We start from the raw sequence: 72,089 nt of genomic DNA, 5'->3' as shown, positions 1-72,089 counted from the left end.
AGCGCTGACCAATGTTTCAGTAGTTTAGAGTTTCATGGGTTTGGTTGGATATTACCGTCACTTTGTTCAGAGCTTTTCTTGGATAGGTCACCCAATCACTTCTCTTCAAAGGAAAGGGAGGAAGTTTTTTTGGTTAGAGCAGTGTGAGTCATCTTTTTGCACCTTGAAGGAACTCCTTATTAGTGCTCTGATTTTAGCAGTCCCTGATCTATCCAGAGATTTTATGATATACATAGATGCCTCTTTTAGAAGGTATAGGTGCAGTGCTTATGTAGGATGGATATGTGGTTGCCTATGAGTCTTGCAAACAAAAGGATCATAAGTTGAACTATCTAGTTCATGACTTAGATTTGGCAGTTGTAGTGCATACGTTGGTTAGATGGTGACATTGCCTATTGGGGTGTCAGGTTGAGCTGCATAGTGATCACTGCAATTTGCAATATATTTTCATGCAGCCAAAATTGAATGCTCGACAATGAAGATGGATGGAATTTCTTAGCGAGTATGATTTTGAGGTTTGTTAAATTCAGGGGAAAGAGAATGTAGTGGCAGATTCTTTGAGTCGTAGGTGGCATGAGGTTGTAGCGTTGTCCCTTGGAGTGGATTTGAGAGAGATAATTCTTGGAGTTCTTCCTTAGGACACCTGGTATCAGGATGTTAGAGTTGTGGCAGAGTCCAGAAGACCATTGGAGTGTAGATATTCTGGATATGATCTTGAGTCAGATGGTCTTCTTCGAATCTTGGATGGATCTATGTACCTCATTTGGAGGGTCTTCACACATTGATCATGACTGAGGCTCATCGTGCACCTTATTTGCCACTCCCTGGTGTCAAGAATATGCACGCAGATCTTAGACATATATATCATTAGGCTAGTATGAAACATGACATTACTGATTTTGTGTCGAGGTGCTTACAATGTCAACAGGTAAAGGCAGAGCATCAGCGCTCTGCAGGGATTTTACAGTCTAATTTGGTATCAGATTGGAAATGGGAAATCATTTCCATGGATTTCATAGTGGGGTTACCTATTTCTTCACGTCCTTATGATGCCATCATGGTCATTGTTGACGGATTTATGAAAGTTGCTCATTTTGTTCCTATTAGATCATCTTATACAGTAGTACTAGTGGCATGAGTCTTCTTGGAAGATGTGGCGAGGTTGCATGGGATCCCAAGGTGGATCATTTCTGATAGACACCCTGTCTTTACTTCAGCATTGTGGACCTCACTTCAGCATGCTTTGGGGACCAAGCTGAAATTCAGTTCATCTTATCACCCAGAGACCGATAGTCAGACTAAGCATGTGAATCTGGTCTTGGAGGACATGCTTCGCATGTATGTTATGGATCAGTAGTCATGCTGGGAGGAATACCTTTGCCTTGTGGAATTTTCTTATAATATTGGATATCATATCTCTATAGGCATGTCTCCCTTCTAGGCATTGTATGGTCATCCTTTTCATACTCCTTTGAGTTGGGATCGGTTGGAGGATAGGGTGATTTTAGGCCCGGATATGCTTTGTGAGATGGAGCAACAGGTTGAGTAGATTTGTGGGCATTTGGTTGCTTCTTAGGATAGGCAGAAGAAGTATGTTGATGCTTGTAGAGTGGATCATCATTTTTCAGTAGGCGATCGTGTGTTCTTGAGAGTCCATTCACGAAAGAGTTTGATCCGTTATGGAAAGGGTTCTAAGTGGGAATCTCATTTTCTTGGCCCTTTTGAGATCCTTGAGAGGATAGGACCCTACCGTCTTGCCTTGCCACCAAGTCTATCCTTCATCCATGATGTCTTTCATGCTTTATTTCTTCGACCTTATCATCCTGATGTGACTCATGTTCTTGATTGGAATGCTTTGCAGGTCGAGGACGGAAAGCTTTCCATGGAGCTCATGCACATTCTTCAGCATTAGGATTTGACCCTTAGCGATCGTACCATCAACTAGGTAAGGTTCCTATGGGACCTGAGTGATGAGACCTCAGCAACATGCGAGGATGCAGCGAAGATGAGAGAGCTTTACTTTTATCTATTTTAGGCTTCTAGGAGTAAGCCTAGTTTTGAGGGGAGGATGTAGTACCCCTCCTCGATCAAACTCTTTTTGTATTCATGTTTGACTTCAGTTGATTGTTCAGTGGAATATTATTGTATATTGATTCAGACATTATGTGATGTTATTTCATGCTTTATCTGTATTTTTGGTGTATCATTTTATGCAATGTCTCAATGCTTATGATTAATGTTATTTTAATGGATCATTATCATGGACTGACACTTTTACCTTATATGTGCGATTCATTATTTATATGTTGCATGTTTGCATGTGTATGGGATGGGAGGGGTTGATTTTCCTTCACTCTATCCGGTGAGACAGGGAACGTCATGATTCTCCTTCATCGGTGTGCATATTGTGTCTGTTTATATATTTGTCTATATGCATGTGTGGTTCTTTTTTTAGGACATTGCAGGTATAGAGTATCGACTCCACCTGGTTTCATAGGTCTGAGGGTGCCTTATATGCCTGATGGGAGTGGAGGAGATAGTTGTTGGACCCTAACTTGACCCGTAGTCACACTCATGTGAGTGTTGTTAGTCGGGCATCTTTTCCATTTTACCGATATGCGAGTCAGAGTGCTTTAGTGTTTCGTCTTTTGAGTCGTCATTTGAGCATTCCTCATTTTGTGTGTTTTCATTTATTTAATAGTTATTTAATTGAGTGAATGATTCTATATTTGTGTTGGTGTAATTAGTTGATTATTATGCTCTTGAGATTATTGATTTAATTAAATTGATGATTTTCTATAATTAAATGGTTAAATGGCTTATTTTATTGTGTAAAGCTACATTAATATATTTTGAAAACAAATAAATATTTTCCTTTCCATTTAAAAGTGGAATGATTATGTTGAGAGAAATTATCATGTGTAAATAGAGATGAAATAGAAATAAAAGCTTTTTCCTTTTACCTATCTATTTGACTTTTGTATTTTATTTTATTGGAAAAGAAATTGTTTTTGGAAAAGGGTAAATTTGATTGCTTTTTACTTTTTTAAATAATTTAATCTGATTGGTTGGAAAAACTTTTAACCTAGAAAGTTTAGGTTGAAATATATTTTTCCCATATATTCATGGGAGTTCACAGGAAGAGGAGACAAAATTTTGAAGGAGAGATTTGGAAAAATATTCTGGAAGACGAGTTGGAATTGGATTTGCCTTGCAAGAATTAGGATTCTTCCATCATTTTGCTTCCTAGTTTGCCTGAAGGTTGGATAATCTCTTCTTATTTTTCTATTTAATTTTTGAATGTTTTAGTTGCTTCATGTGTGTTGAAAAATATAAATCTCTTTGTAAATTCTTGTTGAAAGATTGGAATGGAAGAAAGAGTGTCTGTTAGTGATGATTTTGTTGAATTCATATCAAATGGTTGCATATGGGAAATAAATGGTTCATCTTTCTATTTGTTATTTGTTATTTATTCTTGAAAATCACGTTCTTGAATTATATCTTCTATTTGGGATAGAAAGAATTAGAATTAGTTTTTTGTGTGCTTTATAGTATCTATTTGCCCAAGAATTGGGGCTTACGTTGGCAAAAATTGGTTATTGGTCTCTTGCAAGATACAAGGAATTCTTCCTGTGTAATGGAAGTGAGGAAATCTATCATAATCCTTCTCTTATCTTTTAAATTATTCTATTGTTTCCTAAATTTTTATTTAATTGGGGCTCTTGTGTGATTTTATTCACCATTTACCTTATTGGTAAATATCCTTTCTTTGTTTCGGCTTTTGGCAATGTGTGAGTGTGCCCATGAAATGAATAGGGGAGGTTTTATTTTGTGATTTATTTGTTTTGTATATAAATTTATTTTATTTAGTATAGCCCCTATCGACATGGCAAGCTAGTCCCACCACGTGGGACAATATTGTCTGGTTACCCACATGTAGAAACACTATCGGTCAGTAGCAGTACTACCATTCGGTAGTGGCTACTATCAGTGGTAGCAGTAGTATCGGCACGTAGTGCCCACGACTACCGGCAACAGCACTAACAGGTGTAGAATTTGGCCCCCCACGTGCTTCCTACCCTTCGTGACACAATATAATATATTGTTAATTATTTTTATCAAATGCATTGAATTTGTAAAGTTAGATTTAATGTTAATATTAATGATAGTTATAAAGTGATTATTATATTGATTTAATAAATTTATTTATTGAAATCAAGGTTTTGGAATTATTAATTCAAATTGGTAATTTTGGATGTATTTTTGGAAATGGATTAAATGGTTATTATTAATTCATATTTTATTCAGTTGAATATTTAATATGGATTTTATTCTTGTTGGGATATTAAATTGGAAATTATATTGAAATGAATGACGATTCTGAATGGTGCGTTAAATAAAGTGTTTTTATTGAAGTTTCAATCAATGGTATTTGCAAGTGTTTATGATGTTGTTGTTTCAAAGATTGTCTGAGTGTGGACTTAGTGAGATTAGCCTTTCTTGCAGAGAGTATTATTTGTGTTTAGTTCTCATTTGTGGTTCAATCATCCTCTTGTGCCGTATTTGGTACCTATTAATCAAGTGATGTATGATGACCTTGTTGCCTTAACCATGTAGTGTATTTTCCTTCTGGTTAACCAAGAGTCAGTATGTCCTTGTTTTGACCACTTGTATTTGAATAGTGGTGTTATGGATGTCTACTTCACCATGGGGTCCTCGTAGAGTTACCATGTTTTCCTAGTGTCCTTTGAGAGAGTGGCTTTTGAATGGGGGCCGCACCCAAAGTGGATGGTAGGATAACCCCTCTAAAGTTAGCTAATAAGTGATAATCTAATAATTTGATTAGGAGATGGGTAGTTTATCACATTATAAAGATATTGTACCCCATGCATGGTTGAGTGCTTGTATAGGCTCAAGGTGTATTGGGAGGGCCTGGAATGGCAAACTGACAACCTTATCATCATGAAGGGTTGGTAGGGTCCACATGAGACTTGGTTGGAGTTGGAAGTTTGGGAAAGGTTACCAGGATAACCCTTGATGTGGGTCGGGACCTATGGAGGCCTACCATGGTAACCATTATAAGCTATGCGATGAAACTCTCTTTTTAGGGTCACTCGTGTATTGTGATGTCAAGTCACTTGTGTATTGTGATGTTGAATCACTTGATTATTGTGATATTGAGTCACCTAGAATATTGTGGAGTCATATTGTATTGTCATGGAGTCATATTATTCTATCAACCATGTCATGCTTTTTCTTGCTTGAGGGTCCCATCCTATCTCCTAGCACGATGGGGTGATTCCATTTTGGGAATTACATGGTCAGGTGGTAGTGCCACTTCCCATCGGATGTTCTTGTTCATACCTTCATGTGAGGATTGGCTTCGCAGGTGTTCCTGTGATTCTTGACTCATGCTTTATCTCATGTTGGAGATTATTATTCTTTGGAGACCTATGTGATCATTTGTATCATAAATTTATGTAACCTTGTATTTGGTTAAGTTATAAACCCTGAATGTATTGAGAACCATGTATTGGACGATTAATGTAATCCTAAGTTTTGGATGTTATTTATCAGCTTTCTATATGATATGGGTAAATGCTTAATTGAAGAGAAATTATATTCTATCCTTTCAATCTTTCAATGGTGTAACTGCTATTGCATATGGAGTATTATGTTCTTTGAGTAATTGATGGTTAATTGAATTAATCGTAATTATGGAATTTAACTTTTGGCTTTACTCTTCGTTGGTAACCCTTTAAGGAATTATGGTGTAAGTCTTTTGCTTGTGTTATTATAGTGCTATTGTAGTAACTAATGCATTTAATGTGATTTATACTTTTAAAAAAATTATTTCACCCTTTGATGTGGTATTCCTTTGGGGTTCCTAGCAGGGAATTACACACACCGCTATTACCAGCAAAAAATAACACTACATCCTCGATCAGAAAATTGGTCTTCTCCAAGCTTCAAATAATGGCAGGGCCGCAAATCCCACCCGCTAGCAAACTTCCACACACTACAATAAAGTGGGCACAAAGAACAGTGAATAAAAAAAAAGAATGGGCTCCAAGCCCCTCACAACCCTTGTAGACAAGCAACAAAACCCCCGATCAGATATCTCTGAGTCAATCTACACCCACCAGATGCCAACGAGCTAGGGCACAGATGTCATAGCACACAACAACATAGCACCCCACTTTCATTTGACCCAGAATGCTAATTCAAGATTTGTATCTCTTCGGTTACCTTATTTCTCATATTTATTTGTTTAAATTACTTTATTTAATTTTCTAAAATTGTATCTTAAAGATATCAGTAAATATACTTTTTTGCAGTTTGAGGTCTATATTCTTCTTAAATATTAATAAGAATTCTAGAAGTTACATGGGAAAAAGTTAAGGATATTAAAATAAATTTAAAATAATAATATTTTAACCAATCTCTTGATTCAAATTAAGTTAAATATAAGCATATCAAGAATGAGGTGATTTGGTAATTTTTATATAAAATTTTACGCATGAATGAAGACTTATTGTATGGTTCAAAGTGTTGTAATTCTCCTTAATTAGAAATATTATTGTATCTGGATTATGTTATAATTGTTTTTTATTAGGGGTAAATAGGTTTTGAAGGGCCCTTGAAACCCTTTACATAAAATATTCAAAAGATAGCCATTAGAGTCCACCGGAAAAAACAAAAGACAACAGCCACAGAAAAGACAGTTGGCCAAAAAAAAAGAAGCCAACAGTAGAAAGACACAACACAAAGAAACTAAACACCAAATAACAAAAAAAAAAAAAAAAAAAAACTGCCTAGGTGAAGTTCTTTAGCAATTCAGCAGCTTCTAGCTCCAATTTCTTCATTGTCACAACAGTCCTCTTGATATCTTCAATGTCCTTGCTTTGGTTTTGCTTCTTTCTAGTACTTGCACGTGTTCTTTTTCTAAGACGCGCTTCCTTATCTTTAGGGGTACCATCCTTCTCCTTAGTACTGTCCCCGAGGGCCCTTTCCCCCCAGACATGTTCGAGTTGGCTGATAAGGACCTTGATACTATCAGAGGTGGCCTTTAAAATATTGTAAGTCTGCTACCCAATCTTTTTTAGGGTCTTTGTAATCCCTTCCATCTTCTTTTCAGTTGCCCCAACTCTATCTTCCAAGGTTTGAAAGCTATTACATTGGGCATTTATAATTTCCTCCACATTGCTAATAGTTTTAGTCATCTGACTTAAGCAGTCAGGTAGAGAGGTAAATTTTCTAGTGCCAATAGCTTCTAGAGCTTTAAGTTTGCTAGCTTCCTGGACCTGTTTGGCTTTTATTCTTTTTATTTCCTTCTGAACCCAAAAGAAGACCTTATTGAAGCAATCCATGCCATTTTCGATATAGAGGTCGAAGTCTAGAGGGGAGACATCCTGAGCCTTTTCTCCCATAGGGTCCAAGTTCACCTCTAGACCCACCTCCTTCCACTCTGTAGTCTTAGTTTCTTTATTGGGGGTATTCTCCCAAGCCAAGCCCTTACTCTGATCGTTGGAGCCAGTAGGAAGGGGTGAGCGGTTCTTAGCTGCCAACTCTTCACCTCTCAGCATCTTCCCCTTTTTCTTCTTCCTTGAGATAATTTGAACCTCCTCACTGTCTGTCTCCATGTCATCTTTGCTCTCCTCTTCTTCCTCATACCAGCTGTCATCATCCTCCCCCTTCCATTTCTGACTGATCGACCCTTTACCCTAATGCTCTTGACCGGTTTTCCTTTTACACTTGCTTGACCTAGTGGTATGGGGGTACACCTTGACATCTGCCTCTATGTGGTATCCTACATCATCTGAATCATCTGAATCACCCAAATCCTCATCTGACTTAGATACCTCAGATATAGTCTATTGAGTAGTGGTGTTCTTGATATGGTTGTATAGAACCACCATAAGACCCTCATGTAAAGAAGGGTTAGTCTTGGGATTAGAGATAGCATCCATAATCCTAACATTTAGGGCACATAACAGGCAGTAGGAGAGGGAAATGTTCTCCTTGTACCTGAAATGATTAAGAATAACAAAATGGTAGCTATAAACTCTAGTATATCTACCATCTAAAGTTATGAATCCCATGACCGCAAAAAAAATCCATCACCGGAGTAACTTGATTACCTTAGGGGAGTAGTATGTGTGTGGCTTTTCATGACCAGTTTTGCTTTCTCCACCTTGTCCTTAGGGAATTTCTTCACAACAGCATCCAACAACTTCCAGTCCCTATAGAATTTGATTCCATCCATCGACAAACCAATAGACTCTACAATCATGGTTTCATTAACCATAACCTTCCTGCTGCCAATGGTCAGCATGCCCTTATTCCACTCGTTTTTGAAAATCCTAGTGATTTCAGGTCTTCTTTCTTGCATTATTTCCATGTAATCTGATATTTTTGCTACTTGCAGCATAACCCAAACCTAGGGACAATCCCACCATTTATCAATTTTTGTAGCCTCTATGCGCTTACAATTTCCCCCATCTTCTTATCAGTATTAACAGAATGTAAATTCCAATAAATATCGCTCTTATCTACAAACTTTCTTTTTTTAAGAAGCAAAGAAGAATCATATAAAAGCAAATAGATATTTCTCAAGATTCTGCTCCAAATGGAAAGAAGAGTGCACAAAGTGTGCGAGATGTTATGCCAGTTAATGGTGTACCTCCTTCTTGATTTATTACGATACCATTTCATGATACCACAACCACCCCTACCATATCGAGAAATGATATTGATCAAATCCTACCTTGTTTTCCATGATATCTTTCAGAATTTAAAATGTCATGTGCCACTTGAGGGAGCTCCCCCTCTCCATACTAAATATTTATCTACCCACTTTGTATTGCCGCATTGGCAGCCCAATCAGCACTCTTGTTGGACTCTCTATAATCATGAGAAATGTGATAATGGTCGAATCTCTCAAGCAACTCCCTGGCCATGTCAATAATATTTTTAATCGTCCATGATGATTGTTGCTTACCGAGGAGGCAATTGATTATATTTTTAGAGTCCCTCTCTAGCCATAAATATTTGGCTCCTAGTTGATGTGCTAATTTGATGGCTTGGAGGGTTCCCACGGCTTCATCCAAGTGATTAGTTGGTTCCCCAAGGTGAAGGCCACCACCCCCATGCAAAAGCCAACACTATTATGGATAACTCCACCACAGCCAGTTGGCCCTGGGTTCCCTTTAGCAGCCCCATCGAAGTTAGCCTTAATACAATCATTAGAAAGAGAAGACCAGCAACACATCCTTTTGTTGAGTTGATTAGTATTATTGTCCATGGAGGCTGGGATATTCCAACTCCTTAAAACATCGTACTCTTCCTTACCATTGCAATAATGAGATCCAATAGCCATCACATTCTCAACAAGATTTTGTTTTATCTTAACCCACACCACTTTTGGAGAGTTAATGGCATTCCTGAAAATTATGTTATGCCTTTCTTTCCAAATACCCCATAGGCTATTATGTTATAATTGTTAAATAGGCTGGTGTAGTACTGATATGGTTGGAGGATAGAAGAAGAATAATGAGAGTGGAGAGATTTTAAATTAATCAAGTTGAAATGTGATAAAGTTTATGTGACGTTAGTGATGAGGATTATGGCATGGATGTTGGATGGTAGCTTAACTCACTCTTCATGTTAAAAATCATTTGTGTGTGAAGCTTCCTTCCACTATTTGGAAAGCAAGTCTAGTTTCACTTTCTATATTCTCTCATAAAATTCAAACAATTTGCATCATGACCATATCTTAGTATATGGTATAGTACACGCTTTCCTTGTATACAAATTTATATCATGATAATGAATGTTAGTACGAGATCTATTGTCTAGCTTTTATTTTTTAATGGTAGTTTGAGCACTTAATTTGTTGAAATTTACACCTTGTATTAAAGTGAAAATATGAATAAAGAAAATTAATTTAAGTTTAGAATAATAGAAAATAAAAAATATTTAATGAGTTTATAACTTAGTTAAGGTGAAAGTAATTTATATAATTTAATTAATAAATGAAATTATTTAAAAAGTATATAATTATAAATTACGATAGATTTTCTTTACAACATAATTTTCATAGTGGAAGTTTATGTTCTAAATATATTAAACTGGGAGAGACCCAAACCTTTACATAACTACAAAACCAATGAGATACAAAAATCAAGGGCTCGTAAGGGGTGAAGGAACAAGACCAAAATGCCTACTGTCAAAAAGGAACAAAAACCAATAGGCATCCAATACAACTAATAAAACCTAGAAAACAAACTAGCAAAACCAACAAGCCAACAAAGAAAAATGAGACACACCCCCATAAAAGGCACAAACTAATGGCCTACTTGGTGGGGGAAAACATTAGCTTCCTATCTTGGTAGATTTGTTTATCATTTTCTAAAAAATAGAGCTTCCTATTAGAAGCTTTCCTAGATGAGATGGCCCAAGAATTCGAGGTAGCCTTCACCTTGGACTCAAATTCCTCCAACCTAGTGGTAGTGGATGAATCCAAATCAGACCTCTTTTTTTCTCTCCTCCTCACAATTTCATCTTGTATGGCTTGGAGAGAAATCGAGTTTTTCTTGGTCATATTCATGTTCTAAGCAAACATATTCTCCATTTTCCTTTACATGGAAGCCTAATTATCATGCAGCACTTCAACCACTTCTACCAAATCCTTTGTGTCATTACCTTGGTTTATTTTCTCATTAAGCTCCTTCACTGTCTTCTCAAAAGCTTACCACTTTTCAACCATTTTAGTAAATTAATGTACTACCATCCAAGCAACCTGGTCCTTATCATCCATATCCCAACTCAAGGCTCTAATGTCTACTTCAGTGAGGGATTTGAGTGTTTTTATTTTAATATTTGTCACATTGAATTTATCGCAGAAGTCAATGGATGGCATGTTAAGGCTTATTGAACCACTCTTAGAGTTCATTCACTTTGAGCTAGTGGGGGGGAGGCAATTGGGGTAGCAATATTTCTCACAGCTCATTGTTAGGAGTCCATTTAGACTAAATGGAGAAAGAAGAAATTGTCTCCTCTGAACCTTGTTTAACAATTACTATTTTTTTAATAGAGTATTCACCAATAGGGGGGCAGAGGGATTTTTGATCTAGTAGTTCTAGAAGGGTTAACCTAGTTGGGATTATTTTGGGGCTATAGGGTTTCTATAGTATCAACTGTGTTGACTAGTAACTCAACACATAAGGTTGGGCCAAAAGGATTAATGGCAGGGCCATTAGTTGAGGTTAAAGCAAGGTAAAAATTATAAAGATGCAAAATAAGACCTTGGTGCAAGGGAAGGATACCTTTAAATTTTTCCACCACAAAAGATTTGAAAATGGATTAGAAAATCCAAAAGGGAAAGTTCATCTTGATGCCATACCTTAAATGATTAAGCATGAGAAATAGTTTGGAGTGGAAGCACTTAAAATGTACATCTAGGGTTATGAATTTGATCTAGAGAAACATCACCTCTTTTCAAATTTTCGGTAGGTTGTGCCTTTTGAACCTACTTTGGAGACAAGAAACATTCTTATATGGGCCCAAAAATATTTTTAATTCTTACTTATAGTTTCCCTTGGCATTGTTTGGGAAGGACGTGCATTCCATAATCAACCTAGTGGTGGCTGCAATAGTCTCCATTAATACTTTGAACTTCACCTTCCCCACTTAGACTTATCCATCCTCCTAGGACTGGGCAATTTTTTTTGATAATGAGGGATCAAAGCCTTTCATGCCTTCCACATAGTTAGTTAGATTACCCTCAACCACTTTCTCCTAGAGAGTCTCATTATCTTTGAATTTATCATAACTATTAGGTTTTGTTTGAATTAAATCATCTCTTATATTTAATGCAACAAAACTAGAGTCGGGGGTTGAGGATAAATTAGATGTACTAGGATTAGAAAAAGTATATTTAAGGGAAGTATTAGAAATGTCACTTTCACTTCCTTTAAAAATACAAGTCGACTTTATAAAATGATTGATGTACGACATGTACATGATACAAAGCAAAAAGATAATTTTCAAATCTTTAGGACTCATAGATTTTAATTTCCTCATTAAACATGGCCTGAATACCTATGGGAAATTCATGTAGATCCATCTAAATTTTAATCCCCCTAGAGAAAAGACCCAGGTTGGCTAACTTGTCCACTTTCCTATTGCTGTCTTTGAGCATATGTTGATATATCACATGGTCCAATGTAGCAATGACACCTTGACACCTAGAAATGGTATCCACCACCTACTAGCTTGGTTTACCTATAGCTTGTAACATCATAATAACATTCCTACAATCACCTTCAATAATTAAATTTTTTCCTTTATTTTTGGCAATGGAAATGCCATGAAATGCCACCATCATCGTAGCCATGTTGGAGGTTTGGATACCAAGATAGGATACATAAGACACCACCACTTTTCCTTCCAAATTCCTAATGATGCTTCCCCTCCGATTTGACCCTTTAGAATACCAATTGAAATTTAATTTCAACCAACCAGGATCAAGGGGGAGGTGACCATTTAATGCTATTTCAAAACCCAATAGTAGGGTAGTTAAAATTTATATATAGTATTGTGAGTTTTTTTGAAGAAAAATAAAAAGAGATAGACATACTTTATAATATTATTGATGAAAAAAATGAGTGAGCCAACATCCCATAGAAAAGTTGTTAAGTTCAACTTTAATAATTTTTCTTTAGTGATGAATTTTATTGATGAGATGAAATATAATTGAGTGCTCATTATAGAAAAAATAAGAATGTAACAATTTGTATGAAGGATTAACTGTCCTTTAATGAATTTAATTGTTTGTGAGTGTATCTATTTGTGTAATTACAATATTTGAACACAATCTTTTAAGCCAAATTATTTATTTACACATGTGAGTAGCTATCATATACCCTACTTAAGTAATGGACAAAGGAAACAAAGATTGTAACTTACTCATCAAACTTATTGCACCACAAAATAAAGCAAATGCATAAGCATTGGTGGATCCACATAACCATCAATATTAAGGAAAATATTGTCTCCTATCAAGTTACCATGATAATAGAAAGAAAATTATTGCTTGAAGATGTGATTCCCATATATTTTATTCAAATTCTCATAGCTACTACATCTTAGACCAAAAAACTATTGATTACAATGGCTTCCTCTAGTGGAAAAAATATTGAATTGTTTTTTCCTATATGTAATTTCTTTCATTTGTTACTTTTCTAATCTAAACTCCTTACTTAAGACTTAGAAATATTGCATGTCTTTCCTAGATGTGTTCCTTCTAGTGTTAATGAAGATTAGATTATCACATCTTCTCTTCGTGTTCCCTTTTAATCATATTTAGAGATAATGATTGACCATCTAGAACCAATGTCTTTTTCATTGTACTTTGTATGTAATTTTTAGGCTACTTATTGGATGTCCTCTTAATTTTTATTTTTTTATTAATCTGGAGAACTAGGAAATTTGTTATGTCTTTTCGTTGGAAAATATAGTTGAAAAGATATACCTCTTTCAAGGTGATAAAATGTTTATAAGGTATGTTTGGAAAAACATTTTGAGCCAATAGATGAATCTTTAATTTATAAGGGTTGTATGTACAAAGTCATTGAATAATATGATATTCAAATTTTAAGCCAACTTGATTTGGGTCATCTCATTGGATCAATTCCTTGTACATCTAGCCTCAAATCTTTTAATAAGACGTATGAAAGCTAGTAAATAATATCCAGCTCTTTTTCTTTTCCTTAAAATTAATATTGATATTTTTTTCATGGCAACTTAAGTAATATTAGGATAGATGGAGTTGGAGAAGATAGTATTGGGTTGCTGATTTATTCTTTTCTAATATTATAAGGATTGACACTAATAATTAGAGATAGGTTTGAAATTTGAGAAAACCTGTGAGCTAGGTTTGAAGAAAATAATTTGTGAGATAGATCGAATTATATTGGTCTTCCTTCAAAATAATGAAATATTTAACGAGTCTAATAGAAGGTTGTCTTCTTATATTAGCCATATTATTTTTCTTTTGTCAAATTATGATCCTCCTTTGTTTATATGCCTAGAGAATGGAATGTCTTGTGAAATATTTATTAAAATCAGCATATGATATTATTTTTGCTTATTAGGAATCCCTATCCTTTGCTCAATATTATTATTTTTCTTAACTACTTGTAATGATTTTTATTGATCTATATTTGTCTTAGTATGTTTCATTTTACTATTTTAATGATCTCCTCTAACACATGGATGCATGGGTTTATGGTAAGCCTTCTTAAATATTTTCCATCTGAGTATCAATGATAACTACTATTATTTAAGAATATTTTTATAATTTTTTATAATTATATTCTTACTAAAATATGATCCATTTTAATGGAAAATACAATCTCTAAATACCCTTATACATATTATAGAAATGTACCACATCCACTCATTATACCTATTATATGTATTTATGTATTGAATCTTCAAGTTTTAATTGATGCAATCATTAGAACCCTTCATACACTGAATCACTTAGTTTATTTTCACACAATTATTTGAACCCTAAGCATCACCAAGTCATAATATTACACTTTAGTAACTTTAGTTGATTTTTGACGATGCCATATCTATCTCAAGTCTTAAATGAGAATCTAACTTCAAATTGTGCTGCCATGATGGCCATTGTATCAAAGCCTATTGTGATATCTATATATATTATATGTACCAAATGAAATTAAACTTTTAAGTATTTCTGATTTTGAGAAAAATTAGAAGATATACTAATAATATGATAATCAAAAATAATTTTTTATATAATATCAAAATCTGTTACACAACAATAATTAAAATTTTAGGAGTTGCACTTGCTATGCATTGATTGTAATGATTATAGGAGATATCATTTTGCATAGTAATATGTCACATATTTTGAGTTTATATTTCATAGTCATAGTATAATTAGAACATAACAATGATAAATATTTTAATAAACATACTTTTTATTTATTTTTAAATAGAGAATCGAAATTTGACAATTTTTTTAATATGTTTTGAAATAATTATATGAACTTGTTCTAAAAATATATTTAGACGAGAGATTTACCACGCTAGTGCCGACGGTTGAAAACATTTTCAAGTCCACCAGATCTATCATCTCACAATTCTAGCATATTTAAATCCAATACTCTTTGTCATCCACTATATTCATCAAATCTGTGATTGTTGGGGATTCTACTATTTCCTGGGAAATCTCTGGAAATTGTGCAAAATCAAGGTGAGACTCTTGTGGAATTGGTGCTCCATAGATGTTCATGTTCAGCAGAGGGAAAGAAGAAAAACGCTCTTCTATTTCATCAGCTCCATTATATGTACTTGATACCATAGCCGAAATGGAATCCCCACAGTTATTTTCTGTTTGCAGAAAGTTATTGTTACCACCCTCATTAAGCATTTCAGCGTTGAATTTTATTGGAGAAGGGATGAATTGATCTCCTCCCAAAAAATGTTTGTCTAATCTTTGACAATTATATGGTAGTAATTTTCGTTGTGCTTGATCCACACAATTTGATGCCACAGAACTTGCTACCATCTCATTGGATTGAAATACAAACTTTAGTAAATTATTGTCCAGGTGAACATTTCCATTAGTAGCAAGGTTTAAAAAGTTTCTGCCTATTCTGGCTTCAACCTCTAGACGGGCAAGGTAGGAAGATGTAAATGGAGATGATAAACATTTGTACGCCATTTTGCTTCTTAGTCCTTTCTTCAAACGGTTATACCAACGGTTCTTTATGTCATTGTCTGTCCGCCCTGGTAACTGCTTCGCTATTTCTGTCCACCTACATGACATATCTCTGTCAATAAACACTTATCCAGAATGCTAATCTAAGAAGTTCAAATATTTTTTTTGCTCAAAAATTACTTGTTTCCAAGCTTGTCATGGTAGTGGAGTATTATTTCATCTTCATGAGTAGAAAACGGTCCTCGCCTTATGCCAGGTCGCAAATAGTTTGTCCAGCGCAGCCTACAACTCTTTCCACCCCTCAATAAGCCTGCACAATCATTATACACAATTTGTTCATCTCAAATAAAAACATATTATCTGACTTCACATACATGATTTTACACATTTTGTTAATGCTATCTAAAGCACAACAGGCTTTAGCCCTGGTAAAGTGGTAACTAATAATTCTTGTTATAGGAGTTTACCGTAAGTGGCGGAAAGATTAGCTTTGGGAAACATGAATTATTAATTCATGTAACTAAAATACATATATTCATTATAAAAATAGAAAAAATTAATAAAATAAAAAGTACATAGTATAATACTTAGAATTCAAGTCAGACAAATATTTCAGATTAGATAGATCTAACCATTCATCAAAAGGATTTCTAGATCAGATCAGATATAACCATTCATTAAGAAAGATTTTTCAATTATATCCGAATTATTCTTATTTTAAAACATGTTTCAAATTATATTTCACAATAAATAAGAATTTTTTTGGTGAGATGCATATTTTGAATCAATATTGCATCACATAATCTGATACACTATACACAAGAAATCATTTATCTTCAATTAAAAGAGAAGTACAGCAGAAAGAGGTTAATAAAATATTGCTATGTAATATTAACTCCTCATCGCTGCCACTGATTTGTTACAAAAAATTCATTTACATTGATTTTTGTTAACAAAAAATTCCCTGCTTGAACACGGTCGTTATAGAATAAAAAAAGTACCTGCGAGCTTTGGAAGATTAGACCAATTACCAAGGCCATACTTATTTATATATTGAGCGAGTTTATGGTCCTCTTCTGTACTCCATGGCCCCTTCTTCACAAGACAGTCCTGGCAACAAGCCGAACCTCCTATCATCTTTTCTGCTTCCTAAGCCAATCAACAGAAAAAATAAAATAAAAAGCTCATTTATTTAAAATACAGTCCAAGCGTGAAACATCTTAATTCTCCATAAAGTTGTTTTAATCATATAAAACAAAATGAAGGCAGAGCACTGTACTTGTTAAATGGAGGATAAGCAACTTCCCAAAATATATTGGTACTTTAAACCCTAATTTCGATATATTGTAGCCTCGAATTCAATAATTAATTAAGTTTGTAAGACTTATTTCACAACTGTTAAAGTGCGAAATATATATAAAGCGGCAGCATAACAGGATAGCAAATAAATAAGTTGTGTTCAAAGTTCTAAAGAGTTAGTGCAGCGTGCATGATGTAAGAGGACGCTTTAAAAAACATAGTGTTATCCACCATACTGTTAAAAACGAAATTCAGAAGAGCTGGGCTCTATATCAAATTTTGATTTCACTTCAAAACGAAAATGAACCAAAACAATACCCATTAGTTAAAGACATGTTAGTGATTACATTAGTAGAAGACAGAAGTAACAATAACAATAAAACTACTTAATAAATGATGCAAATATCAATTTCTCTTAAAAAATTATCTGGTATACTTCGTTTACCATGTCAAGGTGATGATTTAGTATTTCTTCCCCGTGGATTTTGGCTTGGATTTCGGCATCTAGAAGAATGTATTTGCTTCGCAGTGGAGATCATTCGTCTAATATCACATCAATTAAGTTTCAAGATTTGCATTGCGACCAATTATTGCGGAACAATTATTGGAGACAGCGGGAAGCTTCATTTAGTGATTGATAGACCAAAAGCAGTGTATTAAAGACCAGACACTGTTTGAAAACAGTCCTCCTTACGCCTGCTATTATAATTTTTATGTTCTCTGACCATTTCAGACGTCTGTCTGAATAAAGTTTTTTTTGATCTTCGTCATTCATCACTACGAAGACTAAACATATAAAATTTCTTATGTATCACTCTCACGAAGAGAGTCATAGTTCTTTCCACTCAATCTTTAAAAATAAACAAACAAAATATATAGGATTTGTATCTCCTACGTTACGTTATTTCTCTTATTTATATAATTTTTTATTTTTTATATTTTTTTTCCCCTAAAAGTGTATGTTAAGTATATAAATAAATATATTTTCTTGCAGTTTGAGGTTTTTATTGATCTTATCACAATAAGAATTCTAGAAGTTACATGAAAAAATATGGACCAGATTACAATAATTCTCAAATAATAATATTTTAACTAATCTCTTTATTTTTCTCGTTTGAGGTGTCTATTTTATTTAAATCAGAAATTAAGTTAGATATAAGCATATCAAGAATGAGATCATTTGGTATAGATAGATTGTAAACACGTCATTTTATTTTATAAACTATGGATAAATATACAATTTTATGCACGAACGAATATATGCTGTATGGTTCAAAGCGTTATACTTATCCTTAATTAAAAAGATTGCTGTATTTTGATTATGTAATTATTGTTAAACAGGCTGACGTGGTACTGATCAGGTTGGAAGACAGAAGAAGAATGCTGAGTCGTAAACATTTAAATTAATAGAGTTAGAAATGTGATAAAGATATAAGTGACGAGGATTATGGCGTGGATGTTTGAATGTGATAAATATACACACTCTTCACGTTAACTGTCATTCGCAAGGAAGTTGGTCTTAATGTTACGTGTGAAGCTTCCTTCATCTATTTGGAAAACAAGTCCTGCTAGTTCACTTTCTATATTTCTTGACTAAATAACTTGCAAAGTTGGTATGATCTTTATACATAAAGCTTTTATTTAGTTTTCTTAGAAAAAGGTTTTACATCACTAAGGTCATTTACTACTAATAAGTGTACTAAGGTCATGGATGGAACTAATAAGAGTTAAGTTAATGTTTAAGGAATTTTCTTTGGAATGCAATATTTAGAAATGGATGATGAATTTTTTCGACGAAAATGAAATATTATTGAGTGCTCATAGATAAGTAGGATATAATTTTAAATGAATGTGTGAACTATCCTTGAATATGGAAGTCTTGGAAGATGAATAAATTTGTTTCCATTGATTGTGAGTGTGTCTATTTTATAATTAATTCAATGGATCTTGTTAACAAATATGTAAAATGTTTGAACTTCTAGCTAAAATCATATCGCATAAGACATTTTTGTTTGTATTTTTGGTTGTACACATAACTTGCAATAACCTATGAGTGAAGTATTGTTTTGGTCGAGTTATCATGGAGGTAGTAAATTGAATATTTGTTGACAACCTTTTGGTGTTGTTATACATAAGATACATCTTAAATAAAAGGATTTTTATATTGTCATTTTTTTATATTTCTCCTATAATTAACCTCTTGGAATACCCTCCTTGCATCTCTATAGTAGAAAGTGTGGATGTATCGTCCACTCCTATCAATTGGCCCATAATTTCTTGTAGTTTTATAATGAATCTTGTGTTATGGGTTTGAACCAATACAATTTCTTTTGTGTAGGTCTTGGATCTATTCTTTATGGATATTAAATATGTTTTAGAGCACAAAAAGAATAATCATAGAAATCATCTTCTATTGATTACATCTCAATAATTATTATACTTACCTTCACCTTCCACAATTTCACTTGAACTAATATTAAATTTACCATCCACCATTTTATCATTTACTAATCTACCTTGATCTTTTCTAATGATATTAAAAAGAATCTACTACATCTCTAATGTCATTAATTTTTATATTACCTTGATATGTATTATTTTTACATTCTTGTCAAGTGCCTACAATGATATTCATCTTCTACGTTCCTCATAGTTTAATAATCACATATCATCCAACTATTTTTGTGCTACAACACATTACAATTTTTTTCATTACATTATTGGGCTCACGATTCCTTGCATCACTTCTTTTCTCTTTAATATTTATCTAGTTAATATTTACTTTTCATTTTTTTCATCTTCTTGGTGATAGTTATAAGTTATCATATCTATACACCTTTGATAATTTTTTTCTATGTCACCCATTTATATTATAGGGATTTTTTTGAAAATTTATTCTAATTCCAAATTTTATAATTATTCCTTTGATCATTATAATGATACTAATATAACCTAATTGTACTTACAAATTTCTTATTTCACTAGAATCATGTCCATTCCAATATTTCCCTTATTGACTACACACAAATATTATCTCTAAGGATACTAAATCGATAAGTACTTGTTATTATTTTCCTCACTCCTAACACCCTACTAATAAACTTTAGAATATTGTATTCCTCTATGAAATATCTAATTATAGAAGGTGTAACTTCCTTTCCTCTTTCTAACTTAGTATCACTTTCTACAATTCCAAACATTTCATGTAAATCATTATCCAAATTTATTATCATTAGTGGTGATGGTAAGAAAGGTTGAGGAGGCAGGGCCAACTCAACATCCAACTATTTATGGAATGACTCTCTTCTTCTAGAAAGATGGTGAGAAATATCATGATTTCTTATGTGGCATTATCTCACACTATGATGTTTTTTTTGTTATGGTTCAAATGTTTCATAGAATGAGGTTGGGTATCACTCAACGTTGATTTATTTTTATTGTCTTCTTCAGGAACACAAGGAGGAACCATAGGAATCTCTTATGATTAAGAGATAGAAGTAGGTCCATATGTTTCATAGAATGAGGTTGGGTATCACTCAACGTTGACTTATTTTTATTGTCTTCTTTATGAACATAAGAAGGAACCATAGGAATCTCTCTAATTATTAAGAGATATAAGTAGGGCCATATGAGGAATCATAGGAGTTAGAATCGCCACATACATACTAGACCCTCTAGGGAGAGGAAGGATTCCTAGCCCAAGATGTGGTTCACTAATTACTTCAATATCCATAGACACTGGAGGATCTTTAGGAGTACCAGTTAGAGTGGGTTAGGAGGAACTAACTAAGGATAACTCATCTATTATCTTGGTTTTAAAATTTTGGTAATAAAGGATTAGGGATCCTTCATGATGTCACATGGGTTGAGTTTTCTAAGGCCAAAAATAGTCAAGTGTAAATTTTCCACATCTAGCCAATGGCTGGAACCCACCATGAAATATAGTTTTCACTTGTGTTTCAAATAGGAATATCACATAAAATTGGTTTGAGGTAGGGATAATGGTGAAAGGGAAATATAAGCTTGTAGGTCTAACCTTAACTTTAAGAGTGATAAAACAAATGGTGGTACAAGTGAAATCATCATGCACCTTGATAAAGAGTCTTTTTTAAAATATTTTTCTTGATATAATTCATATGTATAAAGGAAATTTTGTAACCACATTAATCATACATATAGAATAAATAAGCACTCCATGTGCGGATTTGTAACTAATTATAGTAGTAATGTATAGTGATCCCTAAGGTGCATACATTGAGTTATCACTTTGGATAAAAATGATGCTAGGTTCAAGCTTAATTTGAGATTTATTGTATTTAAGGCAAGGTTTATTCACATTCACTAGGCATTCACCTTGATTAGTTTGATAATCCATGTTTGTGCAACTAGGCTCAACAAAACTTATAGAATGGGAACAAAAAGGATTGGTAAATATTTACAAGTTTTGATGAGGAAGTGCTATAGATTTATTCCATTAATCATTCACACAATCCACTTGTATGATATTAGAGTTAGTGAGGTCTTAGAATTCATGTTTTAGATGCATATAGTGCTTAGTATCATGTCTTAGAGTATGGTGATATTGACGAAAGGCCTTTAGGTTAAATTATGGAGGTAAAGATTTAAAATATTCTACGTGATGGATTAGGGGAAGTTTTATTAGGTTTTGATTTAAGAATTAAATCATAATGGAATGTAAGGACCCAAAAACGTATGTAAAATGTCAATTATTCAGTCTAGGATAAAAGTGAGATACAATAGGAGGTGTTGTAGCTGCAACTTGAGATTCAATGTTATTAGAAGTGAGTATTTACCTTAATAAAAAACTTGTCTTTTTCTTAAGGGCTTGGTAAATTTCATTATCCTATTTAGATTTGTAAATTTGATTGACAAATGAAGAGCCTTCATATTTACTAGCTAGAAGTTAATAATCATGAAGTGTTTTGCATAAGTGTGTGAATGATACAAATTTCATGATTTTTTAATCTCTAATGTGTGGCTATAAATTATTGATAAAAAATATTTGAACATCAACATCGAGAAGAGAATAAGAAGTTCGTGTATAGAAAGTTTGATATCTACCAATCAAATTAGTCACTTTTTCTTTCAAACCTTGTTTATTATAGACACTCAAAATTGTTTATGCATTTTCATCATGTCATCCCTAGTAGTATTAACCTATCCATATTAATTAAATAATTTTAATTTAAACTATCTTTTTTAACCTATTATTAATGAAATGTTTTTTATTTAATTAATTTTTCCATTTGTCATTTTTATCATTCCCCCAATTCATACTATCTTTCCATATTTTATCATTTTTTCTATTTCATCCATTTATATTATGGGATTATTTTTCAAAAAAATTATTCTAATTCTACATTTCATAATTATTTCTTTGATCATCATAAGATACCAAATCATAAATACTTACATATGGCCTTATTTAACATTGTACTTACAAATTTCTTTCTACATTAGAATCATGTCAATTTCAACATTTTCACTATTATCTATACATAAATTGTCTCTTCAACAATGCAAAATGTTAAACTACATGATATTATTTTCATCACTTTCAAATAACCTACAAATAAACTTTAAAATATCATATATCTTTCATGTAAATATAGCTATAGAAGGTGTAACCTCCTTTCCTCTTTAGATACCATCTATCCAATGGCTTGATTTTGGAAGATATATTTACCTTTTCTTTGCATACTACTTTGTTCATGTCTAATACAACGTATTCCAATTCAAACTTTGTAGAGACTATTGTTAGACACCAACTAACTTGTAGGTCTTGAAAATATTCTTCTCACTTATATCTCAACTCATCAGGCTCATAAATAAAATTATCATATAAAGTTTTCCTTTCTTCAAGACTTTGTAAATATGTTCTCATTTTTTTTTTTTTCTTCTATTTTATTTTGAAAGATTCAAAATCTACTTAATTATGGCCCCCCTAATATTATCCTCATGTAAGGAATTAAATAAAATTTAATACGATTTGGTATAGTCATAAATAGAGGGCTTAATAAACACTATATATCTATGTAACTTCATAGTTGATATTGAAATTAACATTAAATCATAAAAACAATTATACAAATATATTCTAGAAAATAAATTATTTATTCATTCACAAATGATTACATCAATTTTGAGGACATAGAATATGCACTCAAACCTTACAATCCTAGAATGATAGACTAAGATCCTACTACTTTATCATTTAAAGTGGCAGAATGTTTTCATATTTATTTATTAAGATAATCTTACTTAGCTTATATGGAAATAGGTTGAATCCTATAACTTTTGATAATGAGAGACTTTACTAGAATCATTTTTGAGGTGTAAGTGTACATGTTTCATAATTTCATCCACTTTTACTCTCCATAAAAAAAACTATTTTTAATTATTTCTTATGCATGAGGATGACATTAAGTGTTTAAGCTATAAACATATCATGGTGTCATCCTTATATGTATTGGGTTTATGTTTTGATGATGTTTCCTCCCAAAAAACATGTAATAGGTTTTCAGAATTGCCTATACAAACTAAGGGTTTGAAACAAATCACGAGATAAATAAAGGTTGTTCTTTGTGTTTGATTTAAATTTTTTTCTGCATCATCTCTCTATCTAATAAGGCATGAAGAGTTTGAACTGCATAAATTTTTCCCCAAATCTTGAAATTTTTGGTCATTCTACTTCTCCATCCAATTTAACATTGAAAGTGCCTTTGTGAATTTTCAGCATTCTCTTCTCCACATTGGATCCTTGCATAGAGAGATAGACATGAGTGTCAAAAAAAAATTTCAAACATATTTTAACCATTTCAAATTTCCCAACAAACTTCTAGCGTGAGAATACAGAACACAGATGAGCAATGCCCACAATATAGTCTGTCAGTTAAATATATATATAGAGAAATTTTTTATAGTTGTAATACTGTTGGCATTAATAGACTAACTACCCTTTACTTGGTTTATAATTGTAATAATGTTTACTTGGTTGATTAGGAGAAGTGGCTCAGATCTTATTCAAGTCAAACTAGAGAGAGTCCTCATATCTCCAGAGTGGTTATTGGACTCTTCTTGTTGTCTCTCCTCTTTGTCTAGGATTGGTTTTGACCGCTTCCTGATTGCTCTGAGTTTTTCTTCCTTGAGTACAAGAAAGGATTTCCCCTTCAAGTTTGAGAAGATTTTGACCCTCAATATTGATCTATTTGACAAAATTGAAGAATGGTGGAACATTAACATCCAAGGTATGACTATGTTTACAGTAGCTAAAAAATTGACCAACATTAAAGCTAATGTCCAGAAATGGAATAAATCCTCTTTTGGGAATATTTTTCAAATGAAAGATTCTTTGAAAAGAGAGTTTGATGATGTTTAACTATAGATCCAAAAATTTGGCTATGATCCCCATACCATGGACAAAGAAATAGAGATCTTCATGAAACTCCATGGCATTATTTCGAAAGAAGAGGAATAATGGAAACAAAGATCTAGAGCTATATGGCTAAAATTCAGAGATTGAAATACCAAATTCTTTCATATGACTACTCTAAAACAACTTCTAATAGAATTAAGAGGATTCCTTCCAACAACTCTTGGGTTGACAAGCTCGAGGAGATGAGTATGGAAGTTGTTCGGTTATTTTCCTCTCTTTTGGTTAATGAAGGGCCTTTGGATATGGAAGTGCAAGATGAGATTCTTAAATAGATCCCTCTAAGTATTTAACAAGCAATGATTAAAGATCTTACAAAAATCCCTTCTCTTGAGGTGGTTAGGGAGGCATTTTTTTTCTTTTGAGGGGAATAAAGTTCTAGGACCTGATGGGTTTCCTGTGTTCTTTTTTCACCTTTTCTAGAACATTGTTGGAGTTTACATTGCTAATGCTACTAAGGAATTTTTTGGCTCTCGGTCACTCCTTAAATAGCTTAATACCACTTTCATTGTTTTGATCCCTAAGAAGCCTAATGCTAGCTACTTCCAAGAGTTGAAACCTATCAGTCTTTGTAACTCTATATATAGGACTTTTTTCCAAAATTTTAGTCCTCTATCTAAGAAAAGGTCCTTCCTCTCTTGATTTCGGAGCATCAAAATGGCTTTGTCCTGGGATGCCAAATTTTGGATTCTATTATTGATGTCCATGAGAACATCCATTCTCTTTTGATTAATAAGAAGCCTAGTTTTTTGTTGAAGGTATATTTTCTCAAGGCGTATGACAAGGTTAACTGGCAGTTTCTGCTCAAAATGCTTCATGCTTTTTCTTTCACTGATCACTTCGTCCAATTGGTGAATCAATCTATTTCTACTCCCATGTTTTTTGTGTTGATTAATGACTCTCTATCTAGTTTTTTCTTGGCCTCTAGAGGCATTAGGTATGGGAGGGCCATTTCCCTATTCCTATTCATTTTAATGGGAGAAGCCTTTAGCAGAATCATTCAAAGAGATGTCAAGTTTTGTAGACTTAAAGGGCTTCATCCCTCTTCTGCTATCCAGGTTTGTTCACATCAATAATTTTTTGATGATAATATGTTGTGCGGTGAAGGATCAGTGTTGGAAGCTAAGAATCTAAAGTAATTATTGTCTCCTTATAAAAAATAATCTTGCCAAATGATCAGCCTTACCAAAGCTCTAGTTTCTTTCTCAAAACTTCTCACCATAGACAAATCAAAATTGCTAAAGTTTTGGGGTGTAAGTTGGCTCCCTTTCCAGCTACTTATTTGGGTCTTCCTCTCTATTCTAGGCCTGTCCCCAACTTTTTCTAGTCCAATTTGATTGACTGGTTCCAAACCAAGTTGGTTGGATGGAAAAGTATTGTTTTGAGCCAAGCAAGCTCAAATTGATTAAAAATTCTTTACAAAATTTACCTGTGTATGCAATGAGCTTATTCAAGATCCCTCTGAAATTTATGGACATAATGGAGAAAATCTCGAGAAGAATTTTTTATGGACTGGTACGGAGACAAAGAATCGTCTTCATTTAGTCGACTAGGATCAAGTTTGTCTCACTAAGAGGCTTGAGGGTCTTGCCATTAGAAAAGTTTGGGATTTTAACAAAGCTCTCCTTGCTAAAAAAATGTGGAGATGTCTTATAGAATCTAATGAGTGGATCTCTATTATCCAGAACAAATATCTAAGTCCGCTCCACTCTCATCAACAAGCGCTGGAAGACCCTTCTCTCTCTTAGGCTATGTCGGCTCTTTGGATGAATATTCTAAAAATGAAATCCATCATTTTGAAAGGATTGAGATGGTACCTTGGAAATGGCTAGAAGATTCAACTCTAGGAAGATTGGCAGGTTGGCAATGGTCCCCTGATTGATAATCCCTGACCCATTCAATATAGAGATTTATGTGTGGAACAAGTTGGCTTTTGGGGTGTCGATTATATTCAGGAAGGCCAGTGGGTTGATCTTCTTCAATTGGATCCTTCCTTAAAACCTCTTTAGGTTTGGCTTTATTTTATTCATGTTCCTTCTTCCCCTATCAAGGAATCTATGATTTGGGGTGGCTCCTCTTCCGGGGAATTTTTGGTTTCTCAAGTTTTTGCCTTGTAGTCTAGAACTTGTGCTCCTACACCTTTTTGGTCCCACCTATGGAGTCATCTTCTCATGCCCAAGATTAATATATTTTTCTAGCTCATTATGCTATTTAAAGTGCTTTCTATTGATAATTTGTGCAGGCATGGGATGTCGATCCCCAATAGGTGTTTCTTGTGTAAAGAGGATGATGAGGATGTCTCTCATTTGCTAATTTATTGTGAGTTTGTCTATTATATATGGTCCTAGTTTTTTTATCTCTCAAGGGTTATGTGGATCTTCCCCTTTAACCTCTTAGATTGTTGGCTTCAATGGAGATGCCCTTCTTATAACCCTTCCCTTATTGTGTTGTGGAGCTTAATGCTTCCCCACATTGCTCGAGGTATTTGGAAAAAAAATGAACAATCATATTTTTAGGGACAGAGAGTCTACAACCTTCTCTGTGGCTAGTCATATTCAAAATTCAATTAAGGAAAATTTTGTTTCATGTTGCCTGTCTCATCTATTTGATCTTTTGATTTAGGATATCTCTAAACCAACTACCAAGCTTAAGAAGACCAGAACAAATGTTGCTTGGGTTAGCCCCCCTAGGGGGTGGATTAAAATAAATGCTGATGGGGTGGATAAGGGAAATCCTGGGCCGATGGGTTGTGGGGGAGTGGCACATGATCATAATGATAGGCTTGTCTCAGCAGTGACACTCCCATTGGGTACATAGACAAACCACTCTGGTGAGGCAAATGCAACTTGGGCTTCAACTTGCTTTCCAGAGAGGTCATAAAAAGGTATGGCTTGAAAGTTACTCCCTGAATATTATTAATTGTCTGGCTGGTTAAACACCTAACTCTGAGCTGGATAATTAAACACTTAATTCAAGACTACCTCGATATGATTACCAAGTTGTATGAAGTTTGAATAATGCATGTTTTTTTGGGAAGCTAATCAACTTTTAATCTACGTGGCAAACTTGGGTGTGTCTTATGAGAAAATAAAATGGTGGAGGGAAGGGGAAACTTTCCTGGTGCAATTCTTAGAATTGGCATGAACGGATGTTGATGATTTGGTGTATTATGAACGAACGATTATTAATGATGCCATCTTATCACATGCGTAAAGCCACTCTTTGCAATAATTGTATTCACCAAAGCATTGAGGCTTTCATATTTTTCTTCGATTTCTATTTTAGTGTCTTCTGGTTTTGGTCTAGTTAGAAGATGGTGAAGCTCATAATTGGAAAGGGCAACTCAAACATTGGGGGAGATAAAAATAGAATGGATTCATCCTCATGTCAGAAGTGGGAGTAAAATAAGGATATGTGGACTGAGATTATGGATGATGTTCTTGTCCCATACATTAAAAAATTGTATGGTCATGACCCCAAGGTGACATAAGGGTTTGTGAATGGCTGGAATAATGGCGTTCTCAGTGTCTATGATGCAGATTTTAGAATTGATGTGAAGGTTATTGCAGATATCACTGAGTTGCAGATGGAGGTGAAGAAGTTCTACAGAGATTGCAAGGTGACAGAGGAAGCCCTCTTTGTTTTCTTTGACATGCAAAGTGCAAGAGATAAAGTTAGGAAAATGACTGATGGGGGCTACAACAAAAAGGTCCTGATGAGACTTTGGGATGATGTTGTGGAGGTGATTATGAGCTACATTACCTTGGATGGTGATTTTGTTAATGTACACATCTAAAAAATGTCTCATTAATCACACACTAATTATTCATCCTAATTAATTAAGTAATTATTTAATTATTTAATTAAGTTAATTATTTTTCTAAATTGACTCAATCATCACATTCAACATTTATTATTAACAAATTTCTCTTCTTTAATTAATTAATCAGTTAACCCCATCTCAAATATTAATTAAATATTATTTATTTAATTAATCACAATTTATTTCTTAGTTGGGTGGCTGCAAGAAGTTGAGTCCCACTTCTGGGAAAAAAGTGGAAGTGTTTTCTCTATTTTTCAAATTTTTTGTCGATTGATGTCAAAATTTGATGCACTTAGAGATTGAATCTCAAAAAAAATCAGTAATAGAAAATGTAGTGCTCAAAGTCTAATTTTCAAATATGTAATTTATTTTAATACCCACATGCTATAAATCCCTTTTTAGTAGGCATGTTTAAAAACTAGTATTTCAAAATGCCTGATTTAGGACCATACAACACATGTGTACGACTACCCTTTTTTGATGCAAATAAATGAATTTTTGCAAATCCTTTTGGGAAATGATACCTAAGACACCAAATATTGATGAGAATATTTTTTCTTATTTTTTTATTGAATATATTTTTTTCATTAATTTTTAACTGACAATAAATTATATTTTCAAAACATCGGGTGTACGACCACCATAATTTGATGAAAATTTCATATTTTTCAATTTTTTTTTTTAATATTCAAAAGAATTGTATTCAAAAAAAAAGTTATTAAAGTTTTAGTGAACCTTGGTATTTTAGGTTTAGGTTCCACTTTTGATTAATAAATAATACAAAAATAATAAATGTAATCTTATCACTATGAAATTTACATTTTTGAAATCAGGTCACTGAAAACTCTAATGGGTTTTCGTTTCGTCAAAAAATTCAATCAGAAAGACTCTCAAAAAATTAGGCCAAGGTAGAATTCTAATGTCGTTTTACCTTAGTCATTTTTTTTGGAGGTCCAAGCATAGGCTTTGTCCCACCAAGCCTATCCTGAAGCAAAAAAAAAAAGCTGAGGGTTGTTTCCCGCCCCTAATTTTAATAAACAGGTGCCCGTTTTCAAAAACAGGCACCCGTTTCATTCAATAATGGGCGCCCATTTCTGAAAAGATCCGCTGGGCTAGAATCTAGCCCACAAACACAAATCCCAATGATTGAATGATTTTTCAATCATTCCCTGACAAGTACGATCTGCAAAGAGAATGTTTTGATTAATCATTCTCTTTGTTTGTCTTATTTTCAATTTGGTAAGGAAATCGATTCGAAATCAAATTTTGGTGTAGCCATATCCAGTCAATGCAAGAAGAGGCAAAGGAAGGTTCTGACAACTGAGGAGATTGCAGAAAATAGGGAGAAGGAGACAATGCGTCAACGAGAGAGAAGATCAAGAATGAGAGAAGGAGCTTCAAGTTCCACAATCATTTTAGAAGAGGAGAACATCAATGAGACCATAAATGCTGATGAAGGAAACATAATAGAACCATTTAATTCAGGTGCATTTTCTAATCCATTATTAGATACATGTATGTCTTCACAGCCCTATGTTTTTTCTCATGAAGAAATTGGTGATTTAGTAGAAGCAGGTTACCTATTAAATGAAATTCTAATTGAAAATCAAACCCCAAATGAAATAAGAACTCAAGTTGAAACTGAAATTAAAAACCAAATTGAAACCCCAAATGAAACTAGATCTCAACTTGAAACTGAAATTGAAACCGAATTTGAAACTCCAAATGAAATTGAAAATCCACCTGCAACTAAAACCAATAATGTGTATGTAGACATGGAGACACCAATTGAAAATGAAACATGTTTGAATGGTAATCATCTTCTTGAAAATTTTGAAATTAAAAGTGATGTATTAGACAACCTTCATGGCTTGGTTTCATGGAGACAGATTAGGACACATGCAAATAGATTTTTTAGACCATTTTTTTATAATAAGAAATTTGGGTTTCAATGTCAATTTATGGTACAAATAATTAAAATGACTAAAATGCAAAAAGTGATGAAGAAGTTAGGCTTTTATGTCAAACCCAAGAAGAAGAACGAGTCTTTAAAACAAGTTATATCGACTGTTGCTAGTGCCTTTGATACAATTGGAAAGAAAAGTCATTCTAAAGATAAAAATGCGGCACGACAGGCAATAACAACAGCTTTAGTAAGCCAAACAAATTCTAATAAAAGAATGATGAGTAACATAAGTGGATATCTTAATATTCATCTCAAAACTCTGTCAAGAGCTGTAAAAAGAAGATGTAATTTTAAAATTGATCCGGCAAACAAATTGTGGACTTTTAGTGGTAGACTACCAAGTTCTGATATGAAACTTACTGGTGGAGTCAAAAATTTGATCGAAAAATTCTGGCACGATAATACGAGAATATCACCTAATGTTAGAGATGTTCTTAAATTAAGAGTTGGGTCAAAAATTTGTGATCCACATTCAAAAAACCTATTGGACATGACTCAAACTAAATTGTATAAAAAAAATTTGGATGATAAGGTGTTGACTATTAGCATTTGTCAAAGGTATTTTGAAAAGTGTAAAACTTGGTATGTTCGAATTAACAAGGAAAGAGTCACATAATGTTGCAAAACTCATGTTCAATTTCACTACCATTATGATGTATTTCGATATATAGGTGTTACCATGCATAGTAATAGAATGTTCCAAGAATGTGGTATAAATATACCACTTAAAAATATAAAGGAGTTTATTTCAAGTTTGTTTTGCAACCCACTAAATGAACAAAATTTTATTTTCAATGCATGTGTTTTTGGTGTATGTGATATATGTGGCAATCTTGCATTGTTGGATGAATGTTTGCATGAAAATCTTTCAAATGATTTTGGACAATAATTAGTTGATGTTAAAAGATTTAAAACTATTGAGTATCCACTAAAGGATGGAAAGGTCGGAAAACAATGCGATCTAATCACTGAAAAAGTTAGTGTTCATGCATTTATGAATGAAATCAAGAGTAACATCGTACCTAAATATGTTAAACACACTCAAAATGCTAGATGGCTCGATGATCAGTTTCAAATATGTAAGGATACATTTCATGTTGGTAGTATACTTTCGGTTGTTGACTTTGCAGAGAACTACATGCTTGCACCATAAGATGAGGTCCAAACACAATACTACAATTCAGTGCAAGTATCGATTTTTGTCCATATTGTCTATAGACATGCACCAAATAGTACAGAAGAGGATTGCAAAATTTTGAGAGAGTACAATTTCTATATGAGTGATAATAAATTACACTCATCTGAGTTTGTCCAATTTTGTTTCAAGACCTTTTTTGAGAATTTGAGTGAGAGAGAAATTCAGATGACACAACATCTAATATGGTCTGATAATTGCACAGGGCAATTCAAGAATACTAGAATGTTTTATTGGTTGATTAGGATTCATAAGAAAACTAATATCGAACACATGGAGTTTTTTTGAGGCTGGACATGGGAAAGGAGAACATGACGATGCTGGTGCATGTGTTAAGAGAGCCCTTTGTAGAGAGAAACTCAAATTCGAGGAAAAGGCTAAATTTAAAAATGCAACTGCAACTGTGGATTGGTGTAGTGCAAATTTATCCATAGGATCAAGTCAGAACTCTACAATTAGACGTTACTTTTGGCTATTTAAAGAGGAGAATATCCTTCCAAGATATGATTTTGATACAATCAATGGGTCAGCTAGATGGCATTCATTTAAGAGTTCTAATTCTAACACTTGGACTATATGGCCTAGAGAGCTTGCATGTTTTTGTCAATTTTGTGTTGCAGGTGAATGGGAAGAATGCGAGAATACAGAATGGGTCGAAGAATGGCAACACAAATCCTTAACACCTACGGAGACACAATATGAAGATGTTAGAAGAAATGAAGATCCCGATCATGCATTTGCATCAGAAGATTATGATCGTGTTTCAGACCTCATACAACCTGGTAATTTAATTCAATTTATTGTTTATAACTTTAAATTATATATTTTTATGTATTGTCATATAATTTATGATTTCATATTTGAATTATAAATACTAACAAGTTTTATTTGTACATGTACTTAAATTTGTTTTCGAGGACATGTGTATGCTATTGTTGCACCTAAAGATAATGATGAGCAGGTTGAGTATTGGCTAGCTAGATGTGTAGAACCTAAGAAAAAGTTGATATGTGATCAAGTAGATGAAGATGGTTTTTCAACATCCAGTTGGATCTGTTGTGATAGTTGGTACATGGCTACGCAAATACTTAACAAGAAGGAATGGCTTACCAGCTTATGAAGACTACCAATCAGAAAAGAAGATTATACACTATTCTCATTTGGTGATGGCAACAAACATCAAATTAGAAAGATACAAAGGTAGACCTACCAATAAGGTATTGTGGACACTTTCAGTAGAAGAGCATGTGGCAATCATAGATGCATTGCAAAAGAGAGAGGATGCAGATGGTACATTAGGTTGAATCAATTTTATATGCATGTAAGTTTGTGTTACTTGTGTGAACTCTTTTATATTTAATCATGATAATTGTTTTTCATTGTCCCTTTAGCATTGTATTTGTCTACATTTGATACAATTTTGGTTCATAAACAACATTGTATTAGTTATCTTCTTCTTAATGTTATTTTGTGCACATTGTAATTGTGTTACAATTGAATTCTAATTTTTTATGATATATTTATTTTATCATAATCTCTTCATAGATTAATTGTAAGTTAACTTAAGAGGAAAGTCAATACTATGTTTGTAGCTTCCTTTATGAGATTCATTCATAATTATTAATCCTTTTATAATTTTCATATCAAATTTATATGCATGTAAGTTTTTGTTACTTGTGTGAACTCTTTTAAATTTATATGCATGTAAGTTTGTGTTACTTGTGTTAATGTTCTTCAAACCTTCCTAATAATTTGGTTAGCCTTAGTTCCATCAATCTATTTGATTCCTCTATGAGATTCATTTATAATTAATAATACTTTTATAATTTTCATATCAAATTTATATGCATGTAAGATTGTGTTACTTGTGTGAACTCTTTTAAATTTAAATGCATGAAAGTTTGTGTTACTTGTGTTAATGTTCTTCAAACCTTCCTAATAATTTGGTTAGCCTTAGTTCCATTAATCTATTGGATTCCTCTATGAGATTCATTTATAATTAATAACCCTTTTATAATTTTCATATCAAATTTATATGCATGTAAGTTTTTCTTACTTATGTGAACTCTTTTAAATTTATATGCATGTAAGTTTGTGTTACTTGTGTTAATGTTCTTCAAACCTTCCTAATAATTTGGTTAGCCTTAGTTCCATCAATCTATTTGATTCCTCTATGAGATTCATTTATAATTAATAATTCTTTTTTAATTTTCATATCAAATTTATATGCATGTAAGTTTGTGTTACTTGTGTGAACTCTTTTAAATTTATATGCATGATACAATTCTGGTTTCATAAACAACATAATAACAAAACAATGTATCACATATATAATCACTATAGTGCGCCAAATCACATTACACAACCTAATATCATAATAGCAAGGAAATGACATAATAAAAAGTCCTATATATAATCACATAAAAACAAGTCCTATATATAATCACATAATAACAAGTCACAGGATAACATAACAAGTGTCATCATAAAAAGTCCACAATACAATAACATGACATGATATAAAATATACAATCTAAGAACTCACATGCATCTCATCTATAGTCCTCTTCAGTCCACATGAAGGTGGCTGAGATGAATCATCCTGCTATACGTGGTCCTGAGATGCACCATCATGTATCTGTGTAGTATCAGTGTCTCCACCCTCCTGTGCAGTATTAGCGACTCCACTCTCCTGTGCAGTAATAGTGTCTGCACCCTCCTGTACATTATTAAAAGATTTTACATGAGAAGAAGATTTAACATGAGAAGAAGTTACTTGCATAATTCACTTACAAAGTAATTAAATACTAAAAAAATAAAAATAAATTACCATACGACCGTGCTCTACAATGCCCTCACTGGTACGTGGAGGTCCACTATCATGAACAACAAAAGTGGTCGTAGTACACAGTATAAAAAAATTATAAAACATTTTTCTAATCATCACCTCAAATGATAATGTCGATGGTTGCATCTGGCTCAATCCCATAGCCATACCAATACTAGTAGTGGTATCGACCTGAACAACATATATAAAACATGAATCAAACTTGTATATATACATAAACTATAAAGTATATATATAGACTACAAGATTATCACAGAAAAGCATACATGTGATGCAGGAAAAGTAACTAATGGTCGAAGGCGTACATGTGATGCACCATCAAACAATCCTAAAGCCTACAATTGCAAAAACTAATCAACATGAGTCAAAGTTGTACATAAATTAGTAAGCATGTAAACACTTCAAATTAATGGATGAAAAACATACTAGTTGTATATGAGGCTAAGCCTCAGTGGTCCATGGGTCACATGAAGAACTACCCACCTTAATGCTACACGAAGCACCCTACAAAATTGAAAAAACATATCATATACATCATTACATTAAAAAAATTATTGTTTATTTTAAATGTACATATCAATACAATGTATCTAGATGAAAGTGCATACCATAAATGTGGTACCAACATCTCTAGGTATTGAGGTAACATGTTAGTTCCTTAATGATGTGGTTTGTCCATCCTCTGTTAAAAAAAAAATGACTCATGTTATGGTTCATATGTGTATATATAAGGAATTTAATATTGCACTGTAAATTATACAAAAAAATTTGTATCTCTATAGGCTGATCATTGTCTACCCACAGGAGATCAACATATGAAGAGATGGCATCATCATGTGTAGCCTACTCAGCATCATCATAACCACCATGGGCAGCATCAACATCATCAAAATCACCATCTCCTCTAGGGGCAGTCTCACTCTGTGGACCTCTACATACATCCCCATAGCTCATGCAAACATGTGCTAAGCTGGGGGCAGCCCTCACCTCCTGCAACTGCTGTACCAAATTGCCTGACAGGGCACTTAATGAACCTAGAGCAGAATCCACTGCTCGATGATGGGCAGGTCCTGGAACAACTGGTGATGGAAGAGGAACCAATGGATCATCGCGCACATGGTTTCTAACCTTGTCGCTCAATTTTGCTCCTAGCCTATCTTGGGGCATGCCTCTCCCAATCCCTTGAAATGATCGAATATCAAAGTAATTGGTATTTTTTCCCAATTCAAATTCGGCCCATAATTTCTTCAAAAAATACATCGGGACCATCCACCACCGCTCCCAAAAGTGGCTAGCAATGCCTGGGTACCTACACCATCGAATAGAGTTTGTGCTTCTTCGAATCTATCTCATCACCCATCTTAGGGTTCACAAAATATTTTTTCAAACCCATTTGTATTATTTTTAATTCGTTAACTTGTTTTTATGTGAGGTAATCAGCATAAAATGCACGCAATCCATCACGCCAACTACAATAGCTATCTAGCTCGCTATCTAATGCTTGCACAGATTGTACAATGCCTTGCATGCTATCTGTAAGGTGTAACAACTGAGGAGGTGGATGAGGCTTACGCCTAATAGTATGTATATCTCTAATCAAAGCATCAATATTCGTCCTAATTGTCTATATCAACTAATCAGGTGGAGGTGGAGGTGGAGGTGGAGGTGGTACTAGACCTAATAGCTCATCTATCTCAAAATCATCCATCATGTGAAAATAATCTGCATATATATACAAACATGAAAATTTACAATTACAAACTATTAAATTTACATTTCACCTTCCAAAAAAACATAATTAAATATAATTTAGCAACTTAAATATAAAAAAAGGAAACTCACATAGATCTATAATATTATTAATAGGTGGGTAATAATAAGCATCATTTAAGAAATATTATCCACTTAAATCAAAGTATAAGAAAAATTCTACAAAATAAACCATCATAATGCCCACGCAACTCAAACAATACTTTTTAACATCTAAAGATGAATTAAGAAAATTTTCATCAAAATCATAAAAATAATCATAAGTTTTAAAGTCATTTAAGTTATATCTATGAACTTGTCAATACATTTAAGTTACTTTGTTGTGTTCTTTTCTAGAATCATTGGATGATTTAGTGATTGTAACTAGTAGTACTACACTAAGTTGAAGCTTGAATAAATAGTAGGTTCTCTACTCTTGGAGGAGTTAAAACAAAAAAAAACTATATTGATCTATATTTGATTGTTATTTTTATTAAATCTGCCACTAGTGTGATTTATTGTCCTCTTAACTTAAATCAAGCTATGTAAATTTAAAGCCTCGTAACTTTTGATAGAGAGCATATTTTTTCATGCTTCATGTGGCATTGAAAAGGTGGTTCATAAATCTTCATTGATCACACAATTATTTTCTAGAATATCCCCTCGTATTTTATATTTTATTTTTTGTGATTTCACATTCTAGTCATTTACTTGGACATCTTGGCACTTGAAAATGACCGTCTTACATGAGATGAATTTGTTTGATATGTTTTATATATGTATTGATTTTATTGATCTTTTAAGTTTTTTTTTGAGGAGGTATCATAGGTTTTTCTATTCATCCTTTTGTGGTAAAATTAGAAAGGGATAACTATGATTCTTTTGTAAAATGGTATCTTGATAAGTTTTAGGTGGTGCAATCGTTTTCCTTTTATGTATGGAGTCATACCTAAACTAGAAATACTAGAAATTATATAATCTTGGTGTAACATCATTGACCATGTAGGAGTGATTTGATCTAGTATCAAGATCATGATTCTATGTGTATTGCATTGGATATTGATTTCCCCCACACACATTGGAATAAACTTTAGGAGATCCATGGAGACCCACATATCTCTCCATTCCTAGAGGATCCTATTGTAGATTGTTTCATTCCCTTTGTAGATGAAGATCACATACCCTTCGATGGTGATACTTAAGAGGAAATTTATTATATCATATTAAATAGTTTATTTACTTAAGATCAACTTTTATTTACATATTAAATAATTTTCAAAATATATTTTAATTATGTACATCAATTATATCAATTAGAATAAACATTTGGTAATTTGAAATACAAGTAATTATCATAAAAAATTTAGAATCAATTCATTCTAAATGTAAAATGATACATACACATATAAATATGTAATGAGTTTTTTAATTTAATATATACTTGGCAAAATAAATTTATATAGAAGTGTAAATTTTTAAGTAATTTAGTGGGGTTTATAATGAAACCTATCCAAGAAAATTTGTCATATATTAGAATAAGATATTTTATCTTACCATATAAATTAAGGATCATGACTCACAAGATTGCTATATATCTATGTGTTGTAAACAAAATATGTAAAATACGCGTACTAATAAAAATCATGTTTCTTTATAAAAGAAAAGATATGGATAATTTCCTATAAGATACAAATGGAAAATAAATACACAACTCATCTACCCTGTATAGACACCACCCACAACTATCCCTTCTTGTTGGTTCTTATTTTACTATTTCAATTAATGCTTTCACATAATATAATACATTCACTTCCAACACACACTCTACTATTTTCATGTGCATTTTACAAACCAACCAACACTTTACTAATATTGCTACAATAAGATTGTAATACCTCAAACTCTTGATTTACACCTTCTATTTATACTTTCTTGATTTCAATTTGAGGCAAGTAGGTCACTAAGTCCAATCCTTTCGAGAAATCAACAAACATTTCTTAGACAACCCTACCTTGATTCTCCCTTAACAATTTTCATGTCCATAATTAAAATGAGTCTTAAGATCCATTTTCATAAGGCTACATTAATAATGAACATAATTAGGTTGAAGAAAAACCCCTCTTAGATAAATTTTTTTGTGATGTTACCTACCTCCATACTTGTCTCTTCTAGTGCAACTTTCATGAATCCTAGAGTTTATTTTGATTTGTAAAAAAAGATTTGATTAAACCTTTTGTAAAATAAATTATTACAAGGTTTTTGATCCTTTCCTTTCTCTATGTTTATTATACTTATCATCCAATCCAATGGAAAAATACACTCTCCTATAACCAAAAAAAGCTAAATTTAACTCTAAAAGCTCCAATTAAAAACTAAATATATGTTCCATTTGATACAACACTGCTAGGAAAAACACTGATCACTAAGCACAATTTAATACCATAAGTACCAATAACACTCCTTCAAATGTTATAGCACCACCTTTATTAAGTTAATCCATTAAATTAGCATTCTACAAAATGAACACTAATCTAATGAAATTAAAACCATTTATATTTAAAACTTATAATTCTCCTTAATAGAATCCTTATCAAACCTCAATAATAGTTAAGGAACATTAATCCATAATGTCCAACTCAATTTCTTAGGACATGAAAACGTTAAAATTTCTGACACTAAATATAGCCACCATTACGAATGCTTAAGGTGGTTGATAACATACGTGTTACTCTAAATGTTTTCTCGAGCTAGAATCATGGTATATTGCCACTATTGAATCTTAATCCATTGTTGTATTGACCAAGTAATCAACCAAGATAGTCAAATTTCTCCTGGGACTTGTTCGTTTTTTTCTACCTAGGGTTTAGTGTTTGTTTTTTTTCTATTTAGGGTTTAGTGTTTGTTTTTCTATTCAGGGTTTATTGTCTGGTTTTTGTGTCTAGTGTTTATTGTTCGTTTACGTTTTTGTTTTTTTCCTATGGTTTTTACTATTCATGATTTTTGCAATATTTGAGAACTAAAAACTATTTTAAACATGAAATAAAATAAAATAAAAGATGATTTTCAAACTTTAAAACATAAAAATTAAAAAATAACAATACATTAACATTTTTTTTTATGAAAAACAATAAAAATAAATAAAATAGAATATAAAAAATAAAACTAAATACCTGGAAGGAGGTATAAATGGTCTAGGGGGTCAGCTAGGGTGAAAAAAATGGGTACCCGTGCTCCTCAGAAATGCTTACCCATTTTTGAAATAGTGAAAATGATGGAAAATAGGTTAAAAAAAAAAAAAAAAAATTTAAAATGGGTGCTCATTTTTTTCAAATTAGGCACCCGATTGAAAGAAACGGGTGCCCGTTTAGCTTCGACCACCCGTTGCTAAACGGGCGCCTGTTTCTTTATGGCTCGGGCACCCAAAGCTTAACGGGTGCCCAATTTTTAAAAATCGGCCACCCGTTTCTAGTGGGCTCATTTTCCAATGCACGGACTTCTATGGGATTGGAACCCAATGTTGTGCATTTACCTAGTTAAATAATCTTTATTATTTAATTAACTCATTTCTAATGTTTAAGTAAATAATTTATTCCTCCGATTTTCCCAAAGTCCAATTTCAAATAATTCCATCTAATTTCATTTCTCTCAAATTCACAATTCCCCAAATGCGGATTTCAATTAATTTCATCTAATTCCAAATCATCAAATTAACATTTCACAAAATATGAATTTCAATAAATTTTAGTTAATCTCATGTTCATTTCAACATTCAAAAATCTAAATCCAAATTCAAATTAAAAATGCAAATCAAATTCAACTTCAAAATCCTACAACACATGTTGAAATAATAACTGATTGATCAAATCAGTTAACTAATTAGTCATCTCAATTAGCTCCTCAATCACCTTTTCTGACTGATCAATCAATCCACTTATCTCTCCAATCCATTCAGTCATATAATCCATCAATTCAGTCAACCAATCAATCTATTTAGTCCACTATCTAATCTATCTAGTTGACTGCTCAATCAAATCAGTTAACAAGTCAATCAATCTGAGTTAAAAAATCAATCAACTATGTTAACTGATCAATCTAAATTAGTTCACTCCCAATTAGGACTTGAGTTCAAAATCCCTCCCCATCTCTCTTGAAAATATATATAAACAACATCAATTTCTCAAATCAATCTAGATCACACTCTTCAAAACAATTGTCATCTTATGCACGAAAAATCTCAGTGCAATACCTGAGAGCCACCTACACGCAATTTGGAGAAGAACAAGGGAAGCACAAATGTGGAATAGGGATTTTAATTAGCTTAGATCTTCTATTACTTGAATTTATTTCATTGACTTATGTTTTAAATTAGTTTGATTAGTTAAGGATCTGTGATCGTCCTTATTTCCTAATTAGCTTAATTTTATGATTTCAAGTATGAAAATAATGGTGAACCTGATGTGAACTAACTTTCTAGTAGATTTTTCTCATGATTTGCAGGTCCTGTATGGAATAGGAAAATATGATGCGTGATTGTGTTGACAAAAATTCACAATTGTTCATTTTAATGTGCAATTATCATTACATTAGTTTTCAATTGTAGTTATATTAATTCGCAATTGTTCTTTTTGATTCACAATTGTAGTGATAGGTCAATTTTTATTTTTTTTCATTTTTGCATTTCTGACATTTGCGTTGCTAACCTAGAAAAATATTTCAATTCTAGAAAATCTGATTATTATGCATAAAATTCTTCTAACCCCATTGCAAGAAGAGTAACTTGAAAAATTCCAGGTTCCAAAAAGAGGAAAGAACACATGAGACAAAGAAGAGAACACCAATAGTGGATAGAAGTAGAAAAAAAGATTTCAAGATCTCGAACAAACAACTGCCTTGTCCTGATATTATCACATTGTGCATAAGTACCTCAAAAAATTCTACATATTTGATGACAATGAGATCAGGAGAAACCTGATAATGGATTCAGTCCATGTCAAAATTGACTGACTTCTTTCTTTTGTCTTTTTCCTCTATTTTAAATAATTTCCAAAATTGTCAAATTTAATTAATGCGCAGTTGTTTAGTTAGTAATTCACAATTGCTTAGTCAGAAATTTGCATTTCTTAGTAGATTAATTCACATTTATCATCATATCAGTTTGCAATTGCTCAGTAGTTAGTTCACATTTGCTGGAAAAAATCAGCTCTGTTTCTGGAAACAAAGAGATGAAATTTTTAACTAAGAGAAAGAATTAGGCTGGAAAGCCCACCATGTGCTAACCATTCTCATGTTTTCTTGTAGGAAGTTGAACTTAGATTAGCCAAATATTTCCTTTTGGTGTTTTTAAAAAGAAAAACCAAACAATCTACTTTTTTTTGTTCCTCGCCATTGCTATGACGGATAAAATAAACCCCATGTCTTTTGGAGAAACATCTCCAATAATTCAAAAAATATTGCAATGAAGGTTTAAAAAGAATCCTTATCTTTTGTGTTTGTGAGGTGATAGGCATATGCTCTGTCCTTAACAAGGTGACCAAAAATCCAAACCCATCTCTTTCATGCTTTCAGTCAATTTCATGCAAATAGGATAACACCTTTAGCAGAGTGGGCAATGGATAAAGCCAAGTAATCTAGGGTCAGTGCAAGAAGATGAGTCCACTTTTTGGCCAAAAAGTGGAAGTGTTTTCCTTGATTTTTAGATTTTGTCTCATTTGAGCTTAAATTTTGAAACACTTAGAGATTGAATCTTGGAAAAAGTCAAGAATATAAAAGATATCCCTCTGAGTGTACTTTCCAAATATGTAACTTATTTCAATACCCACATAATAAAAAATAACTTTTTGAATGGAGTTCTAAAAACTATGTTTTAAAAATGCCTGTTTTAGGACCATACCATGCATGTGTACGACCCACACTTTTTGACACAATTAAAATTATTTTCTCAAACTATTTTGGGAAATGGTTTGTAACACACTGAAGATTGATGAGCATATTTTTCTGTATTTTTTTTCTAATAGTTTTTTTAATTAATTTTTTAATGGCCTTAATTATCTTTTTTAAAATTTGACGTGTACGACCCACATAATTTGACGTAAACTTAACTTTTTTTATTTTATTTTTTAAAATACAAAAGAATTTTGTTTAGATTGATGACATAATTTTTTATCCAAAATTCATTAAAATAAAACAGTTATTAAATTAACAAAATTAGTTAATATTTGAAATTTATGGACCCGATTTAGTATAAATTAAATGAAAAATAGTATAATATAAAATGGGTTTTAATATTGTATAAAAATTCCCTGATTAGAGGCACGTAAACTATTTCAGAAGTTCATATTTGTGCTTTCATTCATGGAGATTTGAATTTGCAGGTCCATGTCTTAGGTGTGGCCATCCCAGGCCTATCCCCGGCCTAATCTCGACCCAAGTGGTGGGTTGTGGAATCAACTTCCATAGAATGGGCCCCCGTTTTCAAACAAGGGCGGCTTGTGGAAAAAAAGGAAAAATACGATTTAAAAACGGGCCCCCGTTTTTAAAAACGAGCCCCTGTTTCTAAAAATCGGGCCCCCGTTTTGTTTAAAAGTGGGCCCTCATTTTAGAACAAAATGGGGGCCCATTTATTTTTGCTTTGGGCCCCCGTTACCTTTTGGCTCGGGAGCCCGAAGCATAAACGGGGCCCTTTTTTTGAAAACATGCCCCCGTTTATAAGAGCGTGTTTTCCAACATGTAGACTTCTGTGAGTTTGTGACTCATTACCTTGCACTTTCCCTCCAACCCACTATAATCAAATGTGGATGTGATGAAAATCATGTCCAATAGTAGTTTTGCATTGATAGCCTTCTTCTAGTATCTTTAAGATGCAAAAATACATCATTCTAAAGGTTGGGAAGCCTCCTCGGGGAGTTTATCTTTGATGCATCGAATGAATCCCTTTCTTAAAGCCAAGCTGAGTTAGTAGCCAAATACTTATATTATCATAGTGCAAGGGTGGGGAAGAATCTACCCCCAAGACACTCACCATATATCTCCTAGGATAACGACCCAATTGAGGAGCGATCCTCTTTGGTTTAATTTCCGGACAAAGGCAAAAAATGGGTGCACCTTAGAGTGTGATAGGATTGTTTAAGCTCACGGAGTATCAAGATGTGGGATGTGGTAATATTCGTGAGATTTTTACCTTAGGAGAGTCTTCTTGATGTGTTATCTAATAACAAAAAGTTTCTCAAAAACAAAATAAGGTTTTGAAAAAGATCCCAACATCCACAAGGATTTGAAAAAATATTTAAACAGTGCTCTTTTTTGCTTATGTCAAGTTGATTTCCATTACTTTGCTTTTGTGTCTTTTGTACATGATCAAACATTACAAAGTGGAATATCAACCAAGTTTTGTCAAAAAAATCAACAAGAATCTCAAAGGAAACTTCAAGTATCAATATCAACATCAACATCAATATCAAACATTGCAAGATTCAAGAAATGGAGAAAATTATACTTTTAGTGTTCTTAGGTCTTAGGCATTTACTCCATACATGGTCTCTTTAGTGTCCACATATTACACAAGTTCCTTGCACAAGTTCTCACTTCACATAGAAATAGCTTCAATCTTTGTCAAAGATTGCATCTATTTAATCATTGCATTATCATCATCTAAGTTCATCTTAGGATCCACCTTGGTCTTGCATATCACAATATAGTGCATTAGATTCCATATCTACTATCTTATTTTCAAATTCAACACTTGCATTAGTCTGCATTTTGGTCATCACTCAATAGAAGTCTGAAGAGAATATCCTTTGCATGGGTCTAAAGGGAAACGGTGATTTTCCATTTGAACAACCCAATCTTGGACCAGACAATGATCAATTAGAGATAATTGATGGTTTGGATAATCTTGATCTGGGAAGTAAGAATTGATCTTCCCCAATATGAAGAAGGCAAAGCCTTCATAGATAATGAAATCCGGAAATTTGTCTGCCTTGATACAAAACTAGCAAAACAAATCAAGGAACAAAGAGAACAAGAAGAATTTCGACAATTTGTCAAAAAACTTATGGCAGATATTCCTCGTCAGAAACCCTAGTAAAGTGTTATCATTCATAAATTGCATGCATACATAGTCAGTCATTTTCATAAGTCTTGCATCCATCTACCATTTGCATTTTAGAGATTCATAGTGAGTCATAGAGAGTCAAGATCACTTTAGAGATACATTGATGCCATTAACAAGATCAAAAAAGGCTAAGATGGATCCAAACAATGACCCTTTGGTCAATCCCACTTGGAATATGAATTTATCGTAGAAGACCCACAATGTTACAAAAAATTAGCAACAAGAAGCCTTCCATAGATGAAATCCAATATAAACTAACACAAGAGGAATTGGAGGCAGCCCAACAAGATGCAGTGCTTCTCATGATTTTGAATCCACTCATCCATAATAATTGAGATTGATATCTTGCACTTTTATTTCAAACTAGGGCCAAGTTGACTCTAGGTGTTGACATGGCCATAATCTTGCTACTAGAGGTAACATTGACCCAAAATGGGACTCAAGAACCTAATGCGGCCCAAACTCAAGCTACAAATACTTCATCTCAATAAATAATGGCATCTTCAAGCACTAGTCTCACATCGCAAACCACACCAAGCGTTACAATGGCAAGCATGTTCAATACTTCAACTCAAGCTACAACACCAATGGCTGAAAACTTTATTTCTACAAGTACATCTCAACCTATAGCATCCATTTACATTGGGTCCACATATAGTAGTCAGAATGTGAACCGAGGGTCAGCATGAATGAGTACCTTGAGTCAACCAAGTGTCAACACACAATTTGCATATTCAACACCACCTAGTGGGATCCAAGGCACACAATTACATGGTTAGATGAAATTTCAACAAGCTCCAAGGTACTCAAACATTATTCCTTTTGTGGAAAATTCTTATAGGGTCAGCACACCCTTGACCCAAACAAAGACCTTGGCTCAAAAAGTAGAGAACCTCCAAAACACATAATTATTCATAACATGTATAGAAGTGGCCCATGAAGACACATAATTGATGCGCCTATTCCCAAAAAGTCTTGGATGGACCACATTGGAATGGTTTTTGCATCTACCACCTAAGATTACTTCATAGGGAGAATTGGCTGAGCTATTCATCACAAATTTTTCATTCAACAACCCTAATGGATCTATGTGCAACTATATAAAAGGAAGGTAAAGTATTTGCTACATTCTTACAAAGATGGAGAGCTCTATACCACAGTTGTCTCAGTCACATTCCTGAAGTTGAACAAGTAGATATTTTTGCTGAGAAAATTTTCCCTCAAGTCAAATATTCATTGCAAATGCAATGTATAAGCACTTTCAAAGGAATCATAGAAAAAGGCATAAAGTGCAAGAAGGGCTTGTTAGAACAAGGAATACTAAAACATCACAAGGATAATAGGCCAACCATAAATACAAGAAATGAAAAGCCAAAGTTTTGGTCTAAGAATAAGAATGTTACAAATGATGGGGTTGTGGATGACCATGTTCATAGAGCTCAACCCACAATATCATTACAAGGACCAAACATTGTTCCTATAGCAAATGTGAATCATTCACAAGCAAATAATGCAACTTCAACCAACACCAATACAATGCAATCTAATTTAGTTAGACCTCAAATAAATGTAGTACTAAGAAGAAATTTCACAGCTTTGGGGGAACCTATTGATGTTGCTTTAAAGAAGTTGATACAGACAAATATGATCACCTTCCCAGAAGCAAGACCATATGAACCAGGCCCATTCAAACTGGCTTGGTGGAATGACAATAATTTTTGTGACTATCATTGTTTCAAATGCCTCATATGTCAAGGTGATGTAATAGTAGATGCAGATAAAGGTTCAAAAAACTAGGCACATACTATATACAAATATCCTTTTGTGAAGCATTATCAAGGACAAGCCTCTACATCAAAAGGACAGGACAATACAACCAATTATACTAAGGTTGCATACAATTATACAATCAATACAATTACTGAAGGGGATGCAATGGTAGCAACCATCTCCATCAACCCTAGAAATAAAGATTGTGCAGTGGTCACCCACAAATCCAAATTCACATATCAAGGAGTACCTCCTCAGGCACCTCATCAAACAAGAAACTTTAATGTTGTAGGTCAGCTAAAAAAGACTCCCACTCAAATCTCACTCTTTGAGTTACTCAGAATTTCACCAACTCATAGAGTGATTCTGGACAAAGTGTTACAAGATTCAATAGTATCTAGAGACATGGATGAAAGTGTATTATAATTAATGGTGGGTAATATAGGTGCTTCATCCAGGGTGGCCTTCACAAAAAGAGACATACCCATAGATAAGATCAGGTACAATGATCGTTTACATCTAGAAGCCTATGTTCATAGCAAGAAAATAAGAAGAGTGCTCATAAATGGAGGGGTAGGACTAAATATTTGTACCCTTAAGTTGATCAATGAATTGGGTTACTCCCATTTTCACATAGACCAAACTAAGAAAATCAACATTAAGGCGTATGATGATGAGGAACATCTTTTAGAAGGATTGGTCACATTACCAATATGAATTGGACCAGTTACTATAGATATCAGATTCCAAGTAATGGACAAAGAATTAGGATACAACATTCTATTAGGATGCCCATGGATACATGCCATACAAGTGGTGCCTTCTACTTTTCATCAATGCATCAAATTCCCAGTCAATGGAGTAGAAATAACTGTGCATGGGGATCCTAACCCCTTTCAACATTGCAATACCTTGAGAGAAAGAACAAATAATCAAGTTCCAATTAATCAAGCAACACCGCTTCCTACACAAAAGGACTCATTAACAATAATAGATACACCTACGAAACCTTCTTTATAAGTTAAAGATGTTGGGTGGGGAATATTCCATCTCCAGTACATCAAATGTTAGACAATTATCTCTTTCTCCTAGATCTTTTGGGAAGCCTCAGACTACTTTGATACAAAAAATAAAGGAAAGGAGATAGTCAGATACTTAGATCCATGCTCATTCATCAAATGGGGAGACTTAGAGGAAGAATCCTTAGAGGAAGATGTCAATCACTGGTTACATAAAGATGAAGATGACATGACATTATACTGATCACCCTTAGATTAGTATGGAAATGGATTCAAAATGCTACAAAAACATGGATATGATGGTACCACAAGCTTAGGACTACAAAACCAAGGAAGAATAGAAGCTATTTTTCCTCAAGAAAACCCGAAGAATAAAGGGTGAGGGTGTAAACATGTCACAAAGATAAGAGAGGCAAGACAAAAAAAAAATTGACATATTGAATAAATCAAGACTAGCATCAGAGTATATACCTCAGAATAAGTCATCAATGCGGGTATTTCGTCCTTCATCTCATAGAAGTGAGGAAGAAACAACATACCCTAGTATGGAATCAGATGGTGAAGATCACAGACGTCTTTTATATGAAACTAATGTGCCATCACCTAAAAAAATGGAACTTAAAGCATTTTCCCAAGCAAATGTGGTAATAGAGACTCGATTACCACCTGCAAATGAGCCTAATACTTGGATTCTGTTAATACTTTTACCAAGGGAAATAGACCTAGCTCTACCAAATGAGTCAGCTGAAGAAAGGCCGGAATGCCTTATACCAAGCTTGAGGAGAGTCTCCACCACAAAAAGGAGATCCACAAGTCAGGAACAAATTATATTACAAGAACAAGATGAGATAAGTGACACAACATCAGACAGTGGAACATATATAGAAAGTATGACAGATTCTCACAATTATGAATTTCTATCTATTCAAGATAATGGCCCACGAAGAATAGACATGACATTTGACAACCAAATTGATGATATCACTGTTGTTTAGAACAACCAAGTTTGAATGATGTCAAACACTTCTCCAACAAACAAAAGCAAAGACTTACCCCTTATACATCCAAATCTAATTGACTAGGGGCAACGAGAGTCACCAAATCTGGACTGGTTCAAGAAAGATGAAGCTACTGCATAATTCCTTAGTGTCAAAGAAGGGTTTCCTTATGGTGATCATAAAGTAGGATTTGCAATGGACTTGGATATAACATCATACTTTGGAGAGGCTAGCTCATCCTCAGATCCAGATGAATAAGAAGAGATAAAAAAATGAATAGAGGAAGATTGGATGACTTTCCTATTGATAGAGAACAATCAACACTTATTATGGAGAAAATATAAGAAGTCAAAATTGGAGATGTTGAATATATACATAAAATTCATCTAGGAAAATCTCTAAATCCTATAGAGAAAGAGACCTTCATCCAGTTCTTTAAGCAAAGACCCATCGACTTTGCATGGTCTTATGCAGATATGCCAGGGTTGGACCCTGAGTTGTTATTACATCACTTACCTCTATTACCAAGAATAAATTCATACAAGAAGAAGTTGAGAAAAATGCATCCTCATATAGCCTTACTAGTCAAGATCGAATTGCAGAAACTATTAGATGTGGGTTTCATCAAACCTATCGATTATGCAGAGTGGATTTCAAATTTAGTCCTACTGACTAAACATTTTTGGGGCATCTGGATCTGTACATATTTCAAGCATCTTAACAAGGCTTGTCTCAAAGATGATTTCCTGCTCTCAAATATAGACATGATTGTAGATCTTACAACAGGGAATGAAATGTTGTCACTTATGGAAAAATTTTCTGGTTATAATTAGATCATAATAGTACTAGAAGACCAAGCTAAGATAACGTTCACCTATCCTTGGGGTACCTGCTGCTGGAATGTGATTCCTTTTGGTCTCAAAAATGGGGGAGCAACATATCAAAGGGATATGACCACATTGTTTCATGACATGAGACATGATATCATGCAATATTATGCTGATGATATCCTAGCAAAATCTCAAACTAGAGCAAATCATTTAGAGGTCTTGGCAAAACTATTCGATAGATTGGAGCAATACAAGGTAAGATTAAATCCAAAAAAGTGTGCGTTTAGTGTAACAACTAGAAAGTTGTTGGGCTTCATAGTATCAAAAAAAGGAATAGAGGTTGATCCTCCAAAGATGAAATCCATCTTAGAAATGCCAACACCAATAACACTCAAACAACTCAAAAGTCTACAAGGTAACTTTAATCCATCAGGAGTTTCATAACATAGTTGATAGATAAGTGCCACCCATTTCAACACCTTTTAAAGAAAGGCATTGCATTCAAATAGTCAGAACAATGCCACAATGCATTTCAAGCTTTGAAAGACTATCTATTGAGTGCACCAATTTTGGTATCACTAGTTCATGGAAGAGCCTTACTATTGTATATATCAGCAAGAAACACAGCTTTGGGTGCCCTTTTAGCACAACACGATGATCAAGGGAAGGAATGAGAAGTCTACTACATTAGTAGAACCCTTGTAGACTATGAATTGAATTACACTACTATTGAGTGTGCATGCCTTGCAGTGGTCTTTGCTTCCCAAAATTTAAGACACTACATGATCAGTCACAAGATCTAGCTCATTGCAAAATTCAATCCATTGAAGTACCCTTTAAGCAGATCTGCACTAACCAAAAGGTTAGCTAAATGGGTAATGATCCTTACTGAACTAGACATTGAATATGTTAATAGAAAGGCCATCAAAGGGAAAATTATAGCACATCAATTGGCAAAAGCACCAATGCTAGACCACCAGCCCATGTTGATAGACTTTCCAAATAAGTTTGTCTTTACTTTCATTGCATCCAACAAGTGAAAATTATTCTTTGATGGATCACATATGAATCACGGAGCAAGATCGGGAATTATTTTTATCGCACCTGAAGGTGATTCTATTCCCATGTCATTCATAATAAGCTTCGCATGCACAAATAACATAGCCGAGTATGAAGCCTTGGTCATAAGACTTCGGGAAATAGTACAATGAAGATTAAAATACCTACAAGTATATGGTGACTCTCAGCTCATTATAAATTAGGTAAATGGTGATTATGAAACCAAAGATGACAAACTGAAACCTTACAAATAGTTGGTGGAAGAAAAGCCATATTTTACCAACATCACATTCGAGAAAATCCCTAGAATACATAATAGAGATGTTTATGCAATGGAAACTATGGGATCTCTCCTTGACATGACAAACAATGAAACTCAGTTTGACTTAGTAGTGGAATAGATGATGTTACCTTCATATGAAATACCAACTTCAGAATATGTTTGCGTAATAGCGGGACCTGAATCTCCTTGGTATCAAGAGATATATGCATATTTACATGATCAATATATGTCACCTGACCTTTCATCTAATCGAAGAAATAATTTCATAAGGTAGGCATCTAGATACACACTCATTGCAGACACACTGTACAAAAAAAGCTTGGATACAACTTTACTTAGGTGTCTCAATACCAATGAAACACATCTATCTCTACAAGAAGTTCATGATGGAATTTGTGGCGCTCATGTCAATGGCCCAACTCTAGCTAAAAAATAGTCAAGAATAGGATATTGCTAGATGACAATGGAGAAAGATGCATACAAATTTGTGCAAAGGTGCAGACAATCTCATATCCATGGAGACCTAATCCATGCACCAGCACAAGATCTTCAAACAATAACATCACCATGGGAATTCTCACAATGGGGACTTGATTTGGTAGGGAAAATAAACCCTACTTCATCCAATGGACACAAGTTCGTTCTCACCACCACAAAATATTTCACTAAATGGGTCGATGTAATCCCTATGACCTATACTGTAGGAAAACAAATAGCCAAGTTTATTCTAAACTACATTATCTGTCGATATGGAATACCAATGGGCATTGTAATGGATAATGGTAGACCTTTCAAAAACCATGAAGTAAAAAAACTTTGCAAGAAGTTCCATATTCAACAATGCTTTGTAACTCCATACTATCCCCAAAGAAACTATCAGGCAAAGGCAATGAATAAAACAATTCTTAAAATATTGAAAAATGTTGTCAATGAAGTAGGCCGAGATTGGCATATACAACTCAATTCTTCTCTATAGGCTTACATAGCAGGTGTACGCACAACAACAGGTTCCACACCGTACTCTTTCGTATATGGTACAAAATCCATTTTGCCTATTGAAGTAGAATTGCCATCACTGAGGATCTATTTGAAGAATATCATATCTAATGAAAATCACACAATTGCAAGGTTGCAAGAGTTGGAATTCTTGGATGAAAAGAGATAGACTACCCTAGATCACTTACAATGTTATCAAAATAGAATGCATAGAAGCTACAATAAAAGGGTGAGACCACATTGCTTTGAATTGGGAGACCTTGTCCTAAAAGCAAACCGGAGGAACTTAGAAGAGTGAGAAAAGATAGGAAAATTTAAACCTAACTAGCAAGGACCTTTTATTATCACAAAAGTTGTTGGAAATGGCACTTATCATTTTACAACAATGGAAGGAGATCCACTCCCAGATCCCATGAACAATATGCACCTAAAAATATATTACATCTAAGGGCTGGGTTAATTTAGCATTTACTTTCTATATTTGCATATCATTTTCCTTAAACACATAGCATCTCATTTAGTTTCTTTTCTAAATACATTGCATTCACAATCCTCATAGAATATAATATTTTCTTGTGTATATAGTTTAAACATCAATAAAACAAGGCGACTATCTAATTCATTAACTTGTCTGCACTAAAGGGAGAGAAGATGGTCTCATTTGCTAGATACTTGTTCATGAAGTCTCTAGGAGGTCTTTAGTCAGTTATCTTCAATGTCACCTTGTGATTAATCTCTATCCATGGTTATGTAGAGGTTTCACTATTATGCCTTGTTACCAAAAAGTCTATCGATTACTATATCTCACACTTTAAACAATAGCTCTAAGTCATTACAGATACCTAGTTGGTCATGTGGCTAATGAAAAATCCAATATCCTGCTTCAACGTTATTGTAATTGTCATACCCAAGTAGGTTTCATTACTTACAAGTCAAGGAAAGAAAATAAAAGAAAAAAGTGCTATGCCAATATCCATTTCAAGGAAAAAAGACAAAAGATATATAACTAAAATATCATGCAAAAATGTGCAATAAAAGCTTGACTATGGGAACATGCGAGTAACTCCATCAAGGCTATGGACGCCTATTGGCAATGGAGAAATATTTGAGAGATTATGGTGTATAACCTCATCAGAGCCTTAAAAGCTTGCTAGCATCGAGGCTTTATCCGGGTTGCTTTTGAAGCTAGAATAACTCACATAGCTAGCCATATAGGATTCCAAGGGTCTTTGATTTCTCTAAGAGTCAAAATAAATTCAAGTGCACACACATGGGAAAAAGAAGATTAAAGTTTCAAGAAAAGATGGAGAAGTTTTATGTGCCTCCATTCATTAATCTTAGTTACATAGTGTGTTAGGTTGAATGGTCTAAGGTTTTTTGAGGATGGATTGAATACCTATCCCTAAAGTGTTTCCCACCTTTAATTCACTTAGTGCATTTCAAAATGCAAGACACACACAATCATCCTTTTTCAAATAGGAATTGCATCTTCATCATGGTTTTTTCATTAGCATAACTCATTTAAAAAATTTATTATCTCCATATGCATTGCCTAGATCATCATGCCATAATAGGTCTGTGTACTGGGGGCAAAGCTAAAAAAATCCTAAAAATCAGATAAAGTCCTGAAAAATCATAAAAATCATTTAACGGTCCTGAAAAAATCCTAAAAGTCATAAAAATATCCTAAACAAATACCAAAACAATCAAAACACATCAAAACTTAAAAATTGATAAAATCCACAAAATCAAACAAAAACATTCAAATACGATCCTAAAAAAACCTAAACATTGGAAAACTCAAAAATGAACTAAAACTTGGAAACAATCAAAACTTGCAATAATATGTCACATGAGAAACAAATACCCTAGCAGATATCTAGCAAATACTTCGCACGAAGTTAAACAAAGGATATAACTATCTTATCAAATGTCTACAACTAAACTGACCAAGTCTTAGCAATCATCAATATCCATATCAATGTGATCATTATCTTGTCTTAAAGAAAAGAGGATACACTTGAAATCAGATAGATCAATTTTAAACGAAGTTCGCAACTTTTTGAAACCAGACAGTATCAACCATCACATCAAACAAATCAAAGCAAAGGCACAATCAGTTTAGCTGTTGAGTTTTATCTAATCTGGTTTCTATCTTTTATCAATTGGCAAAGATCATGTTTCTATGTTACTAAAGGATGTCTAAAAGTGACTAGAGGAGCTATAATGAGCATGATCCTTTTCTTTGTTTGTTATTTGTGGTGTGAACCAATGAAGTTCTGGGGCAGTTGCTCTAGTGGGTGTCTGTGATAGGAACATTCAGATTGTAAATGCCACACATACCTTGACCCCTAGCATAAGTCCTAGATTGGAGGGTTCATTCCTTGTCTGCTACATGTTTGTTTCTTCCAATGAGATATCTATACATCTTGATTTCTCGTACCATGGTGTACAAATTTTCAGTGATATATAATAAGGCTCAATGATGATAATGTATTGCACTATGAATAAAGCCAAAGAAGAGTACTCATCACTGTCATTCCTATCATATCATATCAATCCTTGATATCAAGTTCACATAGTTGATTCTTCATTTTCAATGTATCTTTTCATCATCTTTTCCAAATCTTTCTTACTAACACTTCTTCTAATTCAAAAGGCATAATCCATAATATATTCTAGCATAACAAAAAAATTCATATACGTTACATATTATTTTAAGTGTATTTGCTATTAGTTAGATTGAATTATCAATAAAATATGTGTTACTTAGATTCACTTGCATTATCACCTAGCTTAATTGCATATTCACTTAGATCCATCTATCGCTCTCTCAAAGTGGAAACTACATCCTCCAAGATTCTAATTTGAGCTCTCAAAACCTTCTCATCCTCACCCTCCTCATCTCCATCTCCACCTCCTTCCATGGCTGGCTCGACTCTAATGTGGGGCATCTCAATATCCTGCCCACTACCATCCCCACCATCACTCCCTCCACTGCTAGATGATCATGTCTTAGAATCATCACTCTCGCTACCATCCCGATTAGAGTTTCTCATAGACTCAGCATCTCCATCAATTTCTACATCCTCCTCCCACTCTGCCTCCCCTTCCGCTACTACTGCAATCAATCCAATCTGTCCTACCCCCTATCTCATCCTCTCCCTTTCCCTCTCTGCATCATCCTATGTTGGATCTGCTAAGGAGAAATAGGAATTGTTTAATCAATCAATGGTACTAGCATATGATGCACCCACCAAGTATCATACTGAGGTGTAGCACCAAGATATGCAACCCCCGTGGACCAAACCCACTATAATGGCCAAAGAGAATCAAACTCTATAATAGCAACCCAAGGCTGCACACAAGCCCCCAATCTCTAATCTCTTGACAGATATGAGAAAAATAAACAGCAACATTGGGAACCCCCTGTACGTCCCCGAATTGACAGAGTACAGGACTAGGAAGATGAATGTCAATAACTCTATGTGTACCCACATCCTGACCAATCAAATATCTCTGCTAATGACAATATGGAAAATGTTGCGCATCATAAGCCCAACCAAGGAAATCAAGATATCATCTCCATGAAAAATACAGTAAAATATCAATTTGATGTCTCCAGTAAAGGGTGTTCCCTGACACCCTATGTCTAATGCCAGTCGTGTATCTATATGCATATGGCTGCTCAACACCAATATCAACATGGATAATCTGCCGAAAGATAGCTATGTGCTCCCAAGCCCATATGTAGAGCAATGTGATCCCGCATCTAATGGACTTTTCTCCAAGACAAACAATCCCATACATCTGACGATATAAAGTGGCCAATAAGAAAGGACCCCAAGCATAAACGCATGTATGCATGATCATATCATGGATCACTCTAAGCCAACCAACTAGAAATCAATGTGTCCTCCTATTAGGAATCAAAAGACCGGCTAAAATGTTGCATAATACGACAGTCAGATCATTGTAATCCAAAGCATCCCACGGGATATCATATCGACCCGATATCTGCAAATCCTGCTCAGTGAACTCAAATAGTTTGCATAAACCTTGGATACCATCTTTGCGACCAAATGTAACTGTAGCACCATAGATAGGAATGTGAAGAATATTCCACATATCCTCCAAAGTAACTGATGCCTCTCCTGTGGGCAAATGAAAGGAACAAGTCTCCGAGTGCCACCGCTTAACCAAAGCAGTGATCATGGCCTTGTTGCCTGTAAGCTCTAGAAGATGGAGAATATGGTATGGTCCCAAATGCCTTATCAGAGCAATGTCCTCTTGTAACAACACATCTCACTGATCATGATCATCAGGCCTTGTCTATTTGCCTATCAACACATGAAAGTTCTCCTGCAAGCAAAACATGAGAAAATATCAAATAATTTATTTGAATTACAAAATTCAAATCAAATAGTTTGGAAAAAATTCATAATCAACAAATGCGAATAGATATTTACAACTGTGCATTACAAATAGTCAAATGCAATCAAATTAAGATAATTGTGCATTAAAATTAACAATTGTGAACCATTTAAATTAAATGAACATCAAAATTTATAAATGTGAATTATTAAGGGCAATTGTGCATTCCATAAAAAATTATGCATCATTTAAGACAATTACGCACAAATATTTACAATTACGAACAAATTGAAATACAATTGCGCATAAGTTAAAAAATTTGCTCTCACGTCAAAATGGAAAAATTTGGAAAAATAGGCAAAAATGAGCAAATTTTTCAAAATTCATACCATGCCTCCAGTGCCAGGTGGTCTTTGGTATGAACACACTCGATCAGATAGGTGCAATCTCTCTCTGTGGCTTTCCATAATGCACCAAAGTTGCAGGAAATCACAAAAATCACTAAGAGCTCAAGAAAATCAAAAGGATGCAAATGACCAAATGAAAGGGCTACTTAACTATTTATAGCTCAAAATTAGGGTTTTTACCACTCTAACGACTGCAGTCCCCCTGAAATTCAACGCACTTGTAGCACAGTCAAAGGGATTCGAAATTGCATGAAACTTCACATGATTTCTCACTAGCAAGGTATCGAAAAATGGTGTCAATTTAAAAAAAAATTGACCACTTTTTTCTAGGGGGCATATTTACACTATAAGCCTCACCGAGGCAAAAAAAATTTGTATTTTTTGTAACAACATCATCTCGACATTATGTCAAAGAGCGAAAAATGTAGACACCTAAAAATGTCTCATTAATCACACACTAATTATTCATCCTAATTAATTAAGTAATTCTTTAATTATTTAATTAGGTTAATTATTTTTCTAAACTGACTCAATCATCACATTCAACATTCTTAATTATCAAATTTCTATTCTTTAATTAATTAATAAGTTAACCCTATCTCAAATATTAATTAAATATTATTTATTTGATTAATCTCATTTATAATGTTTAAACAATTTCATTTAAATTATTTAAATTAATTAACTTATTCCTCCAATTCTCCAGATTCGAATTTCAAATAATTCCATTTAATTTCATTTCTCTCAAATTCACAATTCCCCAAATGTGGATTTCAATTAATTTCATCTAATTCCAAATCATTAAATTAACATTTTACCAAATCTAAATTTCAATAAATTTCAATTAATCTCTTATGCATTTCAGCATTTGAAAATCCAGATCCAAATTCAAATTGAAAATGAAAATCAAATTCAACTTCAAAATCCTACAGCACATGTTGAAATCATAACTGATTGATCAAATCAGTAAACTAATTAGTCAACTTAGTGAACTCCTCAATCACCCCTTTTTGCTTGCAATCACCTTTTATGACTCATGAATCAATCCACTAATCTCTCCAATCCATTCAGTCATCTAATCCATCAATTTAGTCAACTGATCAATCTATTCAGTGCACTATCCAATCTATCTAGTTGACTACTCAATCAAATAAGTTAACAAGTCAATCAATCTGAGTTAACAAATCAATCAACTCTGTTAATTGGTCAATCTAAATCAGTTCACTCCCAATTAGGACTTGAGTTCAAAATCCCTCCCCATCTTTCTTGAAAATCTATATAAACAACATCAATTTCTCAAATCAATCTAGATCATACTCTTCAGAACAATTGCCATCTTATGCAAGAAAATCCCAGTGCAATACCTGAGAGCCACCTACACGCAATTTGAGGAAGAAAAATGGAAGCACAAATGTGGAATAGGGAGTTTAATTTAAAGCTTAGATCTTCTATTCTTTGCATTTATTTCATTGACTTATGTTTTACATCAGCTTGATTAGTTAAGGATTTGTGATCATCCTTATTTCCTAATTAGCTTAATTTTATAATTTCAAGCATGAAAATAGTTAGTATCTTTTCTTATCATTTTACTTCTTTGAATCATTTCAGACATGATAGGAAAATCTCTCTTCCATTTTATTTTCTCCCCCCTTTAGAGAACAACCTTTCCAATCATGCTAAAAATAGTGAAAACCCTATTTTACATGAGGGCCTCATCCATATTATTATGGAATATGCTAAAAGAAATGAAGTTAAACCCTCACCAACCCACAAAATTGAAAGTAATCCTGATGTGCATGTTGTGTCAGATACTAAAATAGAGGATGAGTAGATGTCAGGTGAGATGGCTATGGATTGGCATAACCTTTGAGAGATGGAAGATGACACAGAGTATAGGCCTTTTGATGAAGATCCCCCCCAGAAGGTCATTACTGGCACCAATAGTACCATAAAGTATAAACCATCCCCTATAAATGCTGCCAAAAAGAACAAAATCCCTCTTTCCCAAGAGAGGGGTAATGATAGCCCTAAAAATAAAAAGTTCGGGAAGTCTGTGAATCCAAATGATAGAGGGAATAAGGAGATTAAGCTATATATTCCACTCAACTTGGACTAGGTGGACCCTGATAATAGTATAAGTGACGAGGTGGATTTTTACCTGCTACTGACTAAATCCACCTCCAGTCAAGAGAAGTGATTTCATTGGGTAATTAATGACATTGTCATCATCAACAAGGAATTAATGAGATTATTAATACCTTCACCGAGATCTCGTTACCTAATAATACTGATAAGCTCCTTAAAATGACCCAAAAATTGACCGAAGATGTTAAAGTCATGAAAATAGAGCACAAATCCAGAATTGCCAGTTTGGAGAAAGATGTGGAACACCTTAAAGGAAGTCTTAGGAATTTGGTTGAGATCAATAAAAAAGCTATGAATAAGAGTGCTAAAGTCCTTAAAAAGATAAATGAGAAAATCCTAATCCATAAATCTCAACCAATCAACAACATTCTGACATCTAATAATAATTCTAGATTCTAATCCAAATGGATCAGAGGTGTGGGTTTTGACAGGCACGTCTACTAGGACCAAGAGCAAGAATCAAGAGAAAAGTACCACGAGGAGCATCATGGAGGAGTTGGAAAATATCAATAAGGAAGTTATTAACAAAAATGTTGAGATCTTAGGTGTTTTTGTTTTCCTTTTTTCTTGTTATCGTCAGATTTAGCATTGTTTTTTGTTGGGCTCTTTGAGATTTTGCCCCTGTTTCTCTTGCTGTTTGGCTATTGGTTCTAAACTTTTATGCTATTTTTTATTTCTCTATACTTGGATTTGGGTTTTGGGTCCTTGTAAAACCCATTTTATCTTAATAAAAAATTACCATTTATAATAGATAATTTAATAGTACACTAACATCTTAAATATTTTTTTCTACTATTAAAAGGATTAGCATTAAGAATTAGACATACGTTTGATTTTTCTTTATGGAATTTTAGAAATATTATGAGTCGGAATGGAAGAAGATAATTGTGAGATAGAAGCTATGATATTGGTCTTCTTTTTAAATTAATAAAGGCTTAAATGATCTTCTAGAAGGTCAGATTCTAGTATTTGCCATATTCTTTGCCTTTTCTAAAATTATGAATCTCTTTTTTTATATATCCGTAGAAAATGGAACACAATTGTGAAATATTTCTTTGAATATGCCTATAATGTTAATTTCATCTGAAAGGACATAAATTATGAATCCTTGTCTTTTTCTCAATATTCTTAGTTTGTTTAACTACTTTGCAATGATTTTATTTTATTAGTTGTATGATTCTTTCTATTTCATAGATTCATGGGTTTGTGGGAAATCTCCTTATATTTCTGCTCTTTAAGCTTCAATGATAACTGATACTATTTCAAAATCTTTGTATAACTTTTATAATTATCATTTTACCAACAAAATTATATAATTTAATAAAAAGCACAATCTCTAAATACTCTTGGAGTTATACCTATTATAGGAGGGTACAACATCAACTCATTATACATATTATAAGTATTATATGTCAAATCAGAAAGTTTAATTTGACGCAACAATTAGAGCCCTTTATTTATTGAATCATTAAGTTTAATTTGGCCCAATCATTGGAACCCTAAGCATCACCAAGTCATAATGTTAGACTTAAACTATTGTCGTAGTACTCTTAAACTTTAATTGATTTTTTACAATTCCCTATTGTTTCAAGTCTTAAGTGCAAATAAAATATTGACAAACTAACTTCAAATTGTTCTACTACGATGACCATCATATCAAAGCCTATTACAATGTATATATATATAAAATGTACCAAGTGGATTTAAATTGATAATTATAAGAAAATGGTGGTTTGAAAAAAACATAAAAGACGTGCTAATTAATATAAAAATAATATTTTTAAAAATATATTATCAAAATTTGTTACACAAGAATTACTAAGAAGCTGCAATAAATTACTAAACTTTAGGAGTTACAGCTGCAATAACAGTGATTGTAATGATTATAGAAGATGTCATTTTGCATAGTAATATACGACATATTTTGAGAACATATTTCTTAGTCATAATATAATTAGAAGATAACATTGATATGTTTTTATATGCATATAATTTTTTATTTTTTTAAATGGAGAATCAAAATTTGACAACTCTTATAATAAGTTGTGAAATATCTATATAAACCTGACCTAGAAATGTATCTAGATAAGAGCTTTACCACGCTAGTGCCGATGGTTGAGAACATTCTCAATTCCACCAGAGGTATTATCTAGCAATTTTAGTATATTTATCCAATAATCTTTATCATCTACTATATCCATGAAATCCGTGAATGTTCGGAATTCTCCTCTTTCTTGGGAGATCGCTGGAAATTGTCTAAACTCGACGCTAGACTCTTGTGGAATTGGGAAAGATGAAAAATGCTCTTCTGCTTCATCATTTCCATTGTATGTACATGACAGAAAAGCCGAAATGGGATCCCCACAGTTATTTTCTGTTGGTAGAATGTTTTTGTTACCACCCTTATTAACCATTTCAGCATTAAACTTTGCTGAACAAGGGAGGAATCGATCTTCTCCAAAAAAATGCTTATCTAATATCTGACAATTATATGATAGTAGTTCTTGTTGTGCTTGATACACAAAATCTGGTGCCACAGAACTTGTTACTATATCATTGGATTGAAACACAGAGTTCAGTAAATTATGGCCCAGGTGAACATTTCCATTAGCAGCAAGGTTCAACAAGTTTCTGCCTATTCTTGCTTCACCCTCTAAACGGGCAAGGTAGGAAGTTGTTAAAGGAGATGACAAATTGCATGCCATGTTATTTCTCGGTCCTTTCTTCAGACGGGTGTACCAGCGGTTCTTTATGTCATTGTCTGTCCGTCCTGGCAACTGTTTCGCTATTTTTGACCACCTACACGACATATCTATGTCAAGAAAAACTTATCCACAATGGATAATATAAAAAATTAAATTACTTTTTTGGTCGAAAATTACTTGTTCCCAAGCTTGTCATGGTAGCGTAGTATTATTTCATCTTCTTGAGGAGAAAATGGTCCTCGCTTTATGCCAGGTCGCAAATAGTTTGTCCAACGCAGCCTACAATTCTTTCCACCCCTCAACAAGCCTGCATAGTTATTATACACCATTTCTTCATATTAAATAAATAAATTTTATCTGACTTCCCATACATGACTCAGATATTTTATATATACGATCTAAAGTAAATTAGGCTTAAACCTTGGTAAAGTGGTAACTGAATATAATTAATACTTAGAATTAAACCTGAACAAATACTTCAGAGCAGTTAGTTTATGAAAGGACGACAACAAAGTTCGTCTACAAATATCTCAGATCACATATAACCATTTATTAAGAGGGCTTCTAGATCAAATATAACCATTCAGTAAGAACCTTTTTCAATTACCAATTAAGTTATTATTTTAAATCATATTTCAATTTGTATTTCATAATGACTAAGATGGTTTTTGTGATGTATGCATTTTTTAATTAGTAGATATGCAATTAAATTCTATCACCTATTTTGATAGATTGCAAAAGAAATCATTTATCATAAAATACATAGATCTACAGTAGAAATATTACAATTGTAATGAAATCCTTTGTGAAGTTTCATATTAAATCCTCATTGCTGCCATTAATTTGTCACAAACAATTCATTAACATCGATTTTGAAAAATAATAATTCCCCGCTTCAACACTATCATATTATATAAGACTAAAGTACCTGCAAGCTTTGGCAGATTAGACCAATTACCAGGGCCATAATCATTTATAAATTGTGTGAGTTTGTGGTCCTCTTCCGGACTCCATGGCCCCTTCTTTACTTCCATCTCATTGAAACAACCTACACCTCCGATCATATTGTCCGCTTCCTAAGCCAATCAACAGAAAATAAATAAATAAAAAGCATATCGATACAATATTTATCCAAAATACAATCCAAGTTTGAAACACTAACTTCGCAAATCCAACTTAGAGGCGTATTGAAACTTTTAACACCCTAATTTTGATATTTTGTAGTCTCAATTTGATATAATTTATTATATTTGCAAGACTTATTTCGCAGTTATTAAGTGCGAAATATATATAGAGCGGCAGCATAAGAGGATAGCAAATAAATAAGTTGTCTTCAAAGTTCTAAAGAGTTATTGCAGCGTTCATGGCATAACAGGACGCTTTCAAAGACATACCCTATTATCCACCATACTGATAACGCGAAATTCAGGACAGCTGGTCTCTATATCAAATTCTGATTACACTTCAAAAACGAGAGAACGAACAAATAAATTACCCATTATTTAAAGATATGTTTGGATGGTGCTCTGATCAAGGAGCTTTTCTTTAATTATAAATTAAAACTCTTGGTTGGTTTTGCTGATGTAGTGATGCAGAATTTTTTTTGGGTCGTCCTTCCTACCCGGAAGACGTAGTGATTACGTTAGTAGAGAACAGAAGTAACAATAACATTAAAAGTACTTAAAAAATAGAGAGTGGGCTCCTATGTTAAAAGATGCAAATATCAGTTTCTGGTACAAAATTATCTGGTTTTCTTCGTTTACCATGTCAAGGTGATGATTTTGTATGTTTTTCCCCGTAGATTTTGCCTTGGATTTCGCTATCTAGAATAATGTATTTGCTTGGCAGTGGAGATCATTCGTCTGCTGTCACATCAGTTAAGTTTTAAAATCTGCGGAATGTGGGCAGTGGGAAGCTTCATTTGTTGATTAGTAGACGAAAAGCTGTGTATACAAAGACTCAAGACCGTTTGAAAAGAGTCCTTCCTACGCCTCCTATTTGATTTTTTTATATTTTCTGCTAATTCCAGATGTCTGTTCAAATATAATTGGATTTTTCCAAACCACTGAAATACTTTGCACTCAATCCATTTTAAAATATATAAAAAATCCTGATCAGACGTTATCCTATTTCTCTTATTTATTTATCATCAAACGCATTTCATCATCAAGAATCGAGATTCAAGACGATTGTAAGAAACCAGCTATACAAGAAGATATGCCGGTTATAAGTGTAAAGGATAAAATTAGCCATTTTATTTTTAATTATGTAAAATATATGGTCTAAATTATAAACAGTTAAAATTAGTTTAATTATTTATTTTTAATATATATTACTTTGTTATTAATTACTTTGAAAGATATTATTTAATAATAACCTAGGGTTTCAACTAGTTGCTGAGGGTAGGGTTATAATAGATTTTTTGATCATTTTTATTTGTATTTTTCTTTTGTGATTAATGAATTTTTATTTCTTGTGTGAAAAAAAACATAAGATTTCAAAATGCACGTACATAAATTGTATTCTATTTTAAAAAATAAGAATAAAAAGGAATATAAAAAAATTTATATAAATATAATGATATAATAATATAATAATATAATAATAATAATTTAGTCTTAATATTTTTTTCTTTTCTAAAATATTTAATAAAATATAAAAAATATAATATATTATTAATAATATAATACTTTTTTAAGTGGAATAAAAGAGAAATAAAATAACTAATTTATAATGATGTCTTTAGAATCTTTTACATAACTTTTTAAAAATATGGATATGTTAGAAATTATGTTTTTGTGGTTTGAGTTTTTTAAGTCTACTTAAATCACAATAAGAAGTATATAAGCTATATTGATAAAAGCTAGAGGAGATTAAAATAATTCTTAAATAATAATATTTTTATTAACCTCTTTATTTTTGTGCTTTGAGGTACATTCGTTCTATTTAGATCATAAATTTAGTTAAAAATAGACATAGGGAGAATGAGATCTTTTGTTTCTAAATGCAATTTAAGATAAATTGTTAGTATTGTTAAGAATTCTAACATTTAAATATTATTTTAAAGAAAAAATAATATAATAATAGTATAATAATCATATTAAAAATAGTTGCAAAAATAAATTTGATCTTGAAAATCTCTTATGTCTATTATCTAGTTCACCTCAAAATATTGTCCTTACTAAATGGCGAGAATAAAGATATTTGAAAATATCTTTTAAGAGGCAACTAAATTGTTATAGCGAAGTTCTTGTAGGTTAACTCATAGAAGAACCATCATTATACTTACAGAATTGATAAAAAAAAAATTAGACATGCATATACTATAAAATAGTATAGTATGGAAATAAGTACTTTCTAGATGTTTCAATCAAATTCTTCATAACATACCCTCTTTTAAACAAAAATAGTTTTTAATAATTTAGATATAATCTAAGATGAATAGTTTGGTAATTTTAGGATCATGGTGGACAATGCATATTCTATATGATCCAAAAAAAATACACTTATGACATAAATGAAATTAGAGGTACTTATTTGTACCATACAACACACATGCAATGACATTGATTTATTAAGTAAAATTTTCAATTTTTTAATTATCATTTAAAAGTTCTAATCCATTTATCATTGATTTAGGCTATTCTATATGAGATAAGAACTTTAATATATCAATAGTCTATGAAGAGTTTGAAAGTCTTAATTGATTTATCATTGACTTAAACTATTCTATACGAGGTAAGAACTTTAATACATCAATTAGCTATGAAGAGTTTGAAAGTTCTAATTGATTTATCATTAACTTAAGCTATTCTAAAGGAGATAAGAACTTTAATACATCAATAGTGTATGAAGAGTTTGAAAGTTCTAATTGATTTATCATTAAGTTAAGTTATTTTATCTGTGATAAGAACTTTAATACATCAGTGTTTTATGAAGATTTTGAAAGTTCTAATTGATTTGTCATTAGCTTACTTATACAGTATAAGAACTTTAATACATCAATAGTCTATGATGAGTTTGTGAGTGAGAAAAATTAAAATTATTCAAGATTGTATTTTTCAAATTTGATTAAAATTGAAAAATGCAGTGTCAGAAACCTATGCAGTAAGATTGCAGAAGAGTTGAACTCTCTGATTTAGCATGGGAGTGTCTTATGTCATAGTGTTGCTAATCTATGTGCAAACATCATGTCATAAACCATGGATAAATATATAATTTCATGCATTAATGAAGACTTGTTGTATGGTTCAAAGCATTACGCAGATGCTGATATGGTTGGAAGAAAGAAGAAGAATAATGAGAGTGGAGAACATTTAAATTAATAGAGTTTAAATGTGATAAATTTTATAAGTGACGTTAGTGACGAGGATTATGGCGTGGATGTTGGATGGTGGTTTGACTCACTCTTCACGTTAAATGTCATTGTCAACCAAGTTGGGCGTAAATTTGCGTATGAAGCTTCTTTGTACTGTTTGGAAAGCAACTTCTCCTTCGCCTCCTATTTCGCTTTCTATATTATCTCACAAAAAACGTTTGGATCATGACCATATCTTCATATATCATACGATACTTGCTTTCCTTCTAGACAGATTTCTATCCTTGTATACAGATTTCTATCGTGATAATGAAAGTTGCAAAGTTGTTACGATCTCTACATATAACTGAAAAAGGTTTTGCATCACTAAGGTTAATTACTACTATTTTTCTTTCTTTATTTCATCCAATGACAACTCTTATATTAAAGCTTGCATCAAATGAAAGTGTAATGGTAAAGCTGATAGTAATATATGTTAAAAAGCTTTGGATTTTTAAATATAATATAAAATCTTATTTTTCTTTCAATTGGCCAATCTATTACAGTATTTATTGAAGTCTTAGATTTTTCAAAATGCACATATAGTTATAGTAAAACTATTAATCTATGATGTAAGATGGACATTTGCTTTGCACCACGATAAAGTGTTGTGCAACAATACTTTCACTTTGCAATAGCAAAAAGTATTTGTCATTCTTAATTAGATAACAAAAATATTGTCAAATTCTAAATGGAATAGTTCATAGTAGATAAGAATTGATACAAATTGGGGGCTAAGGTCTAGATCAATTTTTAATTATAAGTCAACATTTAACATCATTACAATATAAAAATGTTATAATTAATAGTAAAAAGATAATTATTGTGTCAATTTTCATACAATAAAAGATATAATCTATCTTAGAAAATAGCAAAGAAGCTCTAATATCACATGAAGTTTGGCAAGAAAAAAATAAAAATTTAAAATTAATTGTGTAAGTTCTATCTGTTTCAATTTTTTTAATTACACCTTATAGCAAACATTGATACAATCACTTCTATTTTGTTTCATATATTTTATTTTATTTATCTATTTTATGTACTTTTAGAAAATGCATAATAATTCAATAATAGAGCATTACCAACATTACTTTAGGCATATTTATTTACATATTTACTGATAAAAAATGTGTAATGATCCATTACACAAATTTTTATCCAATTTTTTTTAAAACTAGCCTATATATATAGAAATATATAGAAAAAAAGCCGAGATATCTAGGCTTTCATTTATTAATTTATTAATTTTGAGTAAAATTTTGAAATGAAAGCCTCAATATCTATCAACTTCTTTTATATATATTTCTTCATTATCTATTTCTAATTTCCACATTTGATGATATTCTTTGTCAACCAACACAATGCAACTGTCACATCCAGCTATTTCCCAAGACATAGTAAAACTCTTCCAGTGAATCATAACATTAAAATAATTTTCATAAACTTTTGTTTGTACTTCATGAGAGTCAAATTCTGCAATTGGTAACTTAATGTATTGTAGTTGAATTCAACAATCTCGCCATTGTTTGTATGATTTCTCATCCAGTAAAATCTTCCCTTACAACGAAAACCTCTTCCCAATGGATAGTATGAATTTTCAACATATATTTGATTCCATGAATCTGATTTTGACTCATAAATTTCAATATAGCATCGACCATTGCAGTTCTTATAGTATTGTCCAAGCAAGATTATTAACTGATTAGTGGAGAAGACATAACTTATCGCCATAAAATCAATACGTATTGTTGTTGTGATATCTCTTATAGATGAAAGTTCAATCCAAGATGGAGTACTTGCATTTGATTTTTCATATACATAGAAATATTTAAATCAAAATCTTTTATCCATTTTGAGCAACAATACATATTATTGGATATCATCTCTATGCATTTACAATACTTTGGGAATTTTGTTGCAGGTACCCTATAGAAATCTGCATCACCTTCCATGACCCATGATTTTATCCTTGTTGATTCAAATGGAAAAAAGTGCAATAAGAAATCACTTTTTGGAGGAAAATTTTCTGAAAATATGTTTCCCAAAATATTAGGTTTTGAAAGGATGTCTTTCCAACTCTTACATACCAATTTCATTCTTGACAAATGTCTGGTAGACAATTTTCTTATAATCATTAACAACAACTGTTCTAGTAGGTCTTCCCACATGCTTTTGGGTTTTTTATCCTCCATCAAACCTGCAACATGTTAACATATTCAAATGTTGTACAACATTTTTCTCAAAAATATAAAAAACATGATGGTTAGAGAACTTCAATTTTAATGGATGATATAAAAATTAAGATTAAAGTTAGATTAGTGGTAATTTCAATGTTTGAGTTTTTAAAGTTAGATTGGTGGTACTTTCAATGTTCAATTACAGGTATATTTTTAAAAGTTATATGATTACAATATTTGTGGGTTTGAATAATAATTTATGGATCAAAGTATGTAAATATTTAATAAAAATTACAAAATATTTATGAAAATATAGTAAATGAAGTTGCTTGTAAATGTTGTAGTTGTTTTACCTCAGCATTTTATTTTTCACTAATTAGTATTATTTTTTATGTAATGCTCTTTATATGAATTTACATATTGAGGAAACAAACATACGGAGTGGAAGAAAATATTGATGAGGCACTTTATAAATCACAATGTCTTACTAAGGACTCATATAATGGAATTTTGAAATTGTATTCTATTTTTGAAAATAAAAAGTGAAAAAATATTATTGCATGCATTAGATAATGGCTAGCATATTTACATTCTTCTGCAATATTAAATCCCAATTTATTGTAACCTTAAAAACTTTATTTCTTGAATGCTATCAAAAGTTAAAAATAATACCTCTCAAATACATCATTGAAATAAATAGTGTTTTAATTTTAAGATGAGATAAGTATTGAATAAGAAAAATTGAAGAAGTCAAATTTTAGAAAAATTCAACTAAAAGTAATGAGAACTTAAATCCCGCTTTTGGTACTTTATTCTATTTAAAGTCACTAACATTTGAAGTCTAGATAGCATTTATCGGAATCAAATCTTCAGTTGTAGGATCAATGATGTCAAACCAATATAGGTGCTCAAAGGTGTGCCGGTGGAGATGCCAGGTGCTAGTGTCTTCATTTCTTTTTGGATAGAATTTGCAAATTGTTTGTGTCCATGTTGGAATTTATTCTCTGACAATCTTAGGTATGTGTTCACAATATGGTATATTTAAAAAAACTCCTTGTGGGCCCCATCTATCTATGAGCTATTGATTCCATATACTGTCCGATTAAGATGCAAATTGCAAATCAAATAGTTATCCATGATAGTGTAGGTTTGATAGGCCAATAGTACTCATATGTGGTCCTCTAAGCATTGTTGTTAAATATAGTGGCCCATTTTCTTGGAATATAGTTTGATAATCGATTTCAGGTCTCATTGGAGGCGACTATAACCAGACCTCTCCTGGAACAAATTGTACTTCTGTTGGATCACAATGTTCACAACTGATTAATTCTATGATTTCAGGATCTCTGTTGAACTGATTGGAGTTTCTAAGAGCTAGTGGTCGATAAGTAATTAAGCCTCTCTCTTGTAGGAATCTTTTGGAAGACAAAAATGTAGATCTTTCTACATTATGGATCACTTGAAGATCATTATGTTCAAACATGTGATCAACAATAATGGTCCTATGTCTTAACATATTTTTTTTGTTGAATTGTAACCCCTGCTGTGCAACACAAAAGTAATTTATTGAAAGTAATTTAGTTTTGCCACCTTACATCTGCAAATTCTAGTGGCATAGTAAATAATGGTATATAAAAATAATTGACAGTGATAAACATGTAATCGATTATGACATAACCATATAGATGTAATACATTTGAATAAAATAAGCCTGATAGAACCAAACATTACAAGATTATTGTATATTGACATGAGCTAAATAAAATTAAAAATTTTTAGACAAAAAATAGAATGCTTATGATAATATGTTACAATAACTTATTTCTAAAGCTTTCAATCTATTTTCTTCATTTTTGTGTTTTTCAACTTGTTTTCCCTTTTTCATTTTTTCATATTGATCATATGTAAATGGTGGCATTATTCATACTCCTTCTAAGGACTTTACATGAGAAATAGCTACAAATGTCATTCCTGTTCTTTCAGTTGGACCTATATCAATTGTGGCTTTTTCAAGTGTTAGACCTTGTGATTTGTGTATTGTCATTGCCCAAGCCAATCTTAATGGTATCTGGGTCGTAGATCCTCTATGTGTTGCACTGATAGGAACTATTTGTGGGTTTTTAGCATCGAATGGTATTCCAGAGTAAGTATCAAACTTAACCACTACATACGTTGGTGGTTTTGGTGGCATACTTCCAGGTTTGTATATAATGTCTTCAACATATCTCAAAGCTTCATTTACAAGACCTGCTTCTATTCATAGATTAGTAGTTAACATTACTCTTGCATTCTTCGAGATCAGTAATTCCATATCAAGTTCATCCTGCAAACTTCCTTCCATTGCACTAACATTTCCAGATTTTGTTGCAACACAGTGTGTCGCGGGTTCTTTTAGTAAATATAATTTTTTTCTGTTATGATTGTGAACATTATCATTTGTGGAGAATAAATGAACGTTATTGTCAAACTCTTCATTCATTAGTGCAATAAGATTACTGTTTGTTCTTGACATTAACAACTTCCAATCATTAATAGTAGGGTGTGCTTCTCTCATGTTTGTCAATAGTTCACAAAATTGCTTTTGCTGTATATCTTCTCCATCCTGTCTAAATATTTTTTCCAATGTTACCACAATTTTGAAGTCTTCCCACAATAGTTTTGCTCGTCTATTGCTATCATATGCTGGTCTGTCTCTAACCAGAGGCAACTGATTTAGATCTCCAACTAAAATCATAGAAATACTTGGAAAAAAAAAAAAATACTAATGGCTATATTATAATTTGACAGTTTAAAATTTTTATACATATACTTTGCATTTAGTATTATGCAACGAAATTTTAATAATTGTGAATTGCAATTGTGTATTTACCTCCAAAGTTGAGATTACTATTTTCTGGGAATGCTTGATGAAGTCTACAATCTATGTTCTCCAACAATTTCTCTCCAATGAAGCTCATTTCATCAATCAATATGTATTTGATAGGAGACATTTCTTCTTGAAAATGTGTTAATCTTGTTCCTTCTAGTTCACTAAAATATTTTATTGGAATTTTCAACTTCGAATGAATTATGGATGTGCTTATGTTGAATGCTACAACTTCGGTTGGTGCAAGCAGTAAAAGGGGAGATTGATTAGGCAGAGCTGCATTTTTTAGAGATTTATTGATTGCACCAATGAGATATGACTTTCCTATTCCTGCTGTTCCTTGAACTATCATATACAATGGTGTCACATTTTTATCACTAGAATAGTGTGACATAATAATGTGTAATGCTTTTTCTTGTTTTCCACTGACGCTTTTGTAATCAATATGTTCTGCTACATCATTATATATATGGCATCTATTATCTCTCACTGTATTGATGAAGTTGATTGCTCGAGATGTGTATTCATCACTTGGATATCCGCAAGACCAATTTGTTTGCCTATTAATATCTCTTCTTCCCAACATATCTATTTCAGAAACTTGCATTAATTGACCATGATGTAATCTGGAAATGATTTCCCATTCATGCTCTGTATTGTTTCCATGAGCAAATTCATTTTCTTCAGTTTCTGAATCAGTACTATTCTCATTGTTTTCTGCATTATTTGTTCGCTCCGCATGCCATGGATTATAATTAAATGTCTCCCAATTTGATATTATAGAGTTTTTGTCATCACGAATATCTATTCTTATGTCACAGAAAGGTTTGTAGAGTAACAATTCTGAAAAACAAAAATCAACAAATTTTCCTGCCTCATGTGGAGGCATGGAAAAAAATCTTGGAAACACTCTAACTATTGCTGCATTTTTCCTGGCCTACCATTTTTTATCACTTTTTCATCTATTATTATAAATCCATGATCTAGCTGCATCAATCATCGTGACAGCTTCCATAGACAATGGCCTTGTTCTATATCAATCGATGAATGATTTTGTTTGTTCTTGATTTTCCTCTGCATCATTTATAGCCATAGGTTTGAATACTTCACGCGAGACATTCAGATTAACAAACTGTCTACTGCTTTCAACGAGAGGAAGTTCTTAAAATATGTGAGAGGTTTCTTGAGCTCCAACATCTCTCTCAATAATAGTTTCATTTAGAAGTTTCCTATATGCTTTTGCTGCAAGATCATCTGAGTTCTCAATATTTGCAAGACGCATCAACATTTGATGGTAGGTTTCTGAGCTTTTCTCTACTTTTGCTACATACTTTGCAATATATTTTATCACAACATGTTTCAAGAGAATAGGTTGCCAGTCTATGTTGGCTCTCCATAATTGCAATATATAACGATTATGTGAATTGACTCTATCATCATTCCTTGCTGGATCAAATTTTTTTTCACCGGTATCTTTATCCTCATATAATTTTGAACCATGCAAATTTAAATTCCAAGGAGCATTGTATCTACAATTTATATAAAAAAAATTATTTAGCATTGTTGCAATATTATACTTACTCTTTATATATAGAATTTAAATTTTTCAAAGTACATACCTACAAACCATGCTTCCTTTTTTCTTTCTTAAGCATGCACCCTCTCTATAGATTGTATGTATTTATATAGTGTTTAGGATTTCTTCGTAATCTTGATCTATATCCATTTGAATAAGTTGTCTTGTATTTTTTAAGCATGGATGTAGAGAAAAATTTGGAAATGCCTACAGTAACAAATATTAATGTAATAATTGGCTATTCGTACATGTGTTTACATTTGTGATGTAGAACAAAAAATTTCATTGTTCATCATAATTATACCTGTACATTTCACTGATGAAGAT

The 72,089-nt window shown here is 32.7% G+C and overlaps 1 protein-coding gene across 1 annotated transcript; it reads right to left on the bottom strand.

The window, feature by feature from the left end:
• Positions 1 to 15,187: 15,187 nt before the first annotated feature.
• Positions 15,188 to 47,475, bottom strand: LOC131068981 (transcription factor MYB63-like). The gene is made up of 5 exons (XM_059208988.1): positions 47,461 to 47,475; positions 34,105 to 34,212; positions 16,759 to 16,906; positions 15,938 to 16,067; positions 15,188 to 15,854 (listed from the first exon to the last, which is right to left on the bottom strand). The coding sequence occupies exons 1-5, from the start codon at positions 47,473 to 47,475 to the stop codon at positions 15,188 to 15,190; spliced, it is 1,068 nt and encodes a 355-aa protein (XP_059064971.1).
• Positions 47,476 to 72,089: the final 24,614 nt, after the last annotated feature.

Source organism: Cryptomeria japonica, chromosome 7 (assembly GCF_030272615.1).
Source record: "Cryptomeria japonica chromosome 7, Sugi_1.0, whole genome shotgun sequence".
In the NCBI taxonomy this organism is placed as follows: Eukaryota; Viridiplantae; Streptophyta; class Pinopsida; order Cupressales; family Cupressaceae; genus Cryptomeria; species Cryptomeria japonica.
Note: the sequence above shows the minus strand (reverse complement) of the source record. Positions and strands in the feature narration are given on the sequence as shown.

Bases quoted from the DNA above. Each gene is read 5' to 3' on its own strand.
- LOC131068981 (XM_059208988.1), bottom strand. The intron at 16,907-34,104 runs GTATAGCAGGAT...TGATTGGCTTAG, and splicing joins ATGGTGCATCTCAGGACCAC to GAAGCAGAAAAGATGATAGG. The intron at 15,855-15,937 runs GTAATTTTTGAG...TATGTCATGTAG, and splicing joins CATGACAAGCTTGGAAACAA to GTGGACAGAAATAGCGAAGC.